At 42.7% G+C, this 72089-nt stretch overlaps 1 protein-coding gene across 2 annotated transcripts; it reads right to left on the reverse strand.

The window, feature by feature from the left end:
* Positions 1–22585: 22585 nt before the first annotated feature.
* Positions 22586–43652, reverse strand: LOC132872312 (junctional adhesion molecule-like). Of its 2 annotated transcripts, XM_060907084.1 has the most exons (7): positions 37061–37225; positions 36904–36980; positions 27654–27968; positions 27429–27539; positions 27262–27333; positions 26925–26992; positions 22586–26295 (listed from the first exon to the last, which is right to left on the reverse strand). In XM_060907084.1, the coding sequence occupies exons 1-7, from the start codon at positions 37105–37107 to the stop codon at positions 26182–26184; spliced, it is 804 nt and encodes a 267-aa protein (XP_060763067.1). In that variant the 5' UTR covers positions 37108–37225; the 3' UTR covers positions 22586–26181. The 2 variants fall into 2 exon arrangements, with proteins under 2 accessions (XP_060763067.1, XP_060763059.1); XM_060907076.1 differs by lacking the exons at positions 36904–36980; positions 37061–37225 and adding an exon at positions 43363–43652.
* Positions 43653–72089: the final 28437 nt, after the last annotated feature.

A 72089-nucleotide genomic window follows, 5' to 3' on the forward strand; every position in this document is an offset into this window, starting at 1 on the left:
TCACCAGCAATCATTACTGTCCTCCGTGGAAAGGAATTTGACTGTGCAGAGAGGGCCTTCCACCTTTTGAGAGTGTGCGCATATTGAGGCCCACTTTACATGGGGACGGTCTGAAACAAAAACGCAAAAGTCCGTTTTCGTTCTCACTTTTTTCCGCGTCTACACGACTGTTTTCATGGAGGAAATCTGCGTCTATACGGTGACGCATAAATGTGTGGAATTCAATTGGATGTGCATGCCAGGCAGCTAGGTGGTGCTGTGAAAGACCTCCGCTATGTCTGCACGCATGCGCAACGTCTTCCGTCTTGTCTGATCTGCACCGCGAAAACTTTGACTACTCTGGCTATGGTAAGTAAGAAAGTAAGTAAAAAAGTAAGAGCATACTATACCCGCCTCTGTTCATTAATGGTATATGTGCAGATTCGGTATAGATGTTCGAAGGACTCCTGGACGTTTATTAAAGCTGCCAGAGCAGCTTGAAGGTCCATTGGATCGATGTAATCAGACATGCTCTTACTTTTTTACTTACTTTCTTACTTCCCGGGCTGGCATGTACAGTATATAACATGTATGACGTAAACATGTACCCGACGTGAGCAGATCCGAGCAGAGTTTCGCGTATTGGGTAGTTTAGACGGATATGTAACGGGGGCTGTTTTTAACTTATCCACTCTGGAAGGCATTTTCAATTTTTTCCGTTTTTCAGCCTCGGAAACGCCGTCCCCGTGTTGACGAAAGGCACTTCCGATAAAATATTTAGTCGTTTTTACCCGACAGTGTCCTCATGTAAACGGGCCCTGAGAGAAGGCATATTGAAACAAAGGAGTTGTGTCCAGAACAGTATGCTTAGGAGCAATCCTGAAGGGGCTGCACGCAGAGCCATGTACTCAAGACTGCACCAGCGGACATATACAGTGGAAGGGCCACATTCCTTGTCGCATCTGGATGGCAACCAGAAGCTCCTTGCTCCTGCAAAGCTCTTGTCTCCTCAACAACTAGAAGGTAGGGGTTGAATGTCTTGTTCAGTTATTAAATGAATAATTAATTAATTAAGAATTAATCTGTAATTCTTTTTTTTCATAATTTTATTTATTAGATTTTTCCAACTTTTACAACAACACAAATCATATATACATATATTTAGCAACATAGAGAGAAAATACATTTTAAAATTTAAACAGAAACAAAACAACATTTAAAAAAAAGAGAGAGAGAAAAAGAAAAAAAGAAAATAGGGAGAGAGAGAGAAAAAAGGGAGAAACCCCTCTTACAATACAATCAGAAAGTTGAAAAATACAACCTATGCATCTTGTTCATCTTGCTGGCTTTTTAAGAAGTCTGTGAATTGTCTCCATACCTTGTAGAAACTCTGTAGCTTCCCCTTTTTAGCATAAGTCAGTTTTTCCATGGCTAGAGTGTTGGAGAGGCTCTTGAACCAGACATCAACAGAAGGTGCCTCCATGGCTTTCCATGAGATGGCTATACAGTGTTTAGCTTGTAATGAGCACATATAGACCATGTTTTTATCTGCACGAGACAATCTTAAGTCTGCTGGGACAAGTCCAAGAATGAACAGCTTAGGACAGACAGGCAATCTGGTAGAGCTAATGTCAGAGACTCGTTCTATAACCTTTTCCCAAAATTCCCTAATTTTAGGGCAGTTCCATAGGCAGTGATAAAGTGTGCCCTCCTCTAGACCATACTTAATGCAAAGGTCAGGGTTATTGTTGTTGAAGCAGTGCCAAAGGGAGGGAGTTATATATGTACGCATAATCCATTTATATTGTATAAGTCTAAATCTGGTATTGATAGTTTGAGTCTGTGCTGTATGACACACCATTTTCCATTCATTCTTTTAAGTTCGTTTCTTAAGACACGTATTTTTAAGTATGTTACCTCGCTTGTTGACAGTTTCGGCGAACACTTCCGCCTTCTTCAAAACAGTCACCAGATGTCGAGTGGTGACGTGCCTTATCAGCTGATGTTACTCTATGGAGGCGTGAACGTCCCGCCCAATTTGACAGGTAGTCCACGCCTCCTGCTGTCAGGTCGCTGGCCCAGGACTGCGCTCCAGGTGTGTGACAGTGCGTACGCTCCCTCATCCCGGTTCATGGTCCTCTGCGCCCGCTTACGTATCTCCACTGCCTCCAAAATCCAATGCTGATATCTATTCTCTTCAGCGCGAATGACTCTGGCCTCTTCCCAATTCATAATATGATTTTTTCGTTTGCAGTGGTCTGAAATGGCTGATTTTAAGTTTTCTTGGTGTGCTTTTTCTTTTTCGGATCTTGTGAGTCTTTTTGTTGTTTCTTTTTCTCCTGACAGCAGGAGGCGTGGACTACCTGTCAAATTGGGCGGGACGTTCACGCCTCCATAGAGTAACATCAGCTGATAAGGCACGTCACCACTCGACATCTGGTGACTGTTTTGAAGAAGGCGGAAGTGTTCGCCGAAACTGTCAACAAGCGAGGTAACATACTTAAAAATACGTGTCTTAAGAAACGAACTTAAAAGAATAGTTATAATTATCAGACATAATGAATTTTCACTACATATTTTCCATTCATCTTCAGAAATTTCTGTGTCCATGTCACTGGACCACTTCATTCTCTTGTCAGTTGAAGATTCATTGGAGTTTTCCACAATTAATCTATAAGTGATAGAAACCTGACCTTTCTCCAATCTCCGTGCAATGACTTTAGCAATTAGTTTGGTATCTGAATTTAGGAGGGATATGGGTCGGTAAGATTCACATTTAGTAGGTGGCTTGCCAGGTTTCAATATAGTAGTAATGAGGGCTGTAGAGAAGGAAGGTGGTAGGGAGTTTGTTCTGAAGGCTTCTTCAAGCATACTGAATAAGTGAGGCATCAACATATCTTTAAAGGTCTTATATATTTCAATGGGGAGCCCGTCTGGGCCAGCAGCTTTCCCACTTTGCATAGACATGAGGGCAAGAGATCTTGCATGTGACGTTACAGCCGATCCAGATTGTGACAGACGCCATCGTGTCGGTCAAACGCCATATTCCGCCTTCTACTTCTGGTTCTACTTCTACCTTTTCTTCTGGAAAACCCTACTATATACAATTCTACTACAACGGCTGCGGCTACAAGCTCTCCCTACCTGTGCACGGTTTTTATGTTTTTTGTGTGTATTTTTGCGTGTTGTTCGTCTGTACCGGACTTCAATATCCACTACAACCGTATGGACTCACTGGACATTGGTTTCCAGCAGAAAATGACGGTTTGTAGCGATTTCCATCGCATGCACAACATTCCGGACGAGAAAAAAAAAACATTCCGGACAAGACCAGATTGCGAGACCAGCGGGGTCTCCGTGGATTGTTATCGGAAGCAAAGCGAAGGAGGCGGCGCCGGGAGCCGAAGCGAGGCTACAGGCAGAGCCGGCCTGTTGACTAAGCTCAGAAAACAGCTACTCAAACCTCCACTGCCAAGCCTCTACCTCTCCAATGCCAGATCCATGTAAACAACACGGACGATTTGGAATTACCTTATTCTATAATCGGCTGGTCAGCGCTATACTCAATACTTAAGTGACTTACCCATCCAGTGAGGATCATTTTCTTGCTTACAAGATGCCACATCTGAGTCGCTGACAAATCCTGAATTTCTGTAAAGAAAACTGTCCAGAAATTTATAAGCACACAGTGCTTCACCACTGAACAGCGAGGGAAAGTTGATGAGGTAATTATACACGTCCGGTATTCCGCTGGCAGTGAAAACTCCGTCCGGAAAGCCATAAGGGTCACAAATCTGTAGATCGTTTATTTTAGACATATATCTAGTTATCTGTTCATTAGAAAAATGAGCCGTGTAGTCCGTCAGTTGAAATTGATCCATTCTGTACACGAGTGCAGCAGTATTCAGTGGTGTTTTTGACCAACACGATGGCGGTTGTGTACTTTCCGGTCACGTGACTGCAAGATCTCTATATAACTCCTCTAACTCTAATGGTCTCTCTAAAGCTTCCATGTCTTCTTGAGAAAGAGTAGGGAAGTCCAGGGCATCAAGGAAACCATTTAAAGAGATTTTGTCAGCTGAGAAACCAGATTTGTAGAGTGTTTCATAGAATTTCTGAAATGTTTCATTTATTTCTTTGGGGTCTGACGTAATTGTTCCATTTGATTTTTCTATCTCATGTATTGATCTCTCATTCTGTAGAGTTTTAATATGCCAGGCAAGTAATTTGCCTGCCTTTTCCCCCTGGTCATAGAATTGTTGTTTTAATTTATTTAGATTACTTAAGGCCTTATTTACTGATAGTTCATTATATTGGGCTCTGAGTGTGGTTAATCTATGCTCTACAGATGGTGTCTTATTAGTTACAATTTGGTCTTCCAATATTTTGATTTCTTTTTCAATTTCTAACAGTTTCTTTTTAAATACTTTAGATTTAAAACTGGTATGGCTTATTATTTGCCCTCTGATGTAAGCCTTAAAGGCATCCCATCTGGTTAGCGATGAGGTTTCATTCTTGTTGAGCTTGAAAAACACATCTATATTTGCATTAAGGAACTGTACAAACTCAGGATCCTGCAGCCATTTGTTATCAAATCTCCACCTAGGAGGTCCATTGTATTCTTTATAAACGTTATACTCTAAAGATACTGCTGCATGATCAGAGATTATTATGCTATATTGTAATAACAACTCTTGATTTTGAATAGTGAGGTGTTGGAAATGAGAAAATAATCTCATCTCATCTCATTATCTCTAGCCGCTTTATCCTTCTACAGGGTCGCAGGCAAGCTGGAGCCTATCCCAGCTGACTACGGGCGAAAGGCAGGGTACACCCTGGACAAGTCGCCAGGTCATCACAGGGCTGACACATAGACACAGACAACCATTTCACACTCACATTCACACCTACGGTCAATTTAGAGTCACCAGTTAACCTAACCTGCATGTCTTTGGACTGTGGGGGAAACCGGAGCACCCGGAGGAAACCCACGCGGACACGGGGAGAACATGCAAACTCCACACAGAAAGGCCCTCGTCGGCCCCGGGGCTCGAACCCAGGACCTTCTTGCTGTGAGGCGACAGCGCTAACCACTACACCACCGTGCCGAGAAAATAATCAAGTCTGGAATAGGTATTGTATGTAGTGGAGTGGCATAAGAATTCTTTCTTGTCTGGGTTGTGTTTCCTCCATATATCACACAGCCCCAGCTCTTCCATGAAGTGGTGAATTACCTTTCTTGTATGACTATGAGAGGAGTCTTGACCACCCTCTCGGTCCATATTGGGTTTCAAAACACAATTGAAATCTCCACCCATAATAACTCCCCCCCCTTAAGGTTGAAATTATTAGAAAAACGTTCTTGTAAAAATCAGGGTCATCCTTATTCGGCCCATAGACATTAACTAAATTAAGGTAATTTACAAATAGACTACCCTGCAGAACTATATATCTGCCCCCAGGGTCCATGATAGTTGAGATTATCTGGATGGGAATAGATTTGTGAATTAAGATAGCTACTCCTCTAGCATGAGAGGAGAAGTTTGCAGCAAACACCTGCCCCTGCCACCTTCTACATAGTCTGATGACTTCAGTGGAGACTAAGTGTGTTTCCTGTAGGAATATTATTCTAGAGCCCAAGTATTTTAGTCTAGTCATAACCTGTTTTATTTTCACTACACTGCCTAAGCCTTTTATGTTCCATGATGTTAATTTGCATATCTGGTTATCTGACATTAGGGGGTGCTATGGGGTGCCTTACCAAAGAGCATGAGCTGTACTGTAGAGTTGGGTAATATGAGGGGAGAAAGAGGGAAATACAGAAAATAGTAAGAAATAAAATTACAATGAACTTTAAACAGTGAAAACCCACACAAGAACCACAAAAACATTTTGCCAGAACATGCAAAATGTAGAACAGGTAACATATCCACCTACTGACTGCCTGCTTTACAGTCAAGTAAATCCACCTTCCAACAGCTCCTGGTTAGGAGCAAAAGTAAATAAATTAAACTGAATTTACCACCCTTAGTCTCTGTGTATTCAGTTAATATCAGTAATAATACCACCCCTTTACGTTATGACAAATGAACGTCTATATAACATGTCCCATTATGGTTAATTTTTAAATTGTTCTGAAAGCAAAGGTTACTCAATGCAATCCTGACTCCGTTTAGTTGGCTACAGAGGTACAACTTAATAAGTGAAAGACAGAGCAAAATAACATTAGGCCTAGTTAGAGTAGCTGTTCTTTTTTCCAACTTGTAACTGTAGCCAATCCTTTATCATCTTTCGAATCAAATCAGCCTCGAGTATGGTCAAACTAAATAACCTGTATTTCTATTGCAAGTCTACATTTGCACATATAGCAATACTTCACTCTGACTCTGAAATAGATTCTTTATCAGTGCTGTGAAGAAACTTATCCACTTCTCCGGGCGTCTGAAAGACGATATCTTTGCCCACATAAGTCACCCGGAGCTTGGCAGGATACTGAAGACCATACTTGATTCCCTTGGAGTATAGAGTCTGTTTCACCGCATAGTAGGCGTTCCTCTGGCGTTGCACCTCGGAGGAAAAGTCTGAGAAAAGCTTTACCTGTCGGTTGTTGTACATAATCGCCTTCTTCCGTACCGCGTTCATCACCCAAACTTTATCTTTGAAGTTCAGGAATTTCGCGATGAGTGGTCTAGGACTTTCAGCGGCCGGCTTCTGCTTCTGCTTGCCTGAAGAGCCAGGTGGAGTAACCGTGATGCGGTGAGCTCACTCGATCCTCAGCGGGTGGGGAAAGTTCTCTGCTCCGAGGACTTCGGTAAGCCAATTCTCCAGAAAGGATTCAGCATCGACACCCTCCGCCTTTTCTTCCAGCCCAATGATGTGTAAATTAGAATGGTGTGAGCGATTCTCAAAGTCGTCATTCTTTTCTGTAAGTTGTTTCACTTTAGCTTCTAACTCAAACATCTTTGCTGTTAGCTGTGTTGTTACGTCCTCCATTTCTCCTATGCGTTCTTCAGCTGTGGTCATTCTGCCTTTGATAGCATCTAAATCAGATCGAATGTGAGCTATGCCATCGATAACTTCCCTGTGACGTGCCAAGTTTTCAGTCTTAAGACAACTGATGGCTTCTAGTATAGCATCTTGATTTTGGATGTCCTTTCGGCCAGAGTATGTTGCTTCCATCCTCTCGCTATCCTCCACTGAAGAGGCTGCTAGTTTGGGGCTAGCTTGAAGTTTGCCACTTGCCGAAGCTTTTGCAGACTTGTTAGATTGATTGTCCGGTTTAGTTTTAGCCTTTCTTGTGCCTTCCATTGTTAACCTTGTTTTGTAAGCGTCTGTGTGTTCTATCTGAAGTCGTTGTACGGATTTTTAAGGGTGTAGATTTTGTTCTTAGTTCAGAGACTAAAAAGCAGCATCTGTCTAGCTCGCTGCCATTACCAGAACCCAAGAATTAATCTGTAATTAATTAAAAATTAGCAAACGCATAACCAAGACAGTACTTTCCCTGGGGCATTAAGTCTTGCATTAAGAGTTGAGTGATTAGTGATTTCTTACATGAAAGCAGTGTATCTAATGTGATCAAATGATTTTAAGATATTAGATATACTGCAAGGGCGGCACGGTGGTGTAGTGGTTAGCGCTGTCGCCTCACAGCAAGAAGGTCTGGGTTCAAGCCCCGTGGCCGGCGAGGGCCTTTCTGTGCGGAGTTTGCATGTTCTCCCCGTGTCCGTGTGGGTTTCCTCCGGGTGCTCCAGTTTCCCCCAAAGACATGCAGGTTAGGTTAACTGGTGACTCTAAATTGACTGTAGGTGTGAATGTGAGTGTGAATGGTTGTCTGTGTCTATGTGTCAGCCCTGTGATGATCTGGCGACTTGCCCAGGGTGTACCCTGCTTTTTGCCCATAGTCAGCTGGGATGGGCTCCGGCTTGCCTGCGACCCTGTAGAACAGGATAAAGCGGCTACAGATGATGAGATGAGATATACTGCAAGTTTTTTTTTTACTTTATCTTCTTTTTTTCTTCTTTTGGCTGCTCCCGATTAGGGGTCGCCACAGCGGATCTTTTGTCCCCATTGCTCCGTCTTCCATATCCTTCTCTACCACACCTGACACTTTCATGTCCTCTCTCACCACATCCAGGTATCTCCTCTTTGGCCTTCCTTGTTTTCGTGTGCCTGGCAGCTCCATCTTCAGCATTCTCCTTCCAACATGCTCTGCATCTCTTCTCAGGATGTGCCCGTACCATTTTTTATTTTTAATTTTACTTTATATTCATCCCAAATGTATTCTACCCAATGGTGTGTATCAGGCACTTTAATCCCTCTCCAAAGGGGTGACAAAAATGTAGGACATGACAGCAACATAACAAAAGTCATTTATATCCTATGTAAAATGACACTTAATTCACACAGCCAAAGCTATGGTATACATCTCTTCTGTTTTCATTACAAGATTGAACAGTAGTGATGAGGATGTGGAGTCTAAAGCACTGCCTGCTCCATCTCCAGCCAGGGTGAAAACAGCCAAAGACCAAGGACAACTTCTCGCATCACCTCTCATTTCACCACCGAGAGGGGGTCAGTGGCTCCCAGCTCCTTCAGCAACCAACATCACTAGCAGCTGGAGGGAATCCGTGGTCCTCAGCTCCTGCTACAGACAATATCATAGCACCTGGAGCGAGACCATGGACCTTCAGCCCTCACACAGAACATCACAGAGGGAGTCTGTCATCTCCAGCCCCTGATACACAAAACACCAAGCACCTGTCTGGTCTCTAGCCCCTGCTATACACCATGCAGTGACTGGACCACTTGAGTGTGGATGGCTGAAACTACTTCTTTTTTTGCATGTAACACACACACACACACACACACACACACACACACACACACACAGCACCTGAAAGCAATTATAGTCCAGGGGGAAATTATTTATTGTGATTAAATTTGAAAAACGTGTCTCGTCTCTTGTGTGTCTGATCATTATAAGGCATTGTTGACAGTTTTACATGACTAATAATTACCACAGTTTGATTTTTTCGCATGTTCACAAAGCACAGAAATGCCTGTCGTACGGTAACACAAGCAGAATTTGTTTTAAGTCAGAAATAATACAGCAGTAGACCTATTAAATTTTCGGCAGCGGAAGACTTTATGGACGAAACTTAAGGGAAGCAGCCCCTGCTCACTCAGGATTCTGATGTTGGGTCAAGTGTGTGCAAAGTGTAGGTTATTTCATTGTCTGTGTCAAGCTCTATGCAGCCCGATTCCTTAGCATGTGGTATTCTACACTCACATTCATTAGTACTGTATGTTATAACCACACCTCTGAGTGTTCAGGCCAAACCAGTGATGTGGCTGTAATCAAGCTGTATTCACTGTGTATTTATTTATTTATTTTTTTATTTGGTGTGGAAGATCTTAAACATAGAATCAACTTGGCTGCAGAACACTGAACTTTGAAAAACCCTGCAGAATGATACACAAAGATGCATTCGCTTCATATAAGGCGTAAGGGTGTTATCAAATGGGCTCTCGAACAAATATGAATACATAGGGGTTACATAACAGTATATTGATTTTTTTTAATTATTTTTCCTTTTTTTAATGTCAGTAGAAATTACTAGGCTTTAGAAATATACTACAGCATACATGTACATGAAAATACCGTCAGGGAAAATATGTAATTAACCATACACAATTTCGATTGTGATTGTAAAAATGGTCATGACTTTCAGGGGGTGAACAGTTATACTTGACTTGTAGTTCTGCTATAATTATTATACGTAGTTGTCGCCTATTTATGCTCTGAAAAGACATTGTTCTGAATATAGTTTATGCTACATTCAAAACTGCAATTTGCAAGCCTGGTCTGTTGGGTCTGTGCATATGAACAAGAATGCCACACAGGATATAAGGGTCATTAGGCAGCTGGTGAAATAACGACAGAATACAATAAGACTAAAGACACAAGGCTGATTCAAACCAGGACCATAACCTGAGGCACAAGGCTAAAGCAGCACTGGAGTGGTTTTCTAAATGTTCAAAAAATACTTGACTTTAAATTATGCTAGAAATATTATATATAGGCCTAGTCGTAGCCCTTAAGTGAAAGAAAAAACATGGTTTAGAACATAGGTGGCCAACCCGCGGCTCGCGAGCCGCATGCGGCTCTTTGCCTGGTGTCATGCGGCTCTCACCTTCACGTCCAAGTTGGTGTTCGTTTGTGGTTTTATGTGCGTTTTCGCTTCACTGCAGTTAATTACGGTTATTTTATTAAAGGTGCTTCGCTTGGTTTCATTACGGTATTTTCACATCATGACAAAAGCGCAGGTGCGTGAGATGATATGCTAAATTCCCCTACAAGTAGCACTTCTGCTGCTGTGTGTGTATATTTGAGTATGTGAATGTGTGCTGATGTGAATTCAGATACACTACAGGCCAAAAGTTTGAACATACCTTCTCATTGAAGTAGCGGGTGACCGTTTGTGATGCTAACTGCGTGTGTGAGTATTGTACTATCCCTGCTGCTGAGGCTTGGGATACGCGCTGGGCGCGCAAGCCTGAGTAGTGGGTGAGTGCTCATTCAGTTTTGATGCCTTGAGTGAGAGTAGAGTATACTGTAAGTGTAAATAGTCATGAGAACACAGAACACATTGAATGAGAAGGTGTGTCCAAACTTTTGGCATGTAGTGTATATACATTATGTTCATTTGTTTTCCAGTTATCAATTTGTGTGTGTGCGTTCTTTCAAAAATTTGAGCATTGTATTATCTCTCTCATCTCATTATCTCTAGCCGCTTTATCCTGTTCTACAGGGTCGCAGGCAAGCTGGAGCCTATCCCAGCTGACTACGGGTGAAAGGCGGGGTACACCCTGGACAAGTCGCTAGGTCATCACAGGGCTGACACATAGACACAACCATTCACACTCACATTCACACCTACGGTCAATTTAGAGTCACCAGTTAACCTAATCTGCATGTCTTTGGACTGTGGGGGAAACCGGAGCACCCGGAGGAAACCCACGCGGACACGGGGAGAACATGCAAACTCCACACAGAAAGGCCCTCGCCGGACCCGGGGCTCAAACCCAGGACCTTCTTGCTGTGAGGCGACAGCGCTAACCACTACACCACCGTGCCGCCCCAGCATTGTATTATATTTTATCTATATTTGCACTTGCACTGATCACTGTTCCCAGTGCCTATGGAGCTTGTACTGTTTGAGGAAATTAAATTAGCACTTTGTAATTTCCATTTTCCGACTGACTGTATTTATTTGAATACTTATTTATTTGAATGCAGGTCTTGTGCAGGTCATGCAATTGAGAATTCAAGCTGAATCAAAATGGCTTTTGCATTTTCGATGCTAAACAGGTAACTCCAAAATGCACTAGAATACAGGAAATTGCATCTAAGAAATCCAAAATTTTTCGGGGGAGGCCCCCCGGAACCCCCCCAATGGGGGGAATCCCCACATGTAAACAATGTCTGCCTTTGTGCCCCACCTACAATTTTCTTCACCAGTCACCACTGTTGAAAATGACTGGCCTGTGGTCTTGGTACTGCAGTAAATGTATCATTATCATGTTGGTGTGGGGCATTGGTTAAGTTGGAGTGTGACATCAATGTGGCTGTGTGTGTGTGTCCGCGCGCGCAGAAGGAAGGGTAATATTCGTGTGTCCATGTTCATGTGCCGATGTGGCTCTTTGCCGTAACACAGTAAGAATTGTGGCTCTTGGGCTCCGACTGGTTGGCCACCCCTGGTTTAGAATATATTTTAGATTAAATCCTGCAATTTACAAGCCAAGTCTGCTGGCTGTGTATGTTTGAGCAAGAATGCCACACCAGTAGGTGGTGCTAAAGCTCCATGGTCCAATAAGGTTTCCTCACAAGGACACACTGCAAATGCACAGGTTCATGGAGCCCCAGTTTTTTGTTTTCCACAGTGTGCCAGCACAAACTGAAATGTTAACTCATCATTTAAATTGCGTGGTAACACGTAATCGTGTTAACATAACACTATAATCGGTTTTGGCCCCAATGGCCTTCCAGACACAAAAGCAGTAACTCGAAAAGACGCGGTCAGCTGACGTCATGTGCCTCGGCGGAAGCACGTGATGCCCTTCGCCCTCTCTGGTTGGTAGCTGTTGTGTGATAAGGGAGACCTGTGTGGTGGGTGCAGGGCCGGATTATGGGGGGGTCTGGGCCCCGGGGCCAGGAGTTCGCAAAGCCCCCCACACACACACAAAGGCTACTGAGGTCACAAACTAGCAGAGGGCAACATGTGAATGAAGTAAATAAAGTGACATGTGAACATACTGTATGTTTAGAACATTAAGGCATACAATGTTAGTGATTAAAGATATATGTATTGTGTCAAGAAGTTAACAAGGAAACTGATTAGGATATGTCAATAATTAAGCTGTACCTAAGGAATAATTCATTCTAGGCTATATAAGTTTTTTTCCTACTCTTCCTTCTTGTAAAGTCATCCACTAATTCATCAAAGTTAAGCTGTCGGACCAACTCTGATTCAATTGCCAGAAGAGAAAGTGAATTCAAGCGGTTTTGGCACATTGTCATCCTGAGTTCATTCTTAATACGAGCCAGTCTGGAGAATGAACATTCCCCTTCACAATTTGTAATAGGCAGGGTCAAAAAAAGTCTGAGTGCTATGTAGACATTTGGAAAAGTGGACTGTAGATCCAAATCCACCATGGTCTTCAGCATTGTACTTGGGCATTTTTGATTTTCTGACATGAATGATTTGTATTGTACAAGTTCATCTGCCAGGCTCATGTCCAAATCTGTGGGATATGCTGCAGCAAGTGATTTGGCCCTTGAAGCGAGCTCACTGTTGGACATATTGTCAGGCATGAAAAGAACATGAAAAAGATTGGTCAAGTGTGTGTATGCAGTTAACCGATGGTTAAGACAGGACACAAGTTTGTCAATTAGAACACTGAATGTTTCAATCCGAAACTTTTCTTTTCCACTAAATTCAACACCTGGCTCTTCACTTTCATCAGCCATACGTTTGCGCTTCTTTGTGCGCTGGAGGTCATGCCTGTAGTCTTGGGAGACTGAATGGGTAACATTTAAAGCTGACCCTTCAAAAAAGGCGAAATTGTCTCTCTGTTCTGCCACAAAGTCACGAAGTGAAAGGAGAAGCCATGTAGCTGTGTGTATGTCAATGTTATGTTTCTGCAACTGCAGACTTGTGGCTTGGAACCGCTGCAGTATTGTATCCCAAAAGTGTGCCATGAAGGCTATCTCTAGGGTTTCCAGCTTGCCACAGAGTGCAGAGGCCTCGCTTCTAGTTTCACGTTTCTCCTGTGAATCTTTGGAAATATTGTTCAGTGCCTCTCTTAATTGTGCATAATATTTCCAAAGAGCCTTTGTGGATTCAGCTCTTGAACTCCAGCGAGTACCTGACAATGATTTCAATGTGAGTTTCACATCTGTATCACGAAACACCTTTCCCCACCTGTGTGTTGATGAGGTACAAAATGTGTATAGTGATTGCACAAAGTCAAAGAAACGGCCAGCTTCTGGGCAACTGTCAACAGCATTGACACCAACTAAATTCAACGAATGTGCTGCACAGGGGACATAACAAATTAATGGGTTTATTCGTTTCAGATGAGCTTGGACTCCATTGTACTTTCCTGACATATTACTTGCATTGTCATAAGACTGGCCTCTACAGTTAGTTAAGTCTAGGCCCAGGTTCTCCACCATAGCAACAACACACTCAGCCAAACTGCTCCCACTATGATTTCCAATAGGCTCAAAAGCCAGAAAACGCTCAACTACTTCTCCAACATTATTTACAAACCTGAAAATAAAAGTGAGTTGGTCCACATGAGCAAGGTCTGGAGTGGAGTCAACTATAACAGAAAAGTATTTGGACTCTTTAATCTCGCTGATAATTGCTTCCTTTGTTCTTTCTCCCATTAAGTGGATAAATTCCTCACAGATTGTTGATGAGAGGTAGGACACAGAGCCTTTGCCCTTGCCTCCAAACCTTTGGAGATGGTCGGCTAGAAAAGGGTCAAATTTGGCCAACAGTTCGACAATGCCCAAGAAATTACCATTGTGAGGTGATCCCAGCTGCTCATCATCTCCCCTGAAAGCAAGGCCCCTCTCCCCCAAAAACTGGATTACAGCAACAACTCTTTTCAAAACTTCCCGCCAGTATTGCCTCTCTGCATCCATTTGTTTGACAAGATCAGAATCAACTCTTCCCGTGTTTTTGGAGCGATTGTGTAATGCTAGCATGCAAGCCCTATGCTCCTCACTCCTCTCATGCTCACCGATACACTCAGAATGTTTCCAGTCAAAAAACCCGTGGACAAACGCATTGTGCTTACTTGAAAATAGCTTGCAAGCAAAACAAAAGATGCAACCAGTTGAAGGGGAGTAAAGTAGCTATTGCCTAGTCACAGATTGGCCATTAGGTAGAGAACATTTGAGTAAGGAATTTGTGAAACTCCTAGTCATGCCCCCCCATTGTCCTATCCCTACTTGAGGCAGGGTACTTTTCACTTCGATTTTGAAAAGCAGCTGCTCCTCTACTAACCAGAATCGACTTGGCTTGTTCAGTAATGGAACTTGGCCATAAAGCAGGGTCATTATCTGTTTCACACCAGGAGTTTGAGCCCCCAGCTTCTGGTGTGATACTGGTCTCGGTGTACCTCTTCTGACTTGACAAGACTTTCTCAGGTGATGCCTGGTCTGACAATCATTACGTTTACATGCACATAGAGAGAATCGAATTTCTGCCGTTGCTCGACTGAAATCGAAGTTCGAAATGCCATGTATACACCTTAATTCGGCTGAAATTGAACCGAACTTAATTTCTCGGAATCGAGCTACACGACCTAGTTTATGCGATTTCTGCCGAGCTACTTTGTGCATGTATACCCTATCGAGCTGGTTGTCGAGCTACTTCCGGAAGTGACGAGTGACGAGACCACAAGCGGGAAACACAACAGCCTCGGTCGGCATGACAACAGTAGTAGCGAGCAGCAAAAGAGGTCAGGAGGAACAAACGAAGAAGAGAAAATGACGATGTAGAGCTCTCTGAAGTGTGGGTGGAGCACAGAGGACGGCAGGACAAAGCTTCTGGTACTAATAGGCTTTTTATTGTCAGACTTTTCAGTTTAACAGCCTACTTTTATTCTTGAGAGAAAAACACACACGCACACTGTGTTCTAGTCCCGGGATGAGCTGTCCCCTCTGCTCTCCCTCTGCCTCCTTAAATAGGGCGCGGTTACTGGGAAGACACACAAACACAGGTTAATTACCGTCAGGTGAAGTGATTCTGCCACTCACCTTCCCTGGCTCCGCCCTCCTGTCACAGACTGGCGCTTGACCACGCCCACACTGCCACAGGCAAGCAGAAACGTGCACTTCTGGAGCAATGAGGAGACAGAGTTCATGCTCATTCAGCTTAAGGAGTTGAATATATTAAAATTCATGGACGGGAGAAAAACGCGCAATGGAGAACACGGAACTGATAACTTTGTTTACACTCTTGAATAGCTCTTCTTCATGACGACAACCGGAAGTGTACCAACACGATGGGGCGTGTTGCGCCACCTGTGGCTCGGGTGCACAATGCACCTCACACAATAGCCCGATTTCATTGTGTGCATGTAGGATTGGATTTCTCTGGCACCCTGCTGGGACCTTCAGCTCGATTACCGACAGCAGCTCGATTTGGATGTGCATGTAAATGTAGTGAGTTAGTCTCCTGTACTAACAAGAGTGCAGTCTTGGTCGGTTGTGGTATTTGGCCGTAAAGCAGGGTCATTAAGTGTTTCACAACTGGAGTTGGAGTCCCAAGCTTCTGGTGTGAAACTGGGCTAGGTCCATAGGGCCCAGAATTTGGTATGCTTTCCCGTTATGGCTCTCTCTAGGGGCCCCAGATAGTCAGAAGTCACGACCCTTAGCAGGGGCTTTCATAATCATAGGATCCTCTGAAAGCATTCCCCCTACTTCCTTGAACCCCTAATTGGCAGACGTTACAGCCTCAGGAGTTTTCAAGAGAGGCACTACAGCAGGGCCAGGGGCCCTCTGATTGCCGTCCCCCGCCGCCCACCAACCCACCCCTTCCCTCTGTTTTCTTCAGATATGCCCTATAACAGTGTAAGTAGTCATAAGATCCTAGAGAATGGACCCTTTTCACGTGACGTCACGACAAACGCGGCCGCCATTTTGGACGTGTACTACCAGTAGTTTACCACAGCCAACATTGAGGAACGGCAGCAAAGAAAGTGTTTATTTTCAGCAAGCCTTCCATCATGCCACTATATTGTTGTGCACCTGGATGTAGTAACCATCAACAAACAAGGCAAGGGTTATCATTTTATCGGATCCCGGTAGATGCTGACCGACGGAGAAGATGGATAGCGGCATACCAGCGCTTGTGCAGTGACCACTTTGTTGGAGGTAAGATGAATAAAATTAGCCAGAAAAGGCATTACATTGCTGTTAACATTCTGTGGCGGCGAGTGTGTAACCAAACAGGCTAAAATGACCCATTGTAACCTCTTTGTTCTTCTGTAGTAGCTATTAGTTAGCGTTGTGTTCCTTTGCTGTTGGTAGACTGTAGGACAGATCAGAGGCAGTGTCCTACAAACAGCGCTTAATTTGAGGGGGAGCAAGCCGGAGCGCGCTCCGGAACCTCGGGCGTTGGCTCCGGCAGCTACTTACACTGGATCCGGTGATCCGACACCTCTTTTGACTATGTAACAAAAAAAAAAATAATAATAATAATAATTAAATAAAAAAATGCAAGTTTATTTAGTGTTAATGTTTGATTTTGATATCTGTCTTGTTGGTGATTTCTCTCATGAAACGACATCCACAAAATATCTGCAGATGAACTTAATTTGCAGTGTTATTACAAAACATGCCCAGAAGCGCAGCGCCGCGCCCCTCTCCCCTCTCCTCTTCTCTTTTTTTCCGCTCCGGAGCCACTCATCCTCTGCGCTCCGGGACCTCCCACTTTACAAATTAAGCACTGCCTACAAATAAGTGTTCAAAATAAGAGGAACATGTATTTGTCTCTTAAATCCAGGCCGTTCCCTGTAATCTGTAACAACGGTTGGAGAAAGTAATGGCAACTAGTGAGTGCACAAACCATAGAAGGGAAACTGTACACAGCGCCAGGGCAGTGTGATGGTATGTCTACTTTTAGATTGTGTTAGCTTATCAATGAACACACTCGTCACTCGATGAGTTTCATGTCTTTACGACGGATACTTAAATGTGTGTTTGGTATTATTGTTGCAGTCTAAGCAGTCATTGTAGCAGCTAGATGAGCGAGAACCGAAAGGGTCTGTGCCATAAACCATTATTTCTGTACGGCGTTGCTAATGTGTCGTTACTGTTATTTCTCCCTCTGCTCGCCCTGTAAATGCCCTACGTCGCTGGATAGCGAAGGTGTTTTCTGCATCTCGCTCCTTTTTCTTGTATGTTCTCCGTTTGTCGCCTTCCTCGCATTCAAACCAATTCGAGCCGAAGTCCACTACATGTCCAAAATGGTGGTCGCGTTTACAAAGGTCACGTGACTGAAAAGGGTCTATAGAGGCCCTCTGATGTCACAATTGGCATCGGCATCGCTATGGGCCCCCCCAGGCCCCTGGACCCCTGGGCGCCAGCCCCACTGGCCTGGTCCGTAATCCAGCCCTGGGTGGGTGGGAATTGGCCACATCTAAATTAGGAAGAAAATTGTGGGGGAAAAAAGGATCACAGTGTGAAAACTGCCTTGTATGTTCTCCGTTTGTCGCCTTCCTCGCATTCAAACCAATTCGAGCCGAAGTCCACTACATGTCCAAAATGGTGGTCGCGTTTACAAAGGTCACGTGACTGAAAAGGGTCTATAGAGGCCCTCTGATGTCACAATTGGCATCGGCATCGCTATGGGCCCCCCCAGGCCCCTGGACCCCTGGGCGCCAGCCCCACTGGCCTGGTCCGTAATCCAGCCCTGGGTGGGTGGGAATTGGCCACATCTAAATTAGGAAGAAAATTGTGGGGGAAAAAAGGATCACAGTGTGAAAACTGCAACATCACACCCTTTGGAATAATAATAATAATAATTAAAGCCGCAAGCGGCCTCGACGGGCCCTCGCGCCAGCGGCCAAGGGGGGCGGGGGCATGCGTCCCCGCGAAATACCTTCCACAGCTTCTTCGGCAAGAGACATTACTCCCGCAATGGCGACAAAGAACAGAATTGGACACATGGCAACGATAGGGTCTCGCACTGTACGGTGCTCGGGCCCTAATAATAAAAGCGCCCGAATAAGGGTCTTGGAAAGAGTTTGCTTGCCAAGTTTGACAAATCAGAAGCTGCAATATCATTTTTGCCATAACCAGCACCCCCAGGGGCGAAAGGGCACAAAATTAGGCGTACATGTCAGGTGAGCTATGAAGAGTTTGCGTATGAAGTTTGATGACAATTGAGTAAATAGAAGATGAGATATAGATTTTTGAAGAATAAAATTTTTGGTTTTTCCCATGTCAGTAGGTGGCGCTATGCTGTACATGAGCGATTATGAGTTGGCAAAATAAGTGTGTACAACAGCAACGCACTATCACAAGGTAGTGGTGTGAAGGAAAAGCATTATGGAATAATTTACCAAAAACCCGTTTTGGAGCAATTGCGTCGGCCAAAAACAGCGCCCCCCATGGACGAAAATTCCCAAAATGTGGTATACATGACATGGGAGGTAGGAAGAGGGTGGCAGTGAAGTGTGACCAAATTTGAGGAAAGACTGGAATCTTTGCCCAAAAATAGCGCCCCCAGTGGCGAAATATCACAGAAAGTGGGTAACATGTCAGAAGCCCAATGAGTGATCTGCGTGTGAAGTATGAGCAGTTTTGAGCAAGTAGAAGATTTGTTATGAATTTTTAAGCATGTAAAATGTTGCATTGAAAATTGATTGACGTATAACTTCTGAACAGTTTATGCTACGTGAAACCTATTAAGTAACTTTTGTCAGCCATGTCTGTAGATGATGTGTATCAATTTTGGTGACATTCCTATGAACGGTCTAGGAGGAGTTGCGCCGTCTTCGTGGCCATGCATTTCGCACAAAAGTGAAATTACCTCACTTCCTGTTGGGCGTGGCTAATGCATTGGCATTACATTTTTGTCCGGCTTAGTGAGATACATATGCCTACCAAATGGCATGCCACTAGTACAAACTACATGGCAACCAGGCACCTTAAAGCGGGAGGCCAAAATCACAACGAGTTAGGGGGCGCTATAGAGGCCCTGAGGCCCGCCTGGATCTGGGCTTCTGGTTCTCAGTAGCGGTGGCAGTCTAAGAAAAAGGAGCCAAATTTCGTGCGTTGTCGACCATGGCAAGCGCCCCAATAAGGGTCTTGTAAAGAGTTTGCTTGGCAACTTTGACAAATCAGAAGCTGCAATATCATTTTTGCCATAACCAGCACCCCCAGGGGCGAAAGTGCACAAAATTTGGCGTAGACGTCAGGTGAGCTATGAAGAGTTTGCGTATGAAGTTTGATGACAATTGAGTAAATAGAAGATGAGATATAGATTCTTGAAGAATAAATTTTTTGGTTTTTCCCATGTCAGTAGGTGGCGCTATGCTGTACATGAGCGATTATGAGTTGGAAAAATAAGTGTCTACAACAGCAACATACTATCACAAGGAAGTGGTGTGAAGGAAAAGCATTATGGAATTATTTACCAAAAACCCGTTTTGGAGTAATTGCGTCGGCCAAAAACAGCGCCCCCCATGGACGAAAATTTCCAAAACGAGGTATACATGACATGGGAAGTAGTAAGAGGGTGGCCGTGAAGTTTGACCAAAATTGAGGAAAGATTGGAATTTTTGCCCAAAAATAGCGCCCCCAGTGGCGAAATATCACAGAAATTGGGTAACATGTCAGAAGCCCAATGCGTGATTTGCGTGTGAAGTATGAGCAGTTTTGAGCAATCAGAAGATTTATGAATTTTTAAGCATGTAAAATTTTGCATCGAAAATTGATTGACGTATAACTTCTGAAGGGTTAATCCTACGTGAAACGTATTTAGTAACTTTTGTCAGCCATGTCTGTAGATGATGTGTATCAATTTTGGTGACATTCCTATGAACGGTCTAGGAGGAGTTGCGCCGTCTTCGTGGCCATGCATTTCGCACAAAAGTGAAATTACCTCACTTCCTGTTGGGCGTGGCTAATGCATTGGCATTACATTTTTGTCCGGCTTAGTGAGATACATATGCGTACCAAATTGCATGCCACTACTACAAACTATAAGGCAACCAGGCACCTTAAAGCGGGAGGCCAAAATCACAACGACTTAGGGGGCGCTATGGAGGCCCTGAGCCCCGGCCAAGTTTGGGCTTCTGGTTCTGAGTAGCGGTGGCAATTCTCGGAACTGGTGCCAAATTTCGTGCGTTTTCGCCCATGGCAAGCGCCCCGAAAATGGCCCAACAGCGGAGAAAAATAAAGAAGAAGAAGAAGACGGAAGAAGAAGAAGAAGACGGAAGAATAATAATAGTGAACTCTTACAAGAACAATAGGGCCTTCGCCCATAGGGCTCGGGCCCTAATAATAATAATAAAAAAGTCCATAGTGCATTCACAGTGAGAGTTCAGGATTACAGGGTGCAGTCCTTGGGTTGCTCTGAGAGTCTAACCACCTGGGGGAAAAGCTGTTTATTTACCTGGTGGTTCTTGTAGGGATGCTCCTTTCCCTTTTTCCAGATTGCATGGAGGAAAACAGACTATAGGAAGGGTGGGAGGGATCACTGGGATTGCTGGAGGCTCTGCGAATGCAGCATTGGTGTTAAATCTCCAGCAAAGATGGAAGAGGGGCACCAATAATTTTTTCAGCTGTCTTCACTCTCCTGTATAGCTGCTGTTGTTCTCTTCTGCTGTTACCAAACCAGGAAGTGATACAGTATTTCAGTATGAAATTGTGCCTCGATTAAAACTGGTTTGGACTGGAGTAGTTTCCTCTGGAGTCTCCGGTTTCCTCCCACAGTCTGGAGGAAAGAAGATTTGGTCAACTGGTGACTCTGAATTGGCCATGGTTGTGAATGTGAGTGTGAAATGCTGTCTGTTTCTGCCCTGTGATAGATTGGTGACCTGTCCAGGGTGAACTGCACCTCTCACTCAATGTCAGCTGGGATTCAGTCCAGCTCATGCGAGACCAGCAATGGATAAATGGCATAGAAAATGAATGAATTAATAAATGAATATTTCTGTCACTTGTATACATGCCTTGTATCTCATTACTAATATGATAGAACTTTGTTAATACAGTTATTTCAGTTGTGTGATATCATTTGGATCACAACCTCAAGAAAAAATTATGATTTATTGTTCATATTCCAGGGCGGCACGGTGGTGTAGTGGTTAGCACTGTTGCCTCACAACAATAAGGTCCTGGGTTCGAGCCCAGCAGCCGACGAGGGCCTTTCTATGTGAAGTTAGCATGCTCTCCCCATGTCTGTGTTGGTGTGCTCTGGTTTCCCCCACAGTCCAAAGACATGCAGGTTAGGATAATTGGCGGCGCCAAATTGACCGTAGGTGTGTGTGAATGGTTGTCCATGTGTCAGCCCTGCGATGACCTGGCGACTTGTCCAGGGTGTATCCTGTCTCTCGCCCATAGTCAGTCAGCTGGGATGGGTTCCAGCTTGCCTGTGACCCTGTAGAACAGGATACATGGCTACAGATAATGGATGGATGTTTATGTTCCAAAAACATTTTGTGCTGAGGTACACATGTTGCTTGAATGTGGAATTTATTTCAAATACTGACATACAGTACTGTGCAAAAGTCTTAGGCACCCTAATTTTTTTCATACAAACTTTGTTGTAGATTTCTATTTTTTGACTTCTACATTATTGAGTCAGTTAAAAAAAAAGTTCCAAACATTCATTTTTCAGCACAAAATTAAATGCTACATTTTTTTTTTAATCTGAGCAGCATATTACATAAAAGACCACTTTTCAGATTTAAAAAACATCATGAAGGCTCCTGGGATTTGCTGCAAAATTAAGCAAGTGTGACAAAGTGTCCAGAAGAACTGTGGCTGGTTCTGCAAGATGCTCAGTAAAACCTACAGCTCATTTCCTTATAAAACTGCACTAATTGTCCCTGAGACAATTTATTTTAAGCAAAGGGTCATCTCACACCAAATATTGACTTTGTTCCATTTATTATGGCTTACTTATAGTATTTTTTTAATGTTGAAAAATTAATTCTTAAGCCATTTTTGGTCTACAGTATTTCTTGACATGTGTCTCAGACTTTTGCACAGTACTGTACAGTTCGTCATGTTGTGACATGCACAGGAAGGTATCCAGGTGATTCTCACCACCGCTGGGATTTATCTTGTGTTCACAGAACCACAGCTGTGCACATAACTCATGTTCTCATGGCACTTCAGAGCTACTGTGAGACACTCTAGTCAGAGTAACCACACGACTGTGACCATGGCAACATGGGGACTGGTGGAAGAATGGCTACTTCCTCTTTCTTACAGCATCAGTTCACCAACATTGTGCTATACACACAGAATATTGTGTAATACTCCACACTCAAGCACACTATCAGACATCCCTTACAATATTTTTATTTTATTTTTATTTTTTACAGCTGGTGACATAGGCTACATTTCTCATTACTGAATTCACTTTTTCAAAATTCTTCACTTTATCAACTGTTGTTTCAAAAAACAACAAAATTTATCAAATTCTTCACTTTATCATTACAGCAGTTAACCTCACATCCAAGATGCACAACACACCTCAAAATCACCTTATCTACCAGAACACTAGCAAAGACTCTCTCTCAACATGAACACCTTATCATTCAGAACACAATGATAAAAAAACCCACTAATATCAGCTAACATTAACATCAGCAACTTTTCATAGAAGGCCTTGCTTGTTTCAGCAAGACAATGCCAAAACGCATTCTGCAGGTATTACAACTGCATGGCTCCATAGTAAAAAAAAAAGTCTGGGCGCTAAACTGGCCTGCCTTCAGTCCATGCCAGTTGAGCAACCGCTGAACAACTGAAATTATATATCAGGCACTAATGGGACAAAATTTCACTTTCAAAACTACAGCAATTGGTCTCCTCAGTTCCCAAACATGTTATTAAAAGTAGAGGTGATACAATACAGTGGTAACCGTGCCTCTGTCCCAATTTTTTTTTAAATGTGTTATTGGCATCAAATTCAAAATGAGCAGATACTTTTCAAAAAACAATAAAAATTCTCAATTTCAACAGTTATGATGTCGTACTATTTTCAATGACATCTAGGGTTTCCATGACTTGCAAGTCATCACATTCTCTTTTTATTGAGGTTTCAGACAGCATCCCAACTTTTTTGGAATTAGGGTTTGTAGAAACACTGGAATATAGTCCACTAAAACAAAAATACACAGATTTCAGAGGGAATGTTCAAAAACACATGATGAAACCATGTTAATTCCAAGAATGTGACAAAAAGTATAAATATATTCGCCACATACTGTACATCGACACACTATGCATGTAAGGTATCGATCAAGCACACTAAAAAAAAAAAAAAAAAAGACTAAAAAAAGTTTCACACGAACATTTACATGAATGCCATTTGGCCATAAATGTAAATGACCGATAGAAGTGCTTACAGAAGTCTCTCAAAAACACATCCTCATGTTATTTCACTAGGACAGGGACTAAGGGTCTCATCAGATTAAACACAGTGTTGAGAGGTTCGTTCCTCATGAAAAAGACAATACAAGTATTTGCTAATTTAAGTCCTCGGTGAACAGGTAGGGCTTTACACACTGATTCACACTTTCAAAAATATCATTTTGTTTCATTTTGAACCTGTATTCAATAGTTTTGAAAATATTTTGCAGATGGGAAAAATAAGTTGGAGAGACACAAAGTTTTGCTGGAGTTTAAGATTGAAAGAAGAATTCATGAAATTTGATTGATTTGAAGTCAGGAGACATCAAACTTTCCATGAAAGTCACAAACCAGAACATGTATAGGAGTCTTCTTACACAAAACAGGATTATGCTTCTAGAACTTTCATTTCTTAACCTGCTATAAGAATGGGACACAAAAAGATCTAAAATGACATGTACACTCAAAACATAACTTGCAAGACTGTCCATCAGCAATTTTTAAATGATTAACAGACAGACAATACAGAACAATTCTTCGTTTGCATGTGACGTCATAGCTAATTATGCATGAGGCTTTGAACCAGAAGTGGGCCATGTTGGAGGATATACACAAATTCACGTGGCGCACATTTACTGTACGATAGAAGATATGCTTGAGAGGTTATTACGCTAAAGAATGCCTTTTGTTTCTTCACTATGCCTACTCTGGCCGTGGGCGGCACGGTGGTGTAGTGGTTAGCACGGTCGCCTCATAGCAAGAAGGTTCTAGGTTCGAACCCAGCGGCCGTCGAGGGCCTTTCTGTGCGGAGTTTACATGTTCTTCCCGTGTCTGCATGGGTTTCCTCCGGGTGCTCCGGTTTCCCCCACAGTCTAAAGACATGCAGTTAGGTTAATATGGGATGGTATTGGACTGAGGTGCCCTTGAGCAAGGCACGTAACTCCCAACTGCTCCCCGGGCGCTGTTAGCATGGCTGCCCACTGCTCTAGGTGTGTGCTCATTGCTCGTGTGTGTGCGCGCGCGCGCATGTTCACTGCTTCAGATGGGTTAAATGCAGAGAGGAAATTTCACAAGTGTGTGATGAATAAAGTTGTGCTTTCTTTGTGCTGTAAATGGATGCAGGCACAACTCTATTCGAGACAAGATGACTTGTAAGTTCTTGAGAATTCAAGCAATTATAAATAATCAAGGAAAAAAAAAACAGGAGAGTTCTCCACGGAGAGTAGACATCAATGGCTGTCCAACATAAACTGAACTGATCTAAGTGATAAGAAAACAAAAGCCACGAGTCTGCAGTGAACATTTTATCAATGGTAAGTGCTACAAACTAGTTATTCATGAAAGATCATAATATATAAGAAATATTGGATCGTTTAATAGCCTGGTCGTGCAGAAACTTGCCGCTATCAAACGTGACAAAGCCGTAATCATCGAGTGCGTGAGCCGACAATCAAAGGCTTCTACGATTATTTCATTTTAAAAAGAGCTATATTTTTGATGCTGCTGCTTTTATTTTACTTTTTCTTTCCATTTGGGAAACCAGCTGATCTCTCCAATTTTACAGATCCAGACTGGGCTCCAACACAAAATATGAGCCACAACAAAATCAAAGATGGTACTAAAGCAGTAGCTCGAAATGCTAGGCTTAGAGTGCAGAAAGAAACACAATTATTGAACAATCTTCCCAAACAATCACAGTCAATCGAACAAGATTCATGTTAATCCACTACCTCAGATACTGCACTGCAAAAAAATTGAAAAATGAATTTGAGGAGCAAATTACTTGATACTAGTGAAATTATCTTGCTGCATGGACAGATATTTTTACTTGATAAGACATCTTAGAATAAGTTGATTGCAATCTAGAACTAGGTTTAATAATCTCAGAATTGGTGTCTTGTATTCTTCTAATAGGAAATGCTAGAGCATTTCAACTATTCAAGATATTTTCACATGCTAAGACATCATTTTTTGCAGTGTGCAGCCTCCTCGCCTGGTGAGTGCTCTTTTATAACTAAATCTGTTATATAGTGTGTGGGATACCCATCTTTTTAAAGCAGTCAAAATTGTTTTTAAAATAAAGTTGAGAAATGACAAGCTTTGCTATAACTGTTATTGTTGTAATCATGCAGAACTGAATTGAGATCAAATTAAGAATACAGTAGGACTCTGATGGACAAGCTTTATAACTCCTCTTTAGCTTCCAGTCTGTACTCTTTCCACTGTATGTCTTACCACTGTGTATCGATGTGTATATTGTAGATCCTCCAACATGGCGGTGGTCAATGACGCAAGCAGTTTTGGTCACATGGTTGCAAACGAAGAATACACTTATGTTAGCTAAGTAAAGGTAACGCAATACTCTGGAAACCCCGCCCCCATCCATGTCTGTGAATATGATTTCTAACAGCAAAATAATAATCACAAAAAAGCCAATATTGTGAAGCTGATGCTTGAACCTTGTGTGTATTTAATATATGTTTTCAGCATTATTCTACAATATCTGAGAATGGATCGATATTTACTGTGGATTAGTTTGTTATAATGCTGGCGTATTCAGTTTCCTCTCCAGCGTTGATCTGAACCCGCGCTGCTCCAGCTGTGTTAATGTGGGTTACAGTGGAGTAAGTAACATCTGGTCCAGTCTGTAGAAAGACAGAGCATGAAAATTAGACATAAAAAACAGTTATTTCATTTGCTTTTACTGTTGCCCTCAAAAACCCAACTTATATTTATCCATCTGAGCAGGTGAGAGTTAAGGGCAGCAGGAGATACTTTCCTATAACTCACTATTCAATGAGAGCATGTGTGGTTCATGTGTGTTACCTGCAGTGTCTCACAAATCCAACTAAAGTTAGAAACAAATCTGCTATAACTTATTGTTGTAACCATGCAGAACTGAATCGAGATCAAATTAAGAATACAGTAGGACTCTGATGGACAGTGAGAATGTGATGAAATTTTTTTGTTCCTTTTCAATCATCTCCCTTCCTTTTCAAAGATTTAAAGATGCCACACTGCGCAAAATATCCCAGAATCCAGAGATGGTTTTGCCTGGATATTTCAAACTATGACCCATATATGATAAATCCATGTTGGGTTTCTCTCATCACGGCATGGTCAAAAAAAAAAAAAAAAAATCTCCAGAGATGACCCAGATTCTTTCAAAAATTAAAAAAAAAAAAAAAAAAAGATCTCTAGATTATTGGGGTTTTGTCACAGTGCCACATAATAATAAAAATGCAGCTGAGCTGACGCCTGCATGTACACTAACCTGATCCTCCTGCTTTCTCTTCCAGTCTGGACGTTCTTCAGTCATCCTGTTCTCTCCACATCTTCCTCCTAAAGAGAAAAGACCTTTAGTTTTCCTTATCCAGAGTGACTTACAGAAGTGCTGCTGGTTTGATAGCTTCTGGTTCGAAAGGTTTTCAGTTAATCAATCTCAAAATGTGTGTGTGTGTGTGTGTGTGTGTGTGTGTGTGTGTGTGTGTATCAGTGTTGCCAGATTGGGCGGGTTTAGGTGCTTTTTGGCTGGTTTTGAACATATTTTGGGGTGGAAAATGTTAGCAATATCTGGCAACACTGGTGTGTGCGTGTGTGCGCGCGTGTACCTCTACGTCTCCAACAAATAAACGTCACTACACCAGGTATCACCAACAATAAAACCGCCAGAATGCCAAAAACTGTCATAAAACACAACAAAGTTAATAAACGTAATAGGGATGAGGGTTTTTTTTTTTACCTTTTCATTATTGAATAAAATGAAAAGTTTTGGCACCTATAGGGAGGCTGCTGCGTGTTTGCTGTTTATCTTGTTCCAGTGTTGTTGGTTCTGATGGAGGTGTTGTGTCTGTTTTGCTTGAGCGTGTTGAAGTTTCCCTTCTTCTGACTGAAAAGAACGATACAACTTAAACAGGAATTAGTTTTAATATCACTGTGAGTAATATGGCCCATGACAACAATGGAGCAAAGCATGCTCACAGTCATTAATGACCAACTGTACCTTTAACAGATAGTCTGAAATATTTGTGATCAGCCTGTGCAGAACATCTGTAATCTCCCTGATCCTCTTCAGTCAGGTCTGATATGAGTAGAGAGAGGTTTCCTGAAGGGATTTTACTGACCAGTTTGACTCTGTTCCTGTGATGTCCAGTCTGTTCAGGGTAAATTTCCTGATAATTTGTTCCAGATTCTATTGTAAACGCCCATTTTACAGACTTTGGTTTGTCCTGTAGGTCAGTGCAGACACAGGGCAGAACTACAGACTCTCCTGTGAACCCAGTCACCGCCTCTAACCCTGCCTTCACCAGCTCACAGCCTGTAAACATCACATTTACAGTTAATAACAGAAGCACAGCAATTATTAATATTCCCTGCTTGTAAATCACAACATTTTTAAAAAGATGTACAAAAATTTGATTTTCACAAGGTATAAGGATGAAGGGGATTAATCATAACTTGTGCAAATGCTGTTTTGCTTTTAGTTATCATCATCTGTGTTCATGGCATGCACCTCATCTTATAAAGGCAAGGTTACTGAAGGGACATCGTCTTAGGGCTACATGACACCTACATAAACCCTTCATTACAAATTAACTGAACCTAAAGACGTGTTTAAAAAGACTTTCTAAAGTATCAGCTGATGTACAGACTGTGTTTATTAATGTTAAGTTCAGTGATGGGAATAACGGCGTTAGAATAAACGGCGTTACTAACGGCGTTACTTTTTTTAGTAACGAGTAATCTAACTAATTACTTTTTACATCGTTATAACGCCGTTCCCGTTACTTACAATAAAATACTATGCGTTACTTTATTAAAGCTGTTCTCATCTGGCACGCTGCTCGTTCAGCCTTTCTTTCCTCTGCTTTAGTGTGGGGCGGGGAGACACGAGACAACGGCACAGTAAGCCAATCAGAGTAGATTTGGACAACATATGTAGGTAGGCCACGCCTACTGCACTACTGCGCACGCTTTCAATCGGAAGACCCAGCAATGGCGAGCGGTCAGCCCAGCACTGCGCTTTCACATTGGAAATACAGCCATTACTTTTCATTACTTGAAATAAAAGGCAAGAGTGTTTACGTGCAATGCACATTATGTCGAGGAACAAAGCGTTTGTCCTCGTCAGTGGCCAGTAATTAGTAACATAATTTTAATAACTGCAAAAATATATTACATTTGATAGATGTCTTATCTCACATTGTCCCACAAAAATATTAATATAGTGTAGATAATGTTACTAACTGGTTCTGTTAAGTGTCCATTTCAGTCATTAAACACATTTAACATTCACTTTTATTATGATTACACTAATTGAATTTGATTTTTTTTTTTTGGGGGGGGGAACAAAATGTAACGGAATAATTACTTTCCCTGGTAATTAGTTACTTTTATGACAAAGTAACTCCGTTACTAACTCAGTTACTTTTTGGGAAAAGTAACTAGTAACTATAACTAATTACTTTTTGAAAGTAACGTGCCCAACACTGGTTAAGTTACTATCACACCGAGTCTAGTGACAGATTTCTGGAGACATTAAATGATGTTATGGTGGACAGTGACAACTACTGAAGCCTTTTTTAATGTTTATTTCGGCTTTTGTCAGGTGTCATGTCGCTCTATAAGCACTACAGTGTTACAAATAAAATAGATTAGACTGAGAAATGTGTCAAATCCAATCTGATAGCATTCCAAAGTTCAGCTCAGTCTGATATCCATCATCACTATTTATTGCCATTTATAACTTGATACTGATGCGTCACATGAGATTATTTCCCCTTTTGTGATGGTAAATGGAGGAGACATTTTTGTTACATCTTTTTTGTGACCAAATGTTAATTTGAACAAGAACACGAGTTACAACCGAAAACAACTCGTTAATTGGACAATAAAGACAGTACAAGAATTGACAGGGTGGCACGGTGGTGTAGTGGTTAGCGCTGTCACCTCACAGCAAGAAGGTCCAGGTTCGAGCCCCGTGGCCGGCGAGGCCCTTTCTGTGTGGAGTTTGCATGTTCTCCCCGTGTCCGCGTGGGTTTCCTCCGGGTGCTCCGGTTTCCCCCACAGTCCAAAGACATGCAGGTTAGGTTAACTGGTGACTCTAAATTGACCGTAGGTGTGAATGCGAGTGTGAATGGTTGTCTATGTGTCAGCCCTGTGATGACCTGGCGACTTGTCCAGGGTGTACCCCGCCTTTCGCCCGTAGTCAGCTGGGATAGGCTCCAGCTTGCCTGCGACCCTGTAGAAGGATAAAGCGGCTAGAGATAATGTGATGTGATGTGATAATAATAATAATAATAATAATAACAACTTTGCATGTAAATAAGGTGCAAACAAACGAAACCAAAAGGACATGAGTGGGGGGGGCAGCACCCCCTCCCACCCCAGCACTACACTCATTAGGTACGCTCACTCAAGTCTACTGGCATCCTATAGATTTTATATCTCTAACGCATACACGCACGCGCGCACACACAGGGGAAACAAGGAGAGTACAAGTCTCACAAAAAGGCATCAAGTAAGGGAAGTGTTCATCCTACAAGTTCTTTCAGCGAATCAGCTACTGCGTGCCAATTGTTTATGATAGCCTCACTAGCGCCATTAACCCTAGCAGTTGACAGTTCTAAATAAATTACATCCAGGAAAGTATGGGCCCAGTGTCTGATGGTGAGAGAATGGGGAGGTTTCCATCGCAATGCAATCAACTTCTTGGCAGCTGTCAGGCCGGCTAGAACAACGCGCTTTTTAAGATTTGTAATATTCATCTCTGACAGATCGTTTAGCAGAAGGACAAGTATAGTCACTGTAGGGCTGCTCGATATTGGAAAAAAATCAATATCACGATTTTTTCAGTAAATATCGATATCGCGATTTTTAAAACGATATTTATACACCTTTTTTTTAAAGCCCCGATCATCAACACCCGAGGCACCGGGCCACATTTTTATAGTACAGGCCTCATAGGCTACCTGTCAACCCTTCCCGTTGTACCCTGAAACGCCTTTTACTTAAACTATTTACTGTGCAAGTGCGTACTTTGCATAGGTCCTATAGCCTGCACAAGGCTCACGTTCTCCTCACTCAACATTTCCGATCACAGAGGATGGAGCCAGCGCTGGTATTACCAGTGATTACTGCGTAACGTCCACACTGGCTCGTAGCCAGCCAAGGATAAAATCTCTCTCTCACACACACACACACACACACACACACACTACAACGTAAGCTTGTGTGTTGTTAAGACACCAACATTAAACACGCACACACACGGACTGGCCATTGGGAGTAGCGGGAGTTTTCCCGGTGGTTCAGTGTGGGCCGGCGGAGAGAAAAAAAAAACAAAAAACAAAAAAAAACAGTTGCTCGCTGGCCTTTAATATGATAAGCAATGTTAACAAACTGTTAACATTGCTTATCATATTAAAGGCCAGCGAGCAACTGTGTTTTTTTTTTTTTCTCCGCCGGCCCACACTGAACCACCGGGAAAACTCCCGCTACTCCCGATGGCCAGTCCGTGTGTGAACACGCACAATATAGAGACAAGTCCTTAAGAATTAACATACATGAAAATAGCTCAGCGGCATGTAAACATTCCCTGAAAGTGTAGGTGGCACTGCGGCTAGATGCTACGTGAAATGGCACAAGGCAAACACCATGCGTCGCTCAGTCAACAGACAAAATCCACGAACCCAGTAGTCCTCCTACTACTGTGGGTTAGTGTTCTGTGGCCAAAAACACCCTATGCACAGTCATTCCAAAACATCCCCACTAGTTGCAGGTTATGTCTCAAATACAGATATGCGTTGTGGATTAAGCGATCTATTTTCAAGCATCAGGCTTCTCTTCCTTCATCTTCCAAATGTGGACTCCGCTATCTTTTTGGCATGTCAGCATTGAAATACCATTTGCAGAGATATTTCACTCGCCATTAGGAAAAGTAAAAGCAACACATGATTAGGGCTACATGATTAGCAGGGGGACACCGTTTTAAGCGCACGGAATTTTAAAAACAATGTAATTACATCTGAGTCCGTCTACATCGCACAATAAACCCGTCCTTAGCAGAACCTACTTCAAAGCATGATGCTAACTGCAGATGCACAAGTCAAAATCAAATGAACCCAAGTAAACATGCTGCGGCGGGCAACATTAATAACCAAATTGCCTTACCTTAAAACGCTGCCTTGACCACAGGACGACTCGCAATTATTCCACTTAAATCCACACGGTTTAACACATCTAACACAGCTAGCAAGCTGGATATGTGCTAATATTGTTGTGCTTGTTTTCTTCCGTAGATGCCATTTTTACATTACCCAGTCCCACATCCAAAAATATGACGTAAATATATGTTAATTGTATTATTATAACTATTAGCAAGCAAATCAAACAACATATTAACAAATCAATATATCAAAATCACCCAACACGTATGAAAACAGAAGAACTGATTTTTTACTGTTGCGGAGATATAGCGGGAGTGGAATGGATGACGTATACAAGGCTACGGTGTGCCTTAGGGGACAGAAGGGTTGTTTTACCTTACAAATGACAAAAAATCGTTTCATATCGATATTATGAATTTTGATATCGTTTGACACCAATATCGATATCGTGATAAAAATACGATATATTGCACAGCTCTAAGTCACTGGTATGGTCACTGATACCATGTCAGATAACTTAGCTGCCATTTTAGACCAGAACTGTGAGACAGGAGGGCAATTCCACATCATATGCAAAAAAGTGCCAGAGGCTTTCATAGAACATAGGCTACACAAGGGATCAGTTATCAACTTCATACAATGGAGCTTGCGAGGGGTTAAATATGTTCTGTGTATATAGTTAAAGTGGATCTGCTGGTGGTCTGGGTTGCGGGAAGCCTCCCTAATATTGGCCCAGACCTGTGACCATTCAAAATCAGAATCAAGATTGGGGCAGTCACACCTCCACATTCTGTCAAGTGGTAATTCATTATAAGAGGCCTCCAGGAAGAAGTGATATAATGCAGAGACCGTACCTCTATTTTTAGTTTGTGTGATGAGTAACTTGTATAGTGGGTGGACTGGTAAAGATTGTTGCCCCGGGGCACCATGTGCCAGGAGAGATTATCTAAGCTGCAGATAGAAAAAGAACGAGCATACAGGCACATTATACCCATCTCTAATATCTTGAAAGGTACACAGCCCAAAGTCACCATAAACATCGTCTAAAGTGCGAATATGACTATTACTCCAGGCAGAACATGAAATAGGTCTTCCTCCAATCAAAAGGCCTCGGTTGGTAAAGATCGGTGTAAGTGTATGCCACTTGCAGGAGATCTTGCGTTGAAGTTCAGCCGCACGCCATGTCTGAATAAGTTGTGAAACTATTGAGCCAAAATGCAACCGACATTGCTTACTGGATATATTAGCAAAGAGAACCTCCTGCAAGTTCCAGGGTCTCACACAATTTTCCTCTCGCCTACGCCAGGAAACTGATGCATTAGAGTCACACCATACAAGTAATGACCTAAGCACGAATGACCAGAAATAAAACTTACAGTTAGGTACCGAGAAGCCACCACTGGCCACTCCTCTTTGTATAGTTGACAGTTTGAGGTACGGACGCTTCCTGTTCCAGATAAACCATGAAATACTAGAATGTAATTTGTTCCAATAATTGACGGGGGGGGGGGGGGGGGGGGGGGGGGGGGATCATTGAACTGATAAAACTTATTATGGGCAAAATATTAATTTTGACTATAGAGATACGGGCTCTGAGAGAGTTGGGGAGACTAATCCACCCGTCCAAGTCTGTTTTCATTTTATTCATTGTATCTGAGTAGTTGTGCGTTACAATGCGATTCAAGGATGGGAAGATTTGTATCCCAAGATACTCAAAGTTCTGGACAACTGGAAGACCAGCTGCAAATTGCAACCTCCTAGCCGAATCATTAATAGAAAGTAATGAGGACTTGGTCCAGTTGATCTTAAAACCAGAGACACAACTAAATTCTTCACAAATGGATAGCAAGTTAGGTATAGATTGTAGTGGATTCTCCACAAAGACCAAAACGTCATCGGCATATCAAGACGAGTGGTGATGAGTGTCGCGAACTGAAATAGGATGCACATTGGAAGACTGACGAATCAGCTGAGCAAGTGGCTCAAAAGAAAGTGCAAAAAGTGCTGGACTCAGGGGACAGCCCTGTCGAGATGATCTAGTGACTGGAAAGAGTGCAGAGGCTAGTTGGCCAGTGAGTACCAGGGCTGATGGATTTAAGTACAGAACCTTAATCATATGAATAAAGTTTCCACCAAAACCCATTTTTTTCTATTACCACCCACAGAAAGGACCACTCCAGCCCGTCAAAGGCTTTCATAGCGTCAAGGGATAGAACTGCAGCTGGGGCTGTTTTGTCTACTGCAGCATTATATGCAGGAGTCGTCTGACATCATCCGCAGCTAGCCTAGACTTTATAAATCCAGTTTGATCGCGGCTGACTAAGGTCGGCATGTGATTCTGAATGCATCGAGCCAGCACATTTGCGTATATTTTAAGATCTGCATTTAATAAACTGAGTGGTCTATAACTATTGCAGTCTACAGGGTCCTTGTCTTTCTTTAAGAGTAAAGATATCAGGGCTATATTGACGTCACTTGAAAAACTGCTTTGTCTATAGATGCCATTATCATGTCTAGAAGTAGCGGGCCTAGCTTGTCCCAGAATTCCACGTCTACTTCGGGTGGTATTCCATCAAACCCTGGTGATTTATTTCTTTGCATGTCGAGAGCCGCTGACTTAAACTCTTCCAGCGATATGGGTGCGTTAAGTTGCATAGAATCAGTTGCTGCCATCTGTGGTAGATCTAGCTGATCAAGGAAATTGTGACCCCTACGGTATCTCTATCTAACTGTATCTCTGATTGGTATAAGTTAGAGTAAAATGTGCGAAAGGTCTCATTCACCTGCTTTGGTTCAGTTACAATTTTGCCCGCCGCGGACCTGATAGAAGGGATGTCAGCAAAGTATTCATTTGTCCTGATTTTGGAGGCTAGAAGGTGACTGGGTTTAGACCCTTGAAAACAGTAACGCTGCTTAGACCTATGTATTAGGAATTCTGACTGTTACTTTAAAATATTATTTATTTTTTAATGATGTCATGTTGTAATTCAATCTGTTGGGAGTAGTTACTTTGTAAGGTCAAATCTATTCTGGCCAAGTCAGCTTCCAGAGTTTGTAATTTAGCTGTTCTAGCCTTATGCAAATTTGAGGCGAAGCGCGTGGCGTTGCTGCATATAAATCCTTTGACGGCATCCCACAAAATTCTGGGGTCATCAACCGAGCCTAAATTAAAGTCCAAAAAAATCCTCTAATTGGTGCAGAAACTGGGATTTATAATCATTGTTTTTTAACAAGGTGCCAGCAGCTGTGGCAAACCGACTCACCAATATGAACACAAAATGAACATACCTCTCCTCCAATGAGAAGTTTAAGCTTCCATTCCTGTTTCCCAGAATATAATAGAAGCAAAGACAACAATTTCCCCTGCAATATCCCCTGGTGATGCCCAATAAACAACAACAAAACACACAAAATCCAATAAACAGTCAAGCAAAAAATAACTAAACCAAAAGATAATGAAACACTCATACGTTGAGCCGTGATCTAGAATGGATATGGGGCCACAAATGATCAAACATAACCTCAAACCCAGCACTTAATAAACTGAACCGTTGAATCGGGCTGCTAGAATGTAGTTATGCTACAATGACCTGCATAGCGCTTGTATTGTTTCTGCCTACCGCTAGCGGCCTGCGATGGCTACTCATGCGTCGCGTTTTGGTCTTTGCTTTCTACGTTATTGATTCCCGTGCGGATTTCCCCAGTACACAAATACTGATGACATAGTCAGTATTCTCAGTAATCTTGTGGTTCTCGAATTTTTGCGATGTGACAACGGGAAGTGGAAAAAAAAATTGTTTATGAAGTAGATTCTCATCTTCCGACTTCTGCTACCATCAATGGTGAGTAGGCTGTATTTTCTAAACATATAGAAGTGATCGCTTAAGTATTTTTCTTGATTACTGCCAAGTTTCACCGTAATCAAAAGACTAGCACATTGGTTTTGCTATTGTTAGAAAACTGTGTCCAAGTGCTGCCGGCAGATGGGTGGCCACGACTGATTTCTACCGCTAACTTGGGAGGACAAGGTGCTTTATAAATCCATTGTTTCATTTATAATTCACAATAAAACAACTAATTCATCTTAGACAGTATCTTGAACGAATAAATAAAAAGTTTACTTGCAGTTATACTGTATGTATTCCATATAAAATGTCGATTTTAGGGTAGGCCCAAGTGAATTTTGTGCAAGAGCACAAAACTGAAGAAAAAGGGCGGGGGTACCTATATAATAAGTAACTGGGCAGAAAATGAAACCTACAACGACACAATCGAATTCGACCTTACTAAGTTTGCCCTCACTGCCGACCACATGAGGACTTGACCATCTCCTAAACTTAACGATTTCCATAATTTGACAAAGAAATGTGAACATTAGCTTTGAATATCACTGGTTAAATTGTTCTAATTGGTACATTAGTTTTGAGAGATGAAAGTGGAGCAAAGAGAAAAAAAAAAAACCTGAACTTTTGAAAGTCAAACTAAGATTGGGGGGGGGCAACGTCCCCCGAAAATATTTTAATAAAACAACACGCAAAACCCTGCATTCTAGTACTTTATTTTAACTAAAACAAGTTATAACTTAAGCCTTTTTCTTTCATGTACATGAATGATTAATATGTCAAAAATATCAAATTTAATTCCCCTAGTTAATGAGTAATTTTCAGGAGTGCATTTAGAAAACGCGGTGATTTTCCTGCTACACAGTTCATTACTTTGAAAAAAATCAGACAGTTGAAGGTAAACTCAGCAAAATCCCAAAACAGTCCTGTTAAAAAGTAAAGGTCTGTTAGAGTTTCTAAAGCTTTCAGGTTTCAATGTTGGGGACATTGAGCCTCGTTTATCAATATTTTAGTAGAGTTGTGCGTTTGCAGAAGCTAAAGTGAACTAAAAATTTCCAATTCATATTTATGCGAGTTGAAGCCAATTGTTTACATTAGTTCGTACTGTCTGTAAATTTAAACACACCAATGAAGACCAAATTTCTCATATAAATCAGGGGCGTAGGGTGTGTGTGTGTGTGTGTGTGTGTGTGTCACACACTGACTGGCAGCCTGAGTACATTATGTAACAAAAAATAATTACCATTGCTAGTTTTAGGTAGCTTAGAAACCGGCTCTTCCATTACTGCTGTTTCTTCCACGTTTTCTTGATGTTGTGTTCTAGAAACGGCACTAAAACTTAGCTTCGAAACCACAAAATGCAACTTTGATGAAAAAAAAAAAGATAATAAATTGCTTACCTCTCTTCACGTCGAAACAAGGAGGAAAGTTTTGCTTGTTTTGACATGGCGAATTATTAACACGAGGAAATACTTGTAATTTGCAACTAAAAAGACTGCAGCTACACTGGTAGCTTGAACACGCTTTCTAGCGCGATTGTGTTGCGCTTGTGCAGAACAGCGTCAGTCCTGCGCGCCTTAGCACGTGCACCTGAAGGTGCTGGCACGCGCGCCGTTAACAAAGAACACCTACAGTGGGGCAAAAAAGTATTTGGTCAGTCACCAATTGTGCAAGTTCTCCCACTTAAAAAGATGAGAGAGGCCTGTAATTTTCATCATAGGTACACTTCAACTATGAGAGACAAAATGAGAAAAAAAATCCAGAAAATCACATTGTCTGATTTTTTAAGAATTTATTTGCAAATTATGGTGGAAAATAAGTATTTGGTCAATAACAAAAGTTCATCTCAATACTTTGTTATATACCCTTTGTTGGCAATGACAGAGGTCAAACGTTTTCTATAAGTCTTCACAAGGTTTTCACACACTGTTGCTGGTATTTTGGCCCATTCCTCCATGCAGATCTCCTCTAGAGCAGTGATGTTTTGGGGCTGTCGCTGGGCAACACGGACTTTCAACTCCCTCCAAAGATTTTCTATGGGGTTGAGATCTGGAGACTGGCTAGGCCACTCCAGGACCTTGAAATGCTTCTTACGAAGCCACTCCTTCGTTGCCCGGGCGGTGTGTTTGGGATCATTGTCATGCTGAAAGACCCAGCCACATTTCATCTTCAATGCCCTTGCTGATGGAAGGAGGTTTCCACTCAAAATCTCACGATACATGGCCCCATTCATTCTTTCCGTTACACGGATCAGTCGTCCTGGTCCCTTTGCAGAAAACAGCCCCAAAGCATGACATTTCCACCCCCATGCTTCACAGTAGGTATGGTGTTCTTTGGATGCAACTCAGCATTCTTTCTCCTCCAAACACAACAAGTTGAGTTTTTACCAAAAAGTTATATTTTGATTTCATCTGACCATATGACATTCTCCCAATCCTCTTCTGGATCATTCAAAAGCTCTCTAGCAAACTTCAGACGGGCCTGGACATGTACTGGCTTAAGCAGGGGGACACGTCTGGCACTGAAGGATTTGAGTCCCTGGCGGCGTAGTGTGTTACTGATGGTAGCCTTTGTTACTTTGGTCCCAGCTCTCTGCAGGTCATTCACTAGGTCCCCCCATGTGGTTCTGGGATTTTTGCTCACTGTTCTTGTGATCATTTTCACCCCACGGGGTGAGATCTTGCGTGGAGCCCCAGATGGAGGGAGATTATCAGTGGTCTTGTAATGTCTTCCATTTTCTAATAATTGCTCCCACAGTTGATTTCTTCACACCAAGCTGCTTACCTATTGCAGATTCAGTCTTCCCAGCCTGGTACAGGTCTACAATTTTGTTTCTGGTGTCCTTTGACAGCTCTTTGGTCTTGGCCATAGTGGAGTTTGGAGTGTGACTGTTTGAGGTTGTGGACAGGTGTCTTTTATACTGATAACGAGTTCAAACAGGTGCCATTAATACAGGTAACGAGTGGAGAACAGAGGAGCCTCTTAAAGAAGTTGTTACAGGTCTGTGAGAGCCAGAAATCTTGCTTGTTTGTAGGTGACCAAATACTTATTTTACTGAGGAATTTAACAATTAATTCATTAAAAATCCTACAATGTGATTTCCTGGATTCTTTCCCCCCATTCTGTCTCTCATAGTTGAAGTGTACCTATGATGAAAATTACAGGCCTCTCATCTTTTTAAGTGGGAGAACTTGCACAATTGGTGGCTGACTAAATACTTTTTTGCCCCACTGTATCTTTAATCAATGAACTGTATTTGGGCTATTAAAGGACCGCGCCCATGCAAGGATGATGCGAAGTATTACGCCGCGTTTAGGAACGTGAAAAATCTGAAAAATAAATTTCTCCATTCTGAAAACCGGAGATTTTCAAGAGTTTTGTCAAATATCTGTGTTCCCGGGTAAATCCGGAAGACTTTCATCCCTGAGTTTTGAAGGGTAAATGGTGGCAGTATACAGTTATGTGTCACACTCATGCTGTAATTGTTTTTAAAAAGATGTTAATTACCATGGTAATTAAAATAAAAATAATAGTATATGATATTGTAGTTTGGATATATTTTATTTTCTTGTTCCCCTTATCATAAGCTTTCAGCTGATACCTTACTTTTTGAAGTAGGACAAAAATTAAGCAAGTTATGGTCATTTACAGGTGGAAGTTGTTGATATCGGTCACAGTTCTTCTATTGTTTTAGTGTGTAATGAAGGGCTGAAAATCCCCTCGATTTTTCAAAATTAAAAAATTCATAACTTTCTTAATATTTGTCATAGATAGCTGATTCATGCATCATTTTAAAAGGTCTTTTCTAGTGTAGTAGAAATATTCTTAATCTAAAAACTTGGATTTTTATTGTCACATGCCTATAGAATGAGCTGCATCTAGCAGAAGTAACTGAGTTTAGGGCTCAGGAAGAAAAACAGGAATCAGCTCTCCTCTCTGGATGCCCCGGCACACACACACACACCTTAAACAGGTGAGCAGAGAACAGTGAGGCCGGGAGAAGAGCTATGGACATCAGATCAAATATGGATCGTCATTGAGCAATAAAGATGGTCTGTGTCCGTTATGAACAGAAAGACAGAAATGAGAAAGTGCGACGGTTAGTCTCCAACTGGGATGTAGTGGTGCGTAAACGCCCATAAACGCCGTTTACCCACCTCCAGATTTTAGGAAATAGCGTTTATGAACCTCTAAATATAGTTTACGCACGTCCAAGCATAGTTTACCCACCTCTAAATACAGTTTACGCACGTATGTCTCTTGTTTTATACAGATATTAAAACAGCTTTTCCGTTATTTTTCAATTGCCTACACCTAGTAGATCCTGCACAAGTTCTTGTGGGTTTTATCAACACTGCGTAGCCTACGCGTAGTAATTGTCTGTCTACCGCTCGCCCTCTTGCGGGAGCCAGCAGACTGCGACATTCATTAGTCACTGATTACGTGTGTGAAGAAATGGTGAAGAAATGGATATTAGGCGATTTCTGAAGCGTCGGAGCATCACTCTTCCAGCTGATACCAGCAAAACGTCTCGACACAGTGAGTCCAAAAAGAATCCTGAACTTCACGTTTTTAGGATAAACTCCCCATCGTTTTGGTTTGTGACCCATGCCACTAACTAACGTGAGGTTGTTAACTTGTGCCAACAAATTAGCCTACCTTTCTGGCAGACAAATGACGTTGTTAGTGCAGTCTAAAGTTTTTGGTAATTATTATGTCAACATAAATTCAGTATTTGTAGCGCATTGTAAGACAAATAGTTGTCATTTCATGTTAATCTCGAAGTCATGATGACAGCATGCTAGCTTCATGTCACGGACATAATATAGAGAACTTAGCCTAAAGTAACGTTAGGCAAGTCACTCCTCCCCGCCCTTCTCGGTGTGTGGGTGTTTATTTTTTAAAGAAGGCTATAGCATTCAGATTGGGCAGAAATACTTGTCCACATGATTGGTGTACTTAGCCGTTTTAATTTAATTTTACAGATAGTGGTGGAGAGACAGACAGTGTTGCGGGGCCAGGAGAAACAGCAGGAGGAGAGACAGAAGGAGGAGAGAGTGAGAGGAGGAAAATAGGGCAAAGAGAGGATGAAACAGGATCAACTACAAGAGGAGAAAAGGGAGGAAAAGAGAGAAGGCAAATGGATGGAGAATCAGATAGGCCTTTAAGAGAAACTTTGATAGAGGAAACTGAGGGAGAAACAGAAGAAACAGAGAGAGGAGAAAATGAAGGAAGAAAAACAGATAGACGGAACAGAAGGAAGAGAAAATGAGGGAGGAGAATCAGACAGAGAAGATGCAGAGACAAATGAAATGGAGGCAGAGGAAACTGAGACAGTATCAGAAAGCATCAGATGCCATCCACACATCTGGACTGAAAGTATGTGTAATTTGCCATTCTTACACACAGTATTTTTCTCTCTTTATTGATTATTTAGATTTCATAAACACCACTCTACTTGGTGTCACACACACACACGCTTGGACTCACTCACACATGCACACAAACACACATGCACATTCACACACACATACAAAAGTTAACATTCTTCTAGTGCAAGGTCGACTGCTGTGATATATCTGTCAGCTTATGGATTTCATATGGCCTACTGTTGGTATGTGTAATTTGCCATTCTTTCACACTGACATTATTTTTCTCTTTATTAAGATTTAATAAACCTCAAACATACTTATTGTGTATCTTGTTTTATGAATGATATAGAGTAGAGACCTCAGGGAACCCTTGTCACACACACACACAAGTACATGCACATTCACAAACACTCTGTCATATACACACACACACACACACACACACACACTCCTATGTGTCAGAAAAGTTGTTTCATACAATACGCATCGTGTCATGCTTGCGTCGACTATGAATTGGCCCTTACAACGTCGTGGTCCCCCGATCCCAAAATTTATAGTTTACCCACCTCTTTTTTTACCACTACACCCCTGGTCTCCAATTAATGGGCTTAACATTGCCACATCATTTCTGGCCACAGTGATTAACTAGTTAACTGCCGGCTAACCAGGTACCCGAGCAAACAAACAAGCTCAGCGTCACAGTCAAACCCTCCAGATTATAGTAGTGGTATGCTCAGTTCTGTCCTTAGAGAAAGGTAAGGGAGCCCACAAAGCGCCAGCAAATAAATATATGTTATTTACCAGCTGAAGGTCGGTCCGTATGGTGAAATACCGTGACCGAGGTCTTGAAAGTACTGACCGACGCCTCCCTCACGGTATTTCACCATACGGACCGACCTTCAGCTGGTCAATAATATTTTTATTTTTTTCTTTACCAAATTCTAACAGGAATCGAGAGCGCCCGAAAGGGAAAACCGAGCCGAGCCGCTATTTTGAATCCTCATTCACGGCTGTAATGCAAATTGCTTTCTCTTCGGTTTACAAGTGCACTTCCATGGCAGGAAAACAACTACATTTTGCCGCCTATGTAGTCCCCTATTTATACAAATAGGAGTCATTCAGGATTCAGCCATGTTTTTGCTCGGCGTTAGCAAGTTAGGTTTTTAGCTTTCTCCTGAAATGTTTTATGTCTTCTTCCTCAGGGCAGTAAAACTCGCTTTCGCTGTGAACACTGTCGTTATCGCTATCCATGCTGTAAAATTAATGCTATTCTCCTGAGAAATGCGAAAATAAATGTTGACAAAAAATGCTGCTATGTTTGTTGTTGTTGTGAACGAGCGAGTCGCCAGAGGTCCGTAACCGGGGTCCGTAGCGTAGGATACAGAGCCGCTCGCCAGCCAATCAGAGCGCAGGATTTGGACTGCGAAAAAAATAAAACTAATTCTGGACCAAAAGGATTGTAAAATAACTGCTAATGCAGGCCAGGCTAAAGTCAGCCACTTCTCTCTAATCATAATCAGAAGAACAAAGAAAAAAACCCTATCAAACACATTATATTAACAAACCAGTGGTGTGTCAGAGACTCCGGCTGATGTTCAGCAGTGTAATCTGGGCACCGTGTAGAATAATTCAGTTTCAAAGAGCCGGAGTTCGCCGACAGCTTCGCCCGATTGTTCGGGCACCGAGTCGTCATTCCCGGCCGCAGGTGGAGCTCGCGATGCCGGGAGGGATCTGATGAAATCCTCGGCCTTATCCGGGCGCTGGAAAACTTCCGCTTTGCCGGCAGCTTTGCCTTTCAGCGTGGCGGGTAGAGCAGGAAGAACTCCGCTCCTTTTGCTCGGGCCATATTCATAGCTTGGGAGAAAGCTGAGCGCCGCTTGATGGTGAAGCCGCTGTAGTCGGGTGAAAAGCGACCCGTCCGTCCGTTCACTATGAGCGGGGATTTCTTGGCGGTGCGAGGAATCAGCTGGCGCGTTGTGTAGCGGAGCGGATTAAAGATTAGGGTGCGAGGAGCGGATTTGTTTCTCTTGTTGTTATCCCTCTTGTCTTTACAGCAAGGCCTGCCTCAGATTTCTTGCTCGAATCGGACATGGCGTATTTACAATCAGTAGTACCGTCAAATAAGAAAAATAATAGTTGTCACAACAGGAAATAAAAGTAAAAATGGCAACGCCGGGTTGAGCGGATTCGACCGAAGCTGCCATCTTGTCCAGCTGATCACGTGACTCCCCCACATTTTTGTTACATCTGTAACTGTAATTCATTTAAAGACAAATCAAGCCTGCTTTCACAGTGAAGATCAACTTTTATTGTGTATTTAAATGCTTTACCTTTAACATAAAGCGTGATGTCTCTGTGTTCCCTCTCAGTTCTGCACCTGTAGACTCCATCATCCTCTTCTCTCAGGTCAGATAGGAGCAGAGACAGATTAGCAGGAGAAATGTTATTAAACAGCTGAAATCTGCCACGGTAGTGCTCATCATTTAACATTTCTGTCAGATGTCCTGTTCTGTCGGTCTCCCAGGTGAATTTCTGAGGTTTGGTGTTGAGGTCAGAGCAGGAGCAGGGTAACAGCACTGAACCACCTTTGTGTCGTGTGATTTCTCTCATATTATCACCAGAGAGAGCACAGCCTACAGAAACAAACACAAAAACTCAGAATCTACTGAATACAGTATGAAGTACAGCATTTCAAACAAGAACACCCGTCAGGCTGTGGAAGTCAGTTGTGATTAAATATCTATTATTATTATTATTATTATTATTATTATTGCAGATCTGTGGCTACCACCAGTGACTCGACCTCCCTGAGGTTTTATCCAAAATCTCAGAATAACCCCACTTCAAAACAGTACGATGAATTGTCATCCCAATTCAGGCCATTCAATCAAATGAATGAGAGAGCTGCAGGCTTCCTCAAATGTATTTGAGAAGATAATTTATTGATTTAATAATTTATTGATTTCACTGTAGCCATAAAAGGTAAAAACAAGTTAAGAGAGCACATGGACTCCAGTATGAGGGCGCTAACAAATAGGTCTTGGAAGGCAACAATGGCCTGTACACAGTTTTCATCACACCAGATAGAAAACCAAGAAAAATTTCCCCAATCATAAACAAACTGTCTTCAAATCTTTGTGGTAACCACACAAACAATCAAATCACAACTCAAATAAAGAGCAATGCTCAAAACAAACCCAAAGAAAACTAAGAGCCCCCCTGCCCCAAGCCAGTACAGAGATTTTACAGTGCTATTAGAAGATTAATTTTAAAAAATCTAAAATTAATAGAAAATTAGACAACAGCCATGAAAGCAATTGGGAGCATGCCGTTCGTACATACCCTCTCGACACCATGCAACATACACTCTGCTAGGGGTGGCGCTAGAAGTTTTGGGCCCTATGAAAGAATATAATATAACACCCACCCACCCCACAGGTGACAGTATTTAGTTAGAGACCCAGGCTGTAGCCTGTAGATAAACTAGTAGACAAGTATAAACTTAATATAGACTGGCCTGGCTGTCGCAAACAAACTTCCAAATTCATCCTTATGTCTCCGTCATGTACTGACTCATTATATGCAGTTAAATTTCTAGGTTGATGAATAACTATTTAATTGATAGAAAATTACTTGGTGCGCTGCAAGAAATCCACGGAATGTTCTTTCTTTCTTTTTTTGGCTGTGCCAATTTAATAGAAAACAGAGTCAATACAATTCAGCAGTGCAGTGAGAAAAACTCTACATTCATCAACTTATTCACGTCTTTATTTAATAACAACAAATATAAATGTGAACAATGGCAAAACATCGAAACATACAAAGAGGTCAAATGGTAGAGAATAAATTTCTCAACCTCAAATATTTAGTATCTCAATGTTCAACAGCCCCTAATGAACTAAACACTGTACATACTCTACATACAGTTTTAAAGTCACTTATGAGCTTTGTTGTGCAACAGAGCGGAACATTTTTGAACACAATAATGAATTTTACATCAACAAATTGGTCATACCATGCTCCCTGCAAATGCACATATCAAAAACAGAAAAAGGGGATTTCTTTCACATGCCTGTTAAGGTATTCTTAATTTCAACATGCTTCTATTTTATATACAGAGATTGTTTCTCACCAACCATCCATCCATCCATTATCCGTAACCGCTTATCCTGTGCAGAGTCGAAGGCAAGCTGGAGCCTACCCCAGCTGACTATGGGCAAGAGGTGGGGTACACCCTGGACAAGTCACCAGGTCATCGCAGGGCATCACCAAGAATTCAAATGCCAAAAGACAAACGCTGAATCTTCTTGGTAGCAAAATCGTTGATCAAATCTTCTCCTGAGCCATTGTTGATTTCAGATAGCTCTTGATCAGTTTCAGCTGAATAAATTCCCTTTCCCCACCAGCAACAGTAACTGGGAGGGTGTAAAAAAAAATCCTAAAGGCAATGCAAACGTCTCCAAAAATGCTCTGGAGTCGCAGTTTGTAAATTGCATTTTGGTGAGCAAGGCAGGTGCAGTCAGAGGGGAAAGTGGCAGAAAATATTGAATTAAGATGCTTGATTTCACTTTCAAACTGAGATGTGAGATCAGTTGTATACTTAATTATCAGTGGCTGAGTGACAGACGCAATAGTACTGTCACTTAACTGCCCAACTTTTAGTATGGCTGCAAATTCTTCAACAATATTTGCTATGGTTTGGAACCAAGTATCCAAGTCACTTCTTATCTGGTCCATGGCAGTCAAAAATCCAGTGTTTCGAAATGTTGTTTCTGCACTGTCTTCCTGACCTGTTTCTACTAAAGTCTCAACATGGAACCTCTTCCTCCTCTTCTCATGGTTGAGTTATTTTTGAAATTGAGGTGGAACTCCCATTTGATTAGCAATCAATGGTACCTCAGAGAGGAAAGAATCCCATCCATTTCTAAGAGCCTGCATCTCATCTTTGAGTGCATTTACATTAACTGCCTCCACCTCAATTGATATTTTCCCTAACTGGAGTATCATATTTCTGTTATCAATACACTGCAATACTTTCATCCAAATGGTGAGAAGTACTTCTTCAGACCAACAGCTTCAGCTCGAGCCTCACTTGTGAGACTGCATGAGCTGAGTATGGAAACAAGGGCCTCAATGACATCAGGTAATGCCCAGGTCAGACGGCAGGCTGCAACTAGTTTTCAACTACTTTTGTCTACCTGTGATAACAAAATAAATGCATGACGATGCAGATAATGGCAGAGTGTTGCAAAGGGTCTTTAGTAGAGGCAGGTTGGCACAAGTGGATCACAATCTGTTTGCTTTTTAGCTGTGATTTGCTTCCAATCGGTGCAAATAGCAGGTTGACACATGTAGAGGAAGGCAGTTGTGCAATGCTTGAGCAACCAATCACAGGTTGAAGCAGGTAGTGGCAGCTAGACGTAGGCTGATGCAGGGGAAGACAAGTCTTTAGAGATGGCTGCGATGCATCGCAGGTAAATGCAGACTGCACCTACGGTACAAATAGTTTACAACAACCTGCAAGCAGTCTTATGGCCTTATATTTTTAAAGGATTTCTGTGCACTGCGTCTAGCTGCGTCTGCTTCCGACTGGTTGATTCAGCTTAAAATCTCTGCATCTTGCAATACGTCTGACCACAACGGAAGGATTTGATACAAAACGCCTGCATCCACCTGCGATCAGTCGCCATCTGACCAATCGCAGGTCGCAGCATGCATCTTTCTGCCATCTGACCTGGGCATAAGTGTTTTGCTACAGCATCAATCTGTGCACTCCAGCAAGTGTCAGATAAGCTATGCAGAGAGCAGCCTGTAGTATCTTTGTATATAGCCCATCACTCTGGACTGGCACAAATGTGTAAAGGCGATTATCTCATCTCATAATCTCTAGCCGCTTTATCCTGTTCTACACGGTCGCAGGCAAGCTGGAGCCTATCCCAGCTGACTATGGGCGAAAGGCGGGGTACACCCTGGACAAGTCACCAGGTCATCACAGGGCTGACACATAGACACAGACAACCATTCACACTCACATTCACACCTACGGTCAATTTAGAGTCACCAGTTAACCTAACCTGCATGTCTTTGGACTGTGGGGGAAACCGGAGCACCCAGAGGAAACCCACGCGGACACGGGGTGAACATGCAAACTCCACACAGAAAGGCCCTCGCTGGCCACGGGGCTCAAACCCGGACCTTCTTGCCGTGAGACGACAGCGCTAACCACTACACCATCCTTCCGTGCCGGTAAAGGCAATTAATGAAGCCAAAAAATTTTGACACTTCAACACTTGACCCTGCAGCATGCACACCAACAAGATTTAATGTGTGGGAGGCACAAGGTGAAAATGTGGCCAGATTATTTTTCTTTAATATTTGCACTTGTACTCCCTTGACGTTCCCTGACATATTTGCACCACTGTCATACCCTTGTCCCCTGCAATTATTGATGTCTATTCCTAGGTCCCCAAGCACACACTATCATCCCTGCTTTTTCACTTCCTGTTTTTCTGTAGATTTTTTTTACTCAATGAATCTTTCTGTATTTCCCATTCATTCACATCTTTATTATAATGGACATATTGTAGGAGCACAACATTTTCCTCAGTGTGGGAAATATCTGGTGTGGCATCACATATAATGCCATAATAGACGGCATCCTCCCTTTCCCTAAGAATCGTTTGAAGGACTCTTTTCCCCATACAATTCAATTAACTCATTTTGGATGTCTAAGCTCAAATAATGAGTTAGTCTGCTTTCTTTTTTTGAAGTCCTCACTTTTTCTAGGTGGTCTTTCAAAAGTGGGTCATAGTGGGACAAGCGCTCTAGTGCGTCCAAGAAATTCCCACTGTGGACATCGCCTAAGTCTTTTCTTTTGCCTCTGAAAGGTAACTGTGGCAGCAGGGGCGTGGTCAAGCATCAGTCTGTGAATGGAGGGCGGAGTTAGGGAAGGTAAGTGGCAGAATCACTACACCTTATGGGAATTAACCTGTGTTTGTGTGTCTTCCCCAGTGACCGTGCCCTATAAAGAGGAGAGGGAGAGCAGAGGAAGGGAGCTCTCCCCCAACCTGGACGCTTGTGTGCGTGTATGTATGTGAGAGAGTGAACATAAAAGCTGAAAAGCTAAAATAAAAGAGTTTTTGAGAACTCAGTTCTGGCCTGCCGTGCTTCTGTGCTCCACCCACCTAGAACTCGTGCTACAGTAACTTTCTTGATGCCAAGTGCAGAGTAACATGAAGTAGTCTCAGCAAGAGAGCTTTATTTCTTTCGATCTCTGACTGCACCCATCTTTGCAGCTGATGGTCAGTGCCACTTTGAGCCATAACAGAACACTGCAGGTTTTAACATTTCAAATAGCAGTCCCTGAGTGCCTTGTTATTTTCATGATTTGGAAGTTTATCGTACATGCGGCGCCACTTAACGTCACACATCTTGTACCTGTGGTCACTATTCAGAGTGCTACAGGAAGGCCTTTTTAATCCATGTGAAAAACGAACACAAGGAATGCAAAAATGAACATTTGCACTGTCACTATGAACTAACCAGTCCCTTTTCACCTTTTCTCTGCCATGCGATGCCTCAAGTAGTCTGGAAATGGCTTTCCCTCTGAATCTTTGGACATTTCTTTGTCTTCCCTTGTTGCCAACTTTCTAACAATAATTGCCCTGTCACTGACGCTTAACTTTGCTGGCCACAAGCCTGGGTCAACTGACAGCAGATCATCTGGTTCTGAAAGCAGTGTATGTGACTCAGTGCCTGAAATGTCCCTCATCTCAATCTCACATTGTTCCTTGCTCTTCACTGCTTCCTCCTCCTCATCTGTGCTGCTGTCACTACTTGCACTGTCATCCTTAGCCTCTTCTTCTATTTGAATATCTCTGGCCTCCTCTCTGGCTGCATCGTGACTCGAAGAGGGCCCTGGCTCTAAAGTATCCGTAACCTTAACCATGAAGTACATACCTGTAATTCAGAATCTGTCATATAATCGTGCTAAAACAGTGTGTTGTGAGAACTATGTGTATGTATGACTAACATTTGGATGGAATGAGCTGCATGCTTGGTTAGTAACATTAGTTGATCATAAAGGGAAACAGATATCTTAAAAGGGGGACCTTAAAAGTGGCAATGGCATTATCTCCTTTACAATCTAACAACCTTTTTAGCCAGTTTTTGTCCATTTCATTATTGGAATGTCTATATGAATGTTGTCAGCTAAAATTGCACTTGCTTGCTATAGCTAACTGCTCACATGGTTAATGCAGCATAAATACTAAAAATCGGTCTGCATGACCCTTAACCCCAAAGCCCTTTATTCACAGATTGCACTGTAAATAGATTATCAAAAAAAATACTGCTCACCTCCTCCTGCTTCAACTGGGAGGAGGGGTTGAGGCAGGGTGACTTAATCCTGAGGCTGCATCTGTGCAGAACTCATTAGTGAACAAGCTAGTTATTAGCATGCATCTTAACCTAGCTGGTGTACTAGCTGTATAGTGGACCTACAAATTCACTGAGCTCTTTGCAGACCAAAGTTAGAGTTGTCTCATTTTCAGTGGCAATAAAGGTAACCTATGAAATATTTAAGTAAAACAACACTGCATTGTAAATTAAGCTGTTAGCTTGATCATCCAAGCAGTGGTGAAGCCACATGTTAGGTTAATAAGCATGTTAGGTTCATAGCCACCAAAGGAAGATCAGTGAATAAATGTATGGGCTACCTTTCTTCAGAAAAAACTGGGTGACTAATTGTTGGCCCTTTTTCTCTCTCTCAGCTTTCTGCTGCCTCTCTCTACATTTCTTGTAACCCGACTTCTTCATGATGGTGTCAGTCTACTGACGGTTCACCATCAATCCTGTTTCTGCTGTGCACAGCTCATGTTAGTGCTGGACTGGAAAACAACAAACCTAACGTGGTGTCAGACTCTGGTTCTGCCTACACAAGACTGTACCATGTAATGAACAGGGAGGGGGTGAAATATAAAGACTATCTATTCTATAATTTTGCAGAAAATGGAAAACCAAACCAAAAGGTTGTTGTATTTACTCAATATCAGAGACAAAATTTTTTTTTTTTTTTTATTAAATTAACTTACACATGGTAATAATATTAATATTGTCCTCTAAGGGCCTTCTGTCAATGCTGGGCCCTTAGAATCGTCCTAACACACACACACACACACACACACACACTCCCCATGGTGCCCCTATGTGTGTGTGAGAAGCTGTAAGTCAGGCGTAATGCAGGAGGTGAAGATGATGGTCACTGACAGAAGAACAGCAGAAAAAGGTGTGAAATTCACACAAGTCTATTTACAGACCAGAAGAGAATGGCGTGACATACAAGCTATCTGAAAATAACTTCTTACACTAAGATGTGTTCTTGACAACAAACCTAATAAGATTGAACCTGACATTCAATAAGATTGAGAGAGCTCTCAAAAATGTACTATAGAAACACTTCATACATACTTCAAAACCAGCTCACTCTACCAGAACACAAGCAAAAGTCCTCTCTCTCAACAAGAACGCTTTATCACTTGCAAACAATGACTTTTTGCAGGGAGTAAATCCAAAGTACGAAAAACGAAAAAGAAATGCCTGAAATTCCAAAAAAAATTTCAAAAGTATGCACATTTGTGATACATACAGTACAGACACACACACATCACATATCAACAAATGCTAAAGATATCCTTTAGCTGTATAATACAGTAAAAAGTCCTGCACTGAGTTGATTCAGATGAGTATATTGTTCACACATGAACAGGAAATGCACAGTGGAAGTGGTAGATCAGTGGTTAAGGCACACTGAGCTCAGAAGGGTGCGATTTTAAAACCCACCATCACCAAGCTGACATTAACCCTTCACCTGCTGAGTTGTATCCTGCTGCTTTGGATAACTGCATCAGGTAAATATACACAAAACACAATTTTGGCTTTCAGTTTAGTTACTTTTCTCATGGATCTGGGGAATATCCTGGAAACACTGGATGTAAAATATACAGAAATACACCATGGATGGCATGCGAGAAGGTTGCAGGGAAACACACACACACACACACACACAAATGCAAACACACATAAAATAATGAATGGAGGCTCGTTATCTTTGGCCCTCCACCTACTCGTGTGGTTTTAGGATTTAGGAATCAAATTAATAATTTGATAGTTTTTGATAGTTCTTTTTTTATTGTTTGGTTAGAATTGTTTTGATCAATTTTGTAAACAGTGTGTCAGCATGTGAAAAATAAGCTGTAGACAGAGCTTTGTTGGAGGTTGTGTTTGTGCAACAAAAGAATTCATGAATTTTGAAAGCTGAGGTTCTTCAATCATTTTCATGTCAAAGCAATAAAAAGTAATACACAGTGATGGACATTCAGTCCAAATGGACCCCTGTTGTGAGATTTGAAAATATGAACACAGTCTTGACAAATTAATGTAAGTAATAAAAAAAAACTATAAATAAGGTGTAATGCAGGAAGTGAAGATGGTGGTCACTGACAGAAATACAGCAGAAAAAGGTGTGAAATTTGCACAAGTCTATTTACAGCCAAAAAGTGACATGCTTCATATGAGTTCTTATAGAAGCATTCAAGAAGACAGAGATGATGAGAGATGTAATTCAGTAAATATGGAAAAACATACAGGGTAAGTAAAATAATCTAACTGTAGAATCCTCCTTATTCATACACCCACCTCTCTTCATCACGACATTTAGACTGAAGTTAATCAGGAAGAAAAAAGCTGAACAGGTCGACGTGTATGTTTACCTTGTGTATAAAGATTACTGCTGTCTTTGGAAAATTTAACAATCGTACATGCTGGTCTTGAAATTCTGCATTTTCATAACATTACATAAAGCCATCATCAAATATTTCCACTGAATGTGTTCATCTCTGTTGGCCCAATTAATATTATAACACTTTAGTAAGTAAAGCTATTGTGAATTAAAACTTTAAATGATAAACATTTGACAGTGTTGGGTTTGGTTGTTCAGGAACAGGGCTGAACTACGGCCGACTGTAACCCAGTCTGGACAGAAACCACACTAACTAAACACAAAGCAGATGAACTAAGAACTGGCTAATATTCTCTCTCCTTTCTGTCCTAGAAAATAGAAAATATCTTCACTCACCTGCAGCGATGTGAAACACAACAGACAGAAGATACAAGCACTTTATCATTACTGATTCTTCTGCACACACAGTATAAGTTACATGTGTTAATCTAAATGCAGGGAAACAACGAGAGTTGTTGTTTTTGTTGTTTTGTATCCAAATGAGAGTCGCAGATTACCCGTCTGTGTTCTTGCTTCTTGAAGGCTGATCTTGTGGCCGATTGTTTTGAAACAATCTGACTTTCAGTTGTTTGTTCAGTTCTCCATTCATTCGCTTCTTCCACGCAAGGGTGAGATATTACAGCTGAGGCAAGCATATCCAGCGGAGAAATCAGATGGCTAGTCCACTCATTCTCCATTTTCTCCATACTGAGTAGTCCATGGTGGTGTAGTGGTTAGCGCTGTCGCCTCACAGCAATAAGGTCTGGGTTCAACCCCCGTGGCCGGCGAGGGCCTTTCTGTGCAGAGTGTGCATGTTCTCCCCGTGTCCGCGTGGGTTTCCTCCGGGTGCTCTGGTTTCCCCCACAGTCCAAAGACATGCAGGTTAGGTTAACTGGTGACTCTAAATTGACCGTAGGTGTGAATGTGAGTGTGAATGGTTGTCTGTGTCTATGTGTCGGCCCTGTGATGACCTGGCGACTTGTCCAGGGTGTACCCCGCCTTTCGCCCGTAGTCAGCTGGGATAGGCTCCAGCTTGCCTGCGACCCTGTAGAACAGGATAAAGCGGCTAGAGATGATGAGATGAGATGAGTACTCCGCCATTACTGCTCAACTCAGGCAATTACTAAAACCCGGGATAGAACGGGACGGGATGTCACCTGTTTTAGCAACAACCGCAGGGAGGTCACTGCCCGAGCGAAAATACGTCCCGTTCCATCCCGGGTTTTAGCAACAACCCTCGGCTCACACTCCGGGAGAACTGGTGCAACTGAACTTACTTTCCTCTTCTTGTAGTTTTATTTTCCTTTAATTGTTGGTACTGCACCCTCTTTCAATATGGACTTATAGCCAATACTCGTCAACAGATCAGAGGTCTCATACAAGTCTTCAGTAAAATGTGCAGAGCAGAGGAGAGACCACTTCATAGGTGCCCGAAGTGCCCGTGAACTTCTCGCAAAACGCGAATTTAAGGCCAGACAATTTAAGTAACCCTGTAGTTAACAATATAACTGTATCAGACTAGCAATTAGAATGTTTTACTCCCCTCAGAGAAATTGAACTAACTTCATTAATTTCCATATCAAAATCTTCAACTTGTATACAAGATTCCTGACTTTCAAGACTCTTCAAACAGATAATACATGAAGCAATTGAACCTCTTCTAAAAAATAATCAGTTATTCCCTTAGAATTGGCTATGTACCCAAATCCTTTAAATGAGCGGTTATCAAACCCCTGATTAAAAATCCTGACCTTGACCCCTGTCAGCTGTCCAATGATAGGCCAATATCAAACCTCCCCTTTATCTCCAAGATCCTAGAAAAAGCTGTGGCACAACAGTTATGCTCAAGTCTACATAGGAATAACATCCATGAAATGTATCAGTCAGGATTTCGACCTCATCATCGCACAGAGACAGCACTGGTTAAAGGAGTAAATTACCTACTGTTGGCATCTGATCAGGACTGTGTCTCCCTGCTTGTATTGTTTGACCTTAGTGCACCCTTTGACACCACTGATCATTCCATTCTCCTTGATAGACAAGAAAATGTTGTGGGAATCAAGGGAATGGCCCTCTCCTGGCTCAGGTCTTATTTAACTGATCGCTATCAGTTTGTTGATGTAAACGGTGATTTTTCTATGCATACGAAGGTAAAGTTTGGTGTTCCACAAGGTTCTACGTTAGGCCCACTGCTTTTTTCTTTATATATGCCACCTCTGGGTAATATTATTTGTAAGCATGGGATGAGCTTCCACTGTTATGCTGATGACACACAGTTGTACATTTCTGCAAATCAGATGAGAGACACCAGCTTCATAAAACTGAGGAATGTGTAAAGGACATCAGTCACTGGATGCTTATTAACTTCCTTCTACTTAACTCTGACAAGACAGAAGTACTTGTACTTAGCTAGAAGTAGGTTTTATGATGACGTAGTAACTCTGGGTGGCCTTCCTGTTTCTTCATGTGCAGCAGTAAAAGACCTAAGTGTGATCATTGACTCCAGTCTTTTGTTTGAAACTCATATCAATAACGTTATGATGATAGCTTTCTTTCATCTCAGAAATATTGCTAAGATAAGAAATATTATATCACTACATGATGCAGAAAAACTAGTTCATGCTTTTGTTACTTTTAGGTTGGATTATTGTAATGCCTTACTGTCTGGATGTTCCAACAAATGCATAAACAAGCTTTAGTTAGTTCAAAATACAGTAGCAAGAGTCCTTACTAGTACTAGAAGATATGACCACATCACCCCTATCTTATCCACTTTGCATTGGCTCCCAATCAAATTTCGTATTGATTATAAAGTACTACTATTGACCTTGAAAGCACTGAATAGTTTTGGCCACAGTACCTGACCAAACTTCTGGTCCTATATAACCTGCCACACCTACTTAGATCAAAAGTTGTGGGCTATCTGTTGGTACCTCATATAGTGAAGGCTACATCAGGGGGCAGAGCCATTTCTTACAAAGCTCCACAATTATGGAATAGCCTTCCAAGTAGTGCTTGGGAATCAGACACAGTCTCAGTCTTTAAGTCTAGGCTGAGAAATATATATATATATATATATATATATATATATATATATATATATATATATATATATATATATATCCCGTATTTATCCTAATAAACGCGCCCGGGCGCGATGCAAAACATGAAGGGGGAGCATCAATTTCGACTCTTAAATGACAAAAATCGAACATGACAAAATCATCGGAATTTAAAACATTTATTTTCAAACACATGAAAATACAGTTATATGTCCAAAAAGTCAATTAAACAATGTCCAGCTCGCTTATAAGGATAACATTGGTAAGTAAACTATTTGTAGTGACGTCACAATTCACGTCATCGTTGATGTTTATGAGCTCAGAAAACAAAATGTTGTCCTCAAAACGATCCTTCAACGCTAGTTTTAAGTTAAAGGTTGTAGAACTGGCAGAACAGAAAGGCAAACACTTAGCTGCAAAAACATTTAATGTTCACCGTAAACATGTACAAGAGTGGTGCAAACAAAAGGTACGTCTCCACCCATATTGATATCTGCAGCAGAGTGAATGTCTGTATTTTATACTGTCCATGTTTACTAACGTGATTTCTGGTAAAAAAAAATCAGCGGTGAAATTGAACCTCTCTGTTGTGGTTTGTTGGATTTAAAGTTTGTTAAATGAAGAAAATGGTTGGTAAATACTATTCTAGCTCTGAAAATCGTGGAGGCACGTCAAATAGGGAGGGTGCTTCTATAAGGATAAATACGGTATATATATATATATATATATATATATATATATATATATATATATATATATATACAACCCCGATTCCAAAAAAGTTGGGACAAAGTACAAATTGTGAATAAAAACGGAATGCAATGATGTGGAAGTTTCAAAATTCCATATTTTATTCAGAATAGAACATAGATGACATATCAAGTGTTTAAACTGAGAAAATGTATCATTTAAAGTGAAAAATTAGGTGATTTTAAATTTCATGACAACAACACATCTCAAAAAAGGTGGACAAGGCCATGTTTACCACTGTGAGACATCCCCTTTTCTCTTTACAACAGTCTGTAAATGTCTGGGGACTGAGGAGACAAGTTGCTCAAGTTTAGGGATAGGAATGTTAACCCATTCTTGTCTAATGTAGGATTCTAGTTGTTCAAATGTCTTAGGTCTTTTTTGTCGTATCTTCCGTTTTATGATGCGCCAAATGTTTTCTATGGGTGAAAGATCTGGACTGCAGGCTGGCCAGTTCAGTACCCGGACCCTTCTTCTACGCAGCCATGATGCTGTAATTGATGCAGTATGTGGTTTGGCATTGTCATGTTGGAAAATACAAGGTCTTCCCTTAAAAAGAGACGTCATCTGGATGGGAGCATATGTTGCTCTAGAACCTGGATATACCTTTTAGCATTGATGGTGTCTTTTCAGATGTGTAAGCTGCCCATGCCACATGCACTAATGCAACCCCATACCATCAGAGATGCAGGCTTCTGAACTGAGCGCTGATAAAAACTTGGGTCGTCCTTCTCCTCTTTAGTCCGAATGACACGGTGTCCCTGATTTCCATAAAGAACTTCAAATTTTGATTCGTCTGACCACAGAACAGTTTTCCACTTTGCCACAGTCCATTTTAAATGAGCCTTGGCCCAGAGAAGACGTCTGCGCTTCTGGATCATGTTTAGATACGGCTTCTTCTTTGAACTATAGAGTTTTAGTTGGCAACGGCAGATGGCACGGTGAATTGTGTTCACAGATAATGTGCTCTGGAAATATTCCTGAGCCCATTTTATGATTTCCAATACAGAAGCATGCCTGTATGTGATGCAGTGCTGTCTAAGGGCCCGAATATCACGGGCACCCAGTATGGTTTTCTGGCCTTGACCCTTACGCACAGAGATTCTTCCAGATTCTCTGAATCTTTTGATGATATTATGCACTGTAGATGATATGTTCAAACTCTTTGCAATTTTACAGTCAAACTCCTTTCTGATATTGCTCCACTATTTGTCGGCGCAGAATTAGGGGGATTGGTGATCCTCTTCCCATCTTTACTTCTGAGAGCCGCTGCCACTCCAAGATGCTCTTTTTATACCCAGTCATGTTAATGACCTATTGCCAATTGACCTAATGAGTTGCAATTTGGTCCTCCAGCTGTTCCTTTTTTGTACCTTTAACTTTTCCAGCCTCTTATTGCCCCTGTCCCAACTTTTTTGAGATGTGTTGTGGTCATGATATTTCAAATGAGCCAATGTTTGGCATGAAATTTCAAAATGTCTCACTTTCGACATGTTGTCTATGTTCTATTGCTGTTAGGGTTTTGCTGGGATTCGAACCTGGGTTGCTGGCATGATAATCCAGCAAACCCCCACTAGGCCACCAGGGGGATGACTGAAGTACAGAGGTGTGAGGCAAAAGTAAAGTATCAAAAACAGTTTATTTACACTATATACAGTCCAAAGGAAAAAAAACAAAAGGATAATCCAAAAGCTCAGAAGATGTACAAAATACAAAAAATCCAAAGGGTCAAAGTCCAAAATCCAACTAAGAAAAGAAGAGGCAAAAACTCAAATGCTCAGAAGATCAAAAGGTCGAAACAAAATCCACAAAGTCCAAAAGAAAGAAGCAAAAACCAAGAATACAAAGACACAGGCAAGGTACATGGGACAGAGGGAACTAGCACTAACAGCATAGCAAAGGAAAAAGACTCTGTGACAAGGGAACAAACAGAGGGGTATTTATACACACAATAAATAGAACACAGGTGACAATAATGAAGACAAACAGGCAATCAACACAAACACAAAACACAGGAACAGTGGCGGCCTCTAGAGGCCAAAACAAACATGACAAGAAAAGGAAATAACAGCGGCCTCTAGAGGCCAAAACAGTCCCAGTCCTAACAGGAGCGTCTCCTGACATTCCCAGGGCGATCCAGATGGGCCGAATGGAAGTCCCGACAAAGTCCTTTATCTCGAATGTCCCAGGCGGGGACCCAACAGCGTTCCTCAGGGCCATAGCCCTCCCAATCTACTAGATATTGAAGCCCGCCGCGGACCCGGCGGGAGTCAAGCAGGCAATGCACGGTGAACACAGTCTGACCCTGGAAGATGCGGGGGGGTGTGGGGTTCCTAGGGGCAGGGGCATACGTGGACGTCAGTACGGGCCGCAACAGGGAAACATCGAATGTGGGGTTGATCCTCAGAGTCCGGGGCAACTGGAGCCGGTAGGCGACAGGGTTCACCCTGTGCACCACCTTGAAGGGACCAATGTAGCGAGGAGCAAGCTTGCGGTTCTCCACCCGCAGCGGAAGGTCCTTAGTGGACAGCCAAACTCGCTGCCCAGGGCGGAAAGCATGGGCAGGTCTTCTATGGCGGTTGGCCTGAGTCTGGTTGGTTCTGGAGGTCTGGATGAGGGTCTTCCTGACCTTGCTCCAGGTCTTGCGACACCGTCTCACATATTGGTTGACCGAGGGCACCCCCGTGTCCTCCTCCTGGTCCGGGAACAGAGGTGGCTGGAACCCGAATTGGCACTGGAATGGCGACAGCTTGATGGCCGATGACTGCAGGGTGTTGTGGGCGTACTCTGCCCATGGCAGCCAGGTGCTCCACGATGTCGGGTTATCCCTAGCCAGGCCTTGCAGGGTGGTTTCCAGGTCCTGGTTGAGCCTCTCCGTCTGGCCATTGGACTGTGGGTGAAACCCAGAGGAGAGGCTGGCAGTGGCTCCAATGACCTTGCAGAACCCGTGCCACACTTGGGAGGAGAACTGGGGCCCTCGGTCTGAGACGATGTCCTGCGGGAGACCAAAGACTCGGAAGACATGAGTGAATAATAATTTGGCAGTTTCAAGAGCAGAAGGGAGCTTGCACAGTGGTAAAAAGCGGCAGGCCTTGGAGAATCTGTCAACTATGACCAATATGACAGTGTTACCTTGTGACTCAGGGAGACCCGTGATGAAATCAACTGCCATGTGGGACCAGGGACGCCGGGGAATGGTCAGAGGATGCAGGAGACCCTGGGGACGCTGTCGCGGGTTCTTGGTTCTGGTGCAGACCTCACAGGACAGGACAAATGACCTTACTTCCTTCTCCATGTTAGGCCACCAGAAGCGTCTTTTCAGGAAGTCCAGGGTCCTCCGAGCTCCCGGGTGGGCAGTGAGAGGGGAAGAGTGACCCCACTGGAGATTGGCCCAGGCTTGATGTGGGACGTACAAGCGGCCCGGTGGCCCCGTCCCAGGACCGGGGTCCTGGTGTTGGGCTCGTTGGACGGCCTCCTCAATACCCCAGCGGACAGGGGCCACACTCCGGGATACAGGGATAATAGGCCCGACTTCACTCTCCCTGTTAGTGGCAGAGAACAGCCTGGACAGTGCGTCAGGTTTGGTGTTCTTGGAGCCGGGGCGGTACGAGAGGGTGAAGTCAAACCGACTCAAAAACAGGGCCCACCTAGCCTGTCGTGGGTTCAGTCTCTTGGCTTGCTGGAGGTACTCCAGGTTCTTGTGGTCCGTCCAAACCAGGAATGGATGTTGCGCTCCCTCCAGCCAGTGCCTCCACTCCTCAAGGGCCAGTTTGACCGCTAGCAGTTCTCGATCCCCCACATCGTACCAGGACTCTGCAGGACTCAGGCGGTGAGAGAAGTAAGCACAGGGGTGCAGCTTTCTTCCGAACGTTGAGAGAGCACCGCGCCAACACCACTGTCCGAGGCGTCCACCTCCACGATGAATGGTTGGGAGGTGTCCGGGAGGACCAGAATGGGTGCCGTGCAGAAGCGGTGCTTGAGGTCTTTGAACGCCTTTTCCGCCTGAGGAGACCAGACATAAGATCCACCTGTCCCTTTGGTGAGGTCCGACATGGGTGCTGCTACAGAACTAAAGTTCCAGATAAACTTGCGGTAGAAGTTAGCAAATCCTAAGAACCACTGAACCTCTTTGACGGACTTGGGAGTGGGCCAGTCCCGGACGGCCAGGGTCTTGGCTGGGTCCATTTGGAGTTGGCCTGTCCGTACAATAAAACCCAGAAAGGAGACCTCGGGAACATGAAATTCGCATTTCTGGGCCTTTGCGAACAGATTGTTCTGTAGCAGCCTCTGGAGAACCTGGCGGACATGGTGGCGGTGCTCCTGCATGGTCTTGGAAAAGATAAGGATGTCGTCGAGATAGACAAAAACGTACAGGTTAATCATGTCCCTCAAGATGTTGTTGATTAGGGCCTGTAAAACAGCAGGTGCGTTGGTGAGCCCGAAGGGCATCACCTGGTATTCGTAGTGCCCAGAAGGGGTGTTAAAGGCAGTCTTCCACTCGTCTCCCTGTTGGATACAGAGATGCAGGCAAAGGTGTCAGCTGTGCCAGAGTTTTCCCAATTTGCTGAAGCAGTACCTCATGGTGAGCAAGGGCCTCACGTTGGCTTGTGAGCATTTGTCCATGAGCATCCATGGTCACTCCGAAGTGTGTCGGAGCTGCCATAATTCCCTGAAGGTTGGCCAGGTAGACAGTTGAAGCAGACTCTGCTGAGTCGGTTAGGGACGGAGTCTTTCTGTTAGGATTTTGCTGGGATTCAAACCCAGGTCACTAGCGTGATAATCCAGCAAACCCCCACTAGGCTACCAAGGGGATGACTCAAGTACAGAGGCGTGAGGCGAAAGTAGAATATCAAAAACAGTTTATTTACACTATATACAGTCCAAAGGAAAAAACAAAAGGATAATCCAAAAGCTCAGAAGATGTACAAAAAAACAAAAAATCCAAAGAGTCAAAGTCCAAAATCCAACTAAGAAAAGAAGAGGCAAAAACTCAAACGCTCAGAAGATCAAAAGGTCAAAACAAAATCCACAAAGTCCAAAAGAAAGAAGCAAAAACCAAGAATACAAAGACACAGGCAAGGTACATGGGACAGAGGGAACTAGCACTAACAGCATAGCAAAGGAAAAAGACTCCGTGACAAGGGAACAAACAGAGGGGTATTTATACACACAATAAATAGAACACAGGTGACAATAATGAAGACAAACAGGCAATCAACACAAACACAAAACACAGGAACAGTGGCGGCCTCTAGAGGCCAAAACAAACATGACAAGAAAAGGAAATAACAGCGGCATCTAGAGGCCAAAACAGTCCCAGTCCTAACAATTGTGAATACAATATCAGTTTTTGAGATTTGTAAATTATTGCATTCCATTTTTATTTACAATTTGTACTTTGTCCCAACTTTTTTGGAATCGGGGTTGTGTATATATATATATATATATATATATATATATATATATATATATATATATATATATTAGTGCTGTCAAAAATGTCGCGTTATTAATGCGTTAACTTGACTCAATTTTAACGGCGATAATTTTTTTATCGCGAGATTAACGATCTGTGACATGATGCCACGCCCCGCACAGCCAGAGTCCTCTGCCCTCCCCCGAAGAGCCACGGTGCTCGGCTTAGGTTTCGTTTTCCCATCAGCGGCTCCAGCCCCACTTTGCAGTGGCTGTGACAAGACGTGTTATGCTCTGCAATAAAAAATTAAAAAAAACATTGGTACAACCAGTGTTCGAACTATGCCGATATTTTTTGGGGGGTCCCTTTTTTTTCCCTTGGGGGGGTGCTTGTGCTTGTCTCAGAGCGCGGATCTCCATCGCGCGCTCACTTCGGATATGCAAATGCTTCCCATTACACACGATTGCTATGTCAATAAACATCATTTTGCCAATATTTTAGAGACCCCCCAACATTTCCCAAATCACGTTTTCAAGGGATCTCATGTCTGTTTCAGGGGATCTCGGATCCCCCAAGTACCCCCGTAGTTCGAACGGTGAGCAAGCCCATTCACTTTTTTATGCTGATAAGAGAATTACAATGGTTTTTCATGTGACAAAAATGTGTGATTAAATTGCGATTAATCGCGAGTTAACTATGACAGTCGCGACATTAATTGCGATTAAATATTTTAATTGCTTGACAGCAATATATATATATATATATATATATATATATATATATATATATATATATATATACACAATTTGGTAAATGAGTAGATCTGGAGGGTCCTTAGGCATAGAGTGTTTCAGTAAACTGGGATGTATGGATGCTGTCGCCAGCCCCCCCATACACACACACACACATGTTCACTCGGGTTTGTTGATGGTGGAGTGGCTGATTGCTTTATTTCCCAGGACTCCCTCATGTCTGTGTTACCTTCTGGCTCTCCCCTTTTAGTTATGCTGTCATAGTTAGTCTTGCCAGAGTCCCTGCTTGCACTTAGTACAAAATGTATACTGTTCTTAACTGTTAGGTAACACTGGGCTACCTTACAACCTGTGTCCCCCCCCCATCTCTCCCTCTGTCTATCTCTCTCTGCTGAGTTACAGGTCAATACTGAGACACCAGTGATGCTGGCCTCTTCTGCTTTTCGGACCTGCCTGATCCATCCTGATGCCCTACGTCTGCCTCATGTCTCATCACATTGCTCCTGTGGAGGATGGCCCCATATGGGCAGTTGAAAGTTGCACTTGGAAGATGGCTCTGAACAATTACAGTTTTGCTATGATGGCTGAGGACTACAACTGCCATTATAACTTTAGGACTGCAGTTATCATGAACAGTTTTGCACTCAAGTCTCCATCAATAAACAGTTGATAATTTCAACAAAACTGAGTTCATGCTTAAACTATATTGAATTTCCTGGTGACACAGTTGTACTTTGTGATGATATAGGGCACAGTTATAAAAGCAAGTATAATTACGCTATCTGTTATCACCCAGATGAGGACGGGTTCCCTTTTGAGTCTGGTTCCTCTCGAGGTTTCTTCTTCATATCATCTGAGGGAGTGTTTCCCTTGCCCCCATTGCCATAGGTTTGCTCATCAGGGATAGATAAATACATTTATTAGAGATAAAAATAGCACATGTTTAACGTCTTTAATGTTCTGTAAAGTTGCTTTGCAACAATGTCCATTGTAAAAAATATGCAATACAAATAAAGTTGACTTGTCTTGACTTTACAAGAAGGTATCCTCTGGCAGTTATCTGAATGTTCATAAAACCATACTTGCATACAGGTACATATCGAGCATTCTCACAGTACTTCAGACCCACTGTGAGACACTCAGCATGTCACAATAACTACATGACTGTGGCCAGGGCAGCATGGGGACTGATGGGAGAATATAGTGACTTCCACTTTCTCACAGCATCATTTAACCAACATTGTGCCATGCAATGGGTATACTGTGTAATATTCCATGCTCAATGATATACGGTCTTATTTCATTATTTATTGACAGTTGGTAACATTTTATATACACACACACACACATACTTACATACACACAAACACACATTATCTATCTATCTATCTATCTATCTATCTATCTATCTATCTATGAGAAAGAGAGAGGATAGTACATGTTGGCATGAAGATAATCTTTGAGGGGTAAATACATTTCACGAATGATGCCACAATTGTGTGTTCTCATGTTGGAGCCACTGTGAGACATTCAGCCTGCCAGAGTGACTACATGACTGTGTCCAGGGCAGCATAAGGACTGAACAGCTACTTCCTCTTTCTCACAGTGTCAGTTAACATATGTTGTGGCATGCACAGAATCTATATTAAAAAAAAAAAAAAAGACAGATCCTCACAGAGATGCAGTTGGCCCCAGAGGAATAGGTTTATTGTCATTTACAGCCAGGAAGAATACTCCAATGACCAACATTTGCATGCCATTAAATAGGTCCCTGCACAGGGCTAGTTCTTGCTGAGTGGTTACAGCTAAATAAAGAACTTCATGCTTATTTGTCAAATAAAGATACAAGGTTTCCTAAGCCTGTAACAGCTTCCCCAGACAAAAAAAACATTCACACCTATTAGCAATTTCGAGTAGTCCGTTAACTGAACTGCATGTCTTTGGACTGTGGTGGCAACCAGAGGACCCCCATGCAAATACAAGTACAAAGTCCACATAGAAAGGCCCCCATCAGCCACTGGGCTCAAACCCAGACCCTTCTTGCTGTGAGGCAACAGTGCTAACCACTGCACCACCGTGTCACCTAACTCATTAATAAAAGGACAAAATTAAATGATTCCCCATAAAGCATCATTCTATAATGTGTTATGATGCTTTCCATGTTGACTTCTTTTAGATCATTATGTCAAGTGCGTTATGTAGATTTTCTCTCACTGTGTATTTGAACGAGTTTGGTTTTAAAGTTTCATGTCATTGTAAAATTAATTCTGCTCTATCTATTTATCCAATTATTCTTCTTCTTCTACTTCTTCTTCTTATTATTATTATTATAAGTAACACTGGTTTTAAACTTGTATTGATCAGTTTTGAAAACAGGATGTAAACATGTAAAAAATTATCTGGAGATACACAGTTCTGCTGAAGGTTGAGTTTGAGTGAAAAAAAAATTGAAACCGCAGGTTTCCTCAGAGTTTTGAAAATGTGAACACATTATTGAGTAATGCATTTAAGTAAATATAAAAAAAAACTGTCACTCAGGCATAATGCAGGAAGTGAAGATGGTGGTTACTGACAGAAGAACAGCAGAAAAAGGTGTGAAATTCACACAAGTCTGTTTACAGTCCAGAAGAGAATGAAGAACTGACATACAAGATACAGGAAAATAACTTTCCTCTTACACTAATATGCATTCTTGAAGATAAATTCAATAATATCGTGACTGTAAGAGTTCTGTAAAATGTACAATAATTCAAGAAACACTTCGTACATGCCTCAGAACCAAATCATTCTACCAGAACACAAGCAAAGGTCCTCTCTCTCAACAAGAACCCTTTATCACTTGCAACCAATGACTTTTTGCAGGGAGTAAATACAAAAACCAGAAACTATAGGAATTCTAAGAAATTATCAAAACTACGTACATTTGCTATACATACAGACACACAGACACAGGACCAGGGGCGGAGCTAAAGGGGTGCGGGTGGGGCCATTGCCCCCTAGCCATGCAGGGCCCCAACCTTTGACATTCAGGCCCTCCCAGTAAATGTGCCTTAGGCGATTTCATTGGAAATTCCTTGAAACCTACAAGTTTTCACATGATTTCAGACTAGTTGACCTATATAGCTCTCATTTTTGCTACACATTCTTATCATGGTTAAAAAAATAAAATAAAAAAACCTCCTGTGAAATCAGGATAGTTGAGGCTTTTCTTGGATTCGAGATAATTGTGAACGCATCCACTTCTGAACTGGAGGGCCGAATTATTAGCTGCATTGAAGGGAATGGCTTAGATCTCTCCAGATGCCGTGGACAGGGTTATGATGGCGAGAATAGCAGAGCGGGAGCCCCTTGCTTTGTACGTGCACTGTGCGGCTCATTGTCTGAATTTGGTACTGAATGATTCTGTCAAAACTATCCCAGAGATTAGACAGTTTTATGATGTGGTTGCCAACAGTGTTAAGAGATGGGCATTACTTGGTGACTTATTGAGCCCAGAGAGCAGGGACATAACCTTGAAACACCTCTGCCCAACCTGCTGGTCCTCCCGCTATGATGCGCTTGTTGCGTTAAAGTACAGATATGGAGACGTCATTAAAGCTCTCACTTACAAGCGAGAAAACGAATGAACAAGATGAGGCAGATGCACTTAAAAAGGCCATTACTAAATTTCAGTTCATATTTTTAATCAGCCTTCAGACAAAGATTTTGGAGTGCACTAATGCCATCTCAAAGTTACTGCAGGAGAAGACCATTGATCACCTCAAAGCGTCTGCATTATTGCAGAATGCTGTACAAACTCTACGGGAGTACAGGGAGCAGTTTGATAAGGCAAAGGCTTCCACTCTGGCATTGGCTGTGAAATGGGGCAGTCAAACGCAATTTGTAGCCATCAGGTTGAAAAAAGTGAAGCGCCGCTTTGATCACCTTAGCGAAGACAGTCGGCTTTCCAATGCAGAACATTATTTTCGGGTGAATGTGTTCTATGCATGCCTTGATGTAATCATTCAGCAGCTGTCACAAGGGTTTGTCAGTTTAAATCAGACTGCTCATTTGTTTGAGGCTATTCATCCAAATACGCTCCAGCATGCCAAGCATGAGGAGCTAAATGAAGTGGCCCGTCGACTGTGTGATCACTATAGTCGGGATATTGACTCCAGCTTTCCTGGTCAACTAGTGTCATTTAGGGCTTGTTTCAAGGAGCAGATAGCGAGACACACATCTGTGCTTAGCCTGGCTAGGTTGCTGGTAGTAGATCATCCCAGCAGTAACTTCTACATTTAGTGAGGTGTGCACGGCCTTCTTGCTTTTTCTCACTCTCCCCATCTCAGTTGCGACAGCAGAGCGCGCGTTCTCCAAATTAAAATTGATTAAAAATTATCTCAGGAGCGCAATGGGTGAAGAAAGACTCTGTGGATTGGCCATTTTATCAATTGAGAATGAGCGAGCAAGAGCACTTAACATCCCTCAAATAGTCGACAATGTTGCAGCGCGCAAGGCGCGTCGAATGCCTTTTAAATGACGAACGCAGGTTTCCGTGTTGGCTTTGTAGTTGAAGACGTGCTTAGACAATGAGGGTGTATCATTCAGGATTGCTGGATTTTTGTTGTTGTTGTTGTTTAGTGTCTATTTGGAACATAATAAAAAATGAATGGAAAATACAGGCTATGTAGGCCTGTTAAAAAAAATGATAAAATAATAATAATAAAAAAAAAAAACTTTGAGCAAGTTCTGTTCTAATATAGCCTGATTATATGCCTGAGGCCTTCTGTTTTTTGCAATTTCACCATGGCTAGGTCCAAAGGCTATGTTCTGAAAAACTGCTTTTTGTTAGATATAGCCTGAGTCGGCCTATATACCGCAAGCCTTCTAATTTGTTTGTTTGCAATTTCGCCATGGGGGGCCCTGATTGGTGGTTTGCCCCGGGGCCTTGTGTGCAGTTGTTCCGCCACTGCACAGGACATATCACATATCACCAAGTGCGAAAGATGTCCTTTAAATATATTGTATAATACAATAGAAAGTCATTGTAGCAGCAGGGGTGTGGTCAAGCGCTGGTTTCTGAATGGAGAGTAAGGTGAGGGAAGGTGAGTGGCCAAATGATCACACCTGTGTAATCAGGTGTGCGTGTGTGTGTATCCTGCAGTGACAACCAAGGGCTGAGATGGAGGGAGGAAGTTGAGAAGAGGAAAAAGCTTCCCTGCGTACTGTGTTTGTATGTATGTGCGCACATGTGTAAAAGCATGTGTTGACAGCTGAAAAAAATAATTGTCCTGCTATTAACCTGCATGTCCCAGTGCTCCGCCCCACACCAGAGACTGTTACACTGGTGTCAGAACCCGGGAACACTGAAGAGAACTGCCTGTATGGAATCCTCACCCTTCAAGGACCTTGTCCATGCTTTCGCCACTGCCCAGCAAAACCAGCACCAAGTACTGCTCACCCTCCGCCAAGTACAGGAGCAATGCTTTGAAGCCCTGCTGCAGGACAAGCAGCAGGATCATCAGGCATTCCAGAACCTGCTCACATTGGTAGGCACTCATGGTGTCCCTCTCCCTCCCCCTCCTTGTGTTTCTGTGTTTTCCTCCTCCCAGTTGAGTGATCCCTGAACCGTCAGTGCAGAAGTGAAGCCTGGGCTGGTGTGCTGGCACTGTGGAGAACCTGGGCATTTCCAGGATCAGTGCCATGCACTGGAGATGGGGGCAGTGGTTCGGATCCCCAATGAGCCAGATACCACCCTCGATTGGGCCAGAGTGGCTCATGGGCAAAATCCTCTGTCCTCATACCAGTGGCGGCTGGTAGTCTTTCAAACAGGGGAGGCTGGTCGGTTACGATATTTCCAGATTTTAAAAGAAAAAACACATCAGTTTTGCCTATACTCTTGCCTCTGATCTGGCTGATTGTTGGCAGGGTCACAAACTGTGAAATAACAGGTTCTTTTGGCCCATTAGCCTACTGTCCAATATACATGATGGTGGTGTTGGGGGGGGTATATTTTAACATTTTATATATTAAAATTGTGGCATGTTGTTTAAAAATTGACCTCGGCTGTGTTTTTGTTTAAAAATGTTTTCCAAATTGTAGCGGTGTTTAATTCATATCCAGAAAAATATATATTCCAATATAATATACTCAGCATAAACATTTTAAATAGATTCTATATTTTTGGTCCATCCATGACATATTACTAAAGTAGCCTATTTACTGTTGTTGATGTGGGTCACTTGCTGTTAGCCAATTCACTTTCTCGTACCAGGAGAGCTGAAAGGAACGAGTATTATTCCCTACCTTTTTCACCAAGTCAATTTGAGGCGTTGGTGTACCCTGCTCTTTAATTTTAATTTTTTCCTCGAAAGGAAGACTGGCAAATGGTTTCGCCAAAATTAAATCAGCAATGCTTGGCATCCGTGCGCAGCTTTCTTGCTAGCTGACTAGCCCCCTCAAGTTCAAGTTCAGTCACTCAAATAAACGAAATTTCTGGAACTAAGATAGCAAACTTGACAACACTATATTTACACTTTATTTACAATGAAAATATATACAAACTAAAAAAGCTGGTAGAAACCGTATGTAATGAATGAAATCGAAATGTAAGCTGAGCTCTTACAATACACCACAGCACTTGCGAATCCGCATGGGACTGAACTGATGTTTCCAGATACTGCTGACGTTATCCAGCCCAAAATATGTTCAAAACCCGCCAAAATGCACTTAAAACCGCCCAATCTGGCAACACTGTACCGCTGCCTGTCTATAGTTGAAACGAGCTGTCAATCAAAGAAAATATCCGGCCGCTTTCACCAATCACCAGTCTCCTCGCGGAAACTGCCATGTCCCTCCCATGTGAGGCTCGGAGTCCGTGGGCGGGCATTTTCGCAGTATTTGTCCAATAACCGTCTTGCATTTTGAGATTGAAAAGCGCATAGCTCCCAAATGCCGTTGAAGTCCACTGAGGCTGGGAGTCCGTGAGACTCCGTGGGTGGGGGTTTTCGCAGTATTTGTCCAATAATTGCCTTGCATTTTGAGATTGACAAGCACAGAGCTCCCAATCCACTGAGGCTGGGCTGCATCGTGCTGTCATGAGGGGGAAAAACTCACACACACATTAGGCGAACTGGGGAAAGTTATAACGGAATGATTTCGCACTGTAGTTGGGTTGAGCACATATATTTCTACGATTCTGGATCTGAAATAGCAATGTTATAAGGTCGGCTATAACATAAGCCTAGCGCAATTCATCCTACACGATGTTCATCATTTTTAGAGGAGGCTGAGCCTCCCTCGTTGTCTTAGAGCAATCGCCCGTGCCTCATACTGCCTATGCCGTGGCCTATTTAGACAATATCATTATATCTAGCGATGACTGGCTGCAGCACCTAATACACCTCATGAGTGGTTGAGACATGCACAGCTCACATCTAACCTGAAAAAGTGTGCGATTGGGCAGGTGGAAGTATGATATTTGGGCTTCCACTTGGGTCATGGGCAGGTGCGTCCCCAAATTGACAAGGCCGCCTCCATTGGGACCTACCCATGGCCCAAGGCCAAAAAAGAGTTCCTGTGGCTGGCTGGCAACTATTGTAGGTTTGTGCCTAACTATTCAGATGTCTCTGGCCTGCAGACTGAGCTCACTTAAAAAGGGGACACCAGATCTGGTCCAGTGGATGGAGCAGTGCCAACAGGCATTCACTAAAGTAAAGAATGCACTGTGCGGGCAGCCACTTTTACACTCCCCTGACTTCTCTCTCACTTTAATTTTGCAGACAGACATGTTGGACAGAGAGCTGGGGGCTGTTCTGTCACAGGTGGTGGAGGGGGAGGAGCACCCGGTGCTGTACATAAGTCGCAAGGTCTCTGTGTGGGAGATGAAGTACAGCGCCATTAAGAAGGAGTGTCTGGCCATCAAGTGGGTGGTCCTCACCCTCCGGTACTACCACCCTCTGCTTGGATTATGTCCCACTCCAGTGGCTCCACCATATGAAGGATGCCAACGTGTGGATCACCTGCTGGAATCTGGCCTTCCTGCCTTTCAAGTTCAAGGTGGTCAACAGGTCAGGGGTGCAGATGGTGGTGGTGGACTCTCTTCCCCGTGGAGGTAGGAGTCTGCTGCAGGTTAGATGGCTCCCTGGCCTGAGTCAGGTGGTAGGGATATGAGGCAGCGGGGTTATGGTCAGGCGCCGGTTTGTGAATAGAGAGCGAGGCCAGGAAGGTGAGTGGCAAAACAATCACACCTGTGTCATCAATGGTGCATGTATGCATGTGTCTTGCACCCGAAGACTTATATGGAGGGAGGAAGCAGAGAGGAGGAGAGAGCTTCCCTAAGTGCCATGTGAGAGTGAGAGAGAGAGAGAATGTGTGTGCATGCACAAATGTATAAAATGTGTTTAAAACCAAGTGTTGAAACCTGAAAAGCTTAAATAAAACCCAGCATCACCAAGCTGACACTTCCCCTTCATCTGCTCAGGTGTATCCTGCTGCTTTGGACAACTGCATCACATCACATATCAACAAATGCTAAAGATATCCTTTAGCTGTATTTATACAGTAAAAGGTCCTGCACTGAGTTGATTCAGACGAGTATATTGTTCACACATGAACAGGAAATGCACAGTGGAAGTGGTAGATCAGTGGTTAAGGCACATTGAGCTCAGAAGGGTGCGATTTTAAAACCCACCATCACCAAGCTGTCATTAACCCTTCACCTGCTGAATTGTATCCTGCTGCTTTGGACAACTGCATCAGATAAATATACACAAAACGCAATTTTGGCTTTCAGTTTAGTTACTTTAGTAGTGAATCTGGGGAATATCCTGGAAGCACTGGATGCAAAATACACAGAAATACACCCTGGATGGTATGTCAGTTGCAGGGATCCAGCCACCCACCCCCACACACAAAATAATAACTAGAGGCCAGTTATCTTAGCCCAGGGGTGTCCAAACTGATCCATGAAGGGCCATGTTGCTGCAGGTTTTCATTCCAGCCATGCAGCAGCACACCTGACTTGGCTCATTCAATCAACTGAACTGTCTTCACACAGTCAAATACTTGCAGCCACACCCACCCTTGATTAAAGGGTGGGTGTGTCAGTTGATTGAATGAGCCAAATCAGGTGTGCTGCTGCATGGCCGGAATGAAAACCTGCAGCCACATGGCCCTTTATGGATCAGTTTGGACACCCCTGTCTTAGTGCCCTGTCACACTACGACGTTCTCACCAGCGTTCGAGTAACGTGTTGCGAAACGCAGAGGAACGTCGAGAACGTTAGAAAAAAGTTACAAGAAAGTTAGACGAGCGTCGGCAAACGTTGGGGAATGTCGAGGGACGTCGGCGAACGCTGAGGGTGAAAAATAGTTTTGGGTGTGCACAAAAATTCAGGACGTTCTATCAAAACGCTACTTACACGTTAGAGGAACGTTACACGAAAGTTTGCGGGCGTTACTCGAACGTTACTCGAAAGTCAGGACGTTCCCTGGACGCTAGGCGGACGCCGGCCCATCAGGGTCGAGTGTCCAGCGCGTGCCTAGCGCTTGGGTAACGCTTGCCTAACGCCTGTGTAACGTCCATCGAACGTCTGTCCAGCGTGTCGCCAACGTTTTTCAGCGTTCGTCAGCGTTCGCCGAGCGTTCTTAACGCTCATGTAACGCTCTTTCAACATCTTTCTAACGTCTGTCAGCGTTCTGAATTTTTCCAGCGTCTGTGTAACGTCCATGTAGCATCCTTGTAACGCGCCTGTAACCTACTGGTAGCGTTCAGGAGTATTTGGCAGGCACTTGCCAGAAATATATTTAAAAGGGGCTTGCAGAGGCCACCGACAGTCCTGTTGGAACTTTCACAGAGTGAAGACTTCAGAACAATGACAGACCAAGAGAAACACCAGTATGCTGTTGCTGCTCTCATGCATCACAACAACCTCCTGCAGTTGGCATTGCACCAGGTTAAGATGTCCAAGGCAGAGTCAAAGAAGAAAAGGAAGAGGAGAGGGAGAAAGAGCTGGGTGAGACCCTGGATAGGAAGGCGACCACAGTTTGGTGTTTATGACAAGCTGAAGACCAAGCCTCCTTCCACAACTTCCTGCGCATGCCAGCAGTGATGTTTGATGAGCTGAGACAGAGAGTTGGTCCCAGGATCACCAAGAAGGACACTCGCTTTAGACCGGCCCTCGACCCTGGTATGAAGCTGGCCCTGACTTTGCGACACCTTGCCTCTGGTGACAGCTATGCTTCGCAGAAGTTTGCCTGGAGAGTACCTCACAACACACAGTCACTGGTGGTCAGAGAGGTTTGCCATGCCATACTGGACG

The sequence above is a fragment of the Neoarius graeffei genome, chromosome 2, assembly GCF_027579695.1.
Source record: "Neoarius graeffei isolate fNeoGra1 chromosome 2, fNeoGra1.pri, whole genome shotgun sequence".
In the NCBI taxonomy this organism is placed as follows: Eukaryota; Metazoa; Chordata; class Actinopteri; order Siluriformes; family Ariidae; genus Neoarius; species Neoarius graeffei.

Bases quoted from the DNA above. Each gene is read 5' to 3' on its own strand.
- LOC132872312 (XM_060907076.1), bottom strand. From the start codon at position 43,642: ATGAGAGAAATCACACGACACAAAGGTGGTTCAGTGCTGTTACCCTGC. The intron at 27,969-43,362 runs GTAAAGCATTTA...TGATGTTTACAG, and splicing joins CATCACGCTTTATGTTAAAG to GCTGTGAGCTGGTGAAGGCA. The intron at 26,993-27,261 runs GTACACGCGCGC...TTTTCTCTTTAG, and splicing joins TATTTGTTGGAGACGTAGAG to GAGGAAGATGTGGAGAGAAC.